At 45.3% G+C, this 72,089-nt stretch overlaps 1 non-coding gene across 1 annotated transcript; it reads left to right on the top strand.

The window, feature by feature from the left end:
* The first annotated feature begins 62,993 nt into the window (after positions 1-62,993).
* On the top strand, positions 62,994-63,077 carry Trnas-gga (transfer RNA serine (anticodon GGA)). Its single transcript is given in 2 exon segments — positions 62,994-63,033; positions 63,043-63,077. It is a non-coding gene; the product is annotated as a tRNA-Ser (tRNA).
* Positions 63,078-72,089: the final 9,012 nt, after the last annotated feature.

Here is a 72,089-nt window from a genome sequence, read left to right as displayed (position 1 = left end):
CAGTTCTTCATTATAGATAACAGCATCATCTGCAAAACGTCTGAGGTTACTATTAATATTATCCGCAAGGTCATCAATATACAACGTGAACAGTAAGGGTCCCAACACACTTCCCTCGGGCACACCCTAAGTTACTTTTACATCTGACGATGACTCTCCATCCGAGATGCTGGTCCTCCCTACCAAGAAGTCCTCAATCCAGCCACAAATTTCCTCTGAAACACCATACGATCGCACTTTTGATAAAAAGGGTAGGTGTGGTACTAAGTCAAATACTTGTTGGAAATTGGGAAATACTGTATTTAAGTGACGACCTTGATCCTTAGCTTTCAGGATTTCATGTGAAGAAAGTGCGAATTGGGTTTCATATCAGCGATGATTTCGAAATCCACGCTGGACGACGCGGAGGAGCTTATTCCGCTCGAGATAACTCATTACGTTTGAGCTCAGAATATGTTCTGAGATTCTACAAGAAACGGGTGTCAAGGATATTGGACGTCGTTCCGTGGCTCATTTCTGCCACCCTTTTTGTAGACAGGTGTGAACTGTGCTTTCTCCCAGGTACTGGGAACAAGTCCTTTGTTCGAGATACCTACGATGGATTATAGTTTAAAACAGAGGGGCTACCTTAGCCGAAAATTGTATGTAGAGTATTTGTGTGTCATTAAATCAAAACACACATTTATCTCCCATTCGTAGACTTGTGTACAGTTCGAGAAAATCTCATAGAGAGATAGCATATCAAAGTCTTGACGGTGGTCCGTCTGTTGGATGGCGACATCAACCTCCGAGGCCCACGGTGGTATTCCAGAGGAGCCGGCGACGTACCACCATCGGCCTTCAAGCTCGCCCTTCTCTCTTATCATCGTCGTCAGAAACTTTACTCGTAACTCTACCCAGTTACCTACAAAGATCACAAACATTAAGAGGACTCCGAAAATTCGAGAGAGAAATGTGCTGTTGTGTGCGAGGAAGGAAAGTATTTCCTATGTTTCACTTACGTATTTAATCTGGCAACAATAGGGCGTTCAGGCTGTATCTTATATCTAATAAGATTCCCTAAGCGAATAAACCTTACAGTGTGTTTGCTACATGAGCAATATATAACACTAATAATAATAATACTGAGAGCCGGCCGGAGTGGCCGTGCGGTTCTGGGCGCTACAGTCTGGAGCCGAGCGACCGCTACGGTCGCAGGTTCGAATCCTGCCTCGGGCATGGATGAATGTGATGTCCTTAGGTTAGTTAGGTTTAATTAGGTCTAAGTTCTAGGCGACTGATGACCTCAGAAGTTAAGTCGCATAGTGCTCAGAGCCATTTGAACCATTTAATACTGATAGTAATAATGACGATACGTATATCAATGAATATGTGGAATTTGGGAAATGTCAGTTTTACTAACATAAACAAGTTTACGTTCTAGCCGAAAGTGAGTAGTAACGTCTAAAAGAAATCTGTGGCAACAGTAAGAAGACAGTAGGGAGAAGCTGACTGGTCACAGGAAGAGCAAGAAATAATAGAATAAGATTAGAAACTGAGATGGACGGAAGAAAACAGAACTGCCGCGAATGAAGCTACACAGATGACAAAATATAAAACTTTAATCTCCTCTCGAGAGCAGAGTAGTTCTGGATAAGACGCATGTCAGAGGGTAATTTGTTCCAGTCGTGTGACTGGAATGGAATGGATACGGACAAGAATTCGGCATTATCCAAAGGTGCTGCAATTATGCAATGATGACGAGAATTTGATGCGGGAGGAGACGTACTGAGTTCAGTATCTAAGAAAACTAGGAAGCGTGTAAAGCGTGCGTAGATGAGCGCTCCTACCCGGTCGCACCCAACCACTCGTGATTCTCCAGCCGACAGTGCCAAACGACTTTAGATTTTCATATCAGCAGCAGAATACGCATACTCTCTGGCAAAGTGCAGGCACAGTGCTTCTCTCTTTGAACATTCTGAATTGGCTTCATCGCGAGCTACCAGAGTGTTTACCAAGCCATTGACTCTGAAACTGAGGTTGAAGAGCTTTTATAAATATCATATTATGTTCTCTAACATTCTGTAATCCATGAGTAGCCCCTCTGCCTTAACTAGCAGTTCAGGGAAGGCTGTTTGGTGGCGAGAGAGCCAGTAAAGAGGTTCCTCCGACTCTACTGCCGACCGGTTTTTGAAAAAAAGGGAGCGAGGTTATAACTGAACCTCCCGCCGACGATGAAGTGATTGGTGACGGAGCACGTGCCCGAATTAAGGTCGGGACACACATGTCCGTGCCGAGACACGTCCGAGTATCGGCCGTCACCCGGACAACGAAATACAGGGTTATTACAAATGATTGAAGCGATTTCACAGCTCTAAAATAACTTTATTATTTGAGATATTTTCACAATGCTTTGCACACACATACAAAAACTCAAAAAGTTTTTCTAGGCATTCACAAATGTTCGATATGTGCCCCTTTAGTGATTCGGCAGACATCAAGCCGATAATCAAGTTCCTCCCACACTCGGCGCAGCACGTCCCCATCAATGAGTTCGAAAGCATCGTTGATGCGAGCTCGCAGTTCTGGCACGTTTCTTGGTACAGGAGGTTTAAACACTGAATCTTTCACATAACCCCACAGAAAGAAATCGCATGCGGTTAAGACGGGAGAGCGTGGAGGCCATGACATGAATTGCTGATCATGATCTCCACCACGAGCGATCCATCGGTTTTCCAATCTCCTGTTTAAGAAATGCCGAACATCATGATGGAAGTGCGGTGGAGCAACATCCTGTTGAAAGATGATGTCGGCGCTGTCGGTCTCCACTTGTGGCATGAGCCAATTTTCCGCGGGCTACGCGTGAAACTTGCCCGCACGCGTTCAACCGTTTCTTCGCTCACTGCAGGCCGACCCGTTGATTTCCCCTTAGAGAGGCATCCAGAAGCTTTAAACTGCGCATACCATCGCCGAATGGAGTTAGCAGTTGGTGGATCTTTGTTGAACTTCGTCCTGAAGTGTCGTTGCACTGTTATGACTGACTGATGTGAGTGCATTTCAAGCACGACATACGCTTTCTCGGCTCCTGTCGCCATTTTGTCTCACTGCGCTCTCGAGCGCTCTGGTGGCAGAAACCTGAAGGGCGGCTTCAGCCGAACAAAACTTTATGAGTTTTTCTACGTATCTGTAGTGTGTCGTGACCATATGTCAATGAATGGAGCTACAGTGAATTTATGAAATCGCTTCAATCATTTGTAATAGCCCTGTACATCATTAAAACAAATGTAGCGGGCCCCACTCGACCGGGCTGTGCACGGGGAACGTCAACGGGCCGGGCGGGATTCGCCGTGTTTAATTTTTCACGTGACGGACACGGCCTGACGGCAGAATTGTCTTGTGAGCTGTGCAACTGCGCAAGACTGTTCTGTGCACAAAACATGGATGTGGAACGACTAATAGAAGAAGTTCGTAAATTTCCTGTTCTTTAAGATCAGGGAAGTGAAAACTACAGGAATATCGAGTACAAAGACAAGAGTCTGGAAGACAATTACAACAGATCTACAAGCCAAAGGTAAGATAAAAAATACACAAGTTTTGATACCCGAAAGATATTTATTTACTTTTTATTTTACAAACAGATGTTTGGTTTATGCCATCGTTATATCGGCAAGGCGACATGTTCTTGCCATTCCACAGTCCCTTGTGGAGAATTTTTGAGTTGTTCTCGTTCAGCAAATGCAGCATCTGTTGATCTCCCACGAATTCGAGGTAGGTTTCGAAGATTTGATGATCTTCCGGATCCCTCAGCAGTTTCCTTTTGATCCATCCACTGTTCGGGCACCCTATAAGTTGTACAGTACACACGCAGCCGTCACAATCATTGTAAGGTTATTAGGATCTCCCTGAAGGATTCTTCAAAATATTCGAAATTTCTGTTGCAGTATACCGAATGCAATGTCTTTTCTCAGTCTTGGTTCTAGTTCCTTTAAAAGTTCACAGAAGGTGTACTGCGTCATCCTAAAAATATTCATAAAACTTAGTCCAATCATCTATGGGATGAGAAAATAATGTTCGAAACTCTCCCTGTACTGGTCTTGTTTTCCAGGCACTGTGGATCCATAGTTTTCTTCTTCTTGTTTGCCTTCGTTCTTTTCCCTCTTCGTCTAAGGCAAGTGCTATAAGTCCTAATTCACTATTACGAAAATTAGTGAACATGTTTTACAGCTTTCACAAACAGAAGCACAGATCACCGCGTCCGAGTCACTACGAGGAAGAACAGAGACACGGACGTGCCCGGGCCACACACGGCCCGGACGTGTGTGTCCCGACCTTTAGGTACACTTCGTAAATGTGACGGCATGACAGGTGGTTCACAGTCGCTGTGAACGCCTCGTTCGCATACAGTAGAACAGGGCTTCCCAACCTTTTCAGGCGGCGGACACCTTCTTCAATCGAAAATCCATGGCGGAGCCCTAGTCAGTCAAGAGCACAGTAACATTAAATTTCAGACCGAAACCCATGGGAACTGAAAGCTTCATAATGCAAGTGTCATGTTCCCAATGACCCCCCCCCCCCCCGAAGTATCAATAGTCTTTGGTTTAGAGATGAATGAAAACAACTTGAAATTAACAATCCAATTTGAATTCCCACTCTATCCGGACACTTACTAGTTGATTTACTCCCTTTGTTCAACACGCTTTCATATCTTCACACAGTATTGTGAAAAGTCTGGACTTCAACGGCCTTGATTTTATGTAGTTAATGATTTGAATGGATTCGTCTAAAACTTTCTTGATCGAAACAGGGATGACAATGACTACTGCTGCAATTCTTGGCGTTTTCTTTTATTTTCGTTATTGCTCCGACTGTAGGACCCGTCGTAGCTTTTGCACCTTCTGTGCACTCATCTATGCAATTAGACCATGAAACTTCGTTAGTCCTTAAAAAATCATCCAATAGGCGGAATATTTCAGCACATGTTGTGTTGGCAGGTAGTGGTCTGCACAATAAGAGCTCCTCCTCAAAACACCCAGAATATTCATAACGGATAAAAGCCAATAAAATCGCTAATCCTGCAACATCAGTGGATTCATCTATCTGCAGAGAGAATGAATTGTGTCGGATGCGAGAAACAAGAGTGTCTTTCACATCATTTGACATGTCAACAATGCGTCTCTTGACAGTATTGTTTGATAATGGCACCGAAGATACAAGCTTTACTGCCTTTTCGTCTAGCAGGCAAGAAACAATATCACACGGCTTTATGAGATTTTCTGCAGTGGTATGAGCTTTGCCTGTTTTTGCCAGTCGATAACTAACCAAGAAAGAAGCTTTTTAATGAATTTTTATTAATTTTTTTGCATGAGTTTTCATGCAATGCTGAGAAGCAGCTAGTTCAGCACTCTTCCTTTTGAAAAAATCGCTGTCTTTAGCCTGGAAATCCGGGTGAGTACCTTCAAAATGACGGCGCAGTTTAACTGGAACCACTGAACTGTTCGGAAGGACTCGCGCACAAATTACGCACTGACCTTTACCCTCCTTTGTCTCCATAAAGCCCATTTCTAAACAGCTTTCGTTGTACTTAGCTTCTTGGTTATTCCACTTCCACAGGATATTGCAACCAATGGAGTACCTGCAGCGTTTTCACATAATAAATCCGGCTGGGGAGTTTCTTGTGGTTGTTCTTCCTTTGGTCGTCCTCCCTCCTCATTCATTTCAACTGGAAACTTCCCTTGTTGTGAAGGCGATGTAGAAACTGCAACCTTCTTCAATGATCCTGACTTTAGCCACCGATCCATGTTAGAAGTAATAAACTGGTCAAAAATCGACTTACGAAATAGGTAGTGCACTGGCAAAGCAAGTTTATCATTTAATGATGCCTGGGGCCGCATACGTGCCAGCAAGCGCTGTGATTGGTCGACAAAGCTCGCTCCGCGCATGCGCATTTAGCGCCGTGAGCCGGCGCACGAACGACCCTATGATATTGTTGCGAAACAATGGACCAGAGAAGCCTCATTCTCCGGCACTAAATTGTGTATGCGTTCTCACTTAGGAACCGCGAAGGCTGCTTGGGAATACGACCTGAAGTAAAAGTACATATGTTTTTCACACGAAAAAAATAGTTATGAATTTGATTTTCACATACTTATTCAATAATATTACTCATTATTTTACACGATTTGGTGAAAGGTGGCCGCGGACCCCCGAGAAAGAGTCGGCGGACCCCTAAGGGGTCCACACGTTGGGAAGCCCTGCAGTAGAATATATACTGTGGACGAACGCTAAGAAAGGATGCGAAACTATGCTTCGGTGAATTTAGAGAACCAGGGTGCACCGTATACCTACCCTAGGCATGATTAGAATAACGTACGAGAGAATGGGGCGGCTGCAGAAGCAGGTACTCTTTTTCCATAGATTCATTCGCGAACAGAATAAGTTAAAGGATGGCTAATACTGACAGAGGCTCCTTTCGTCAAACACTGAACAGTGGTTTCCAAAGTACTGTGTAGATAGACATGTACAAATACTGGACAAACTCACACGTTCAGATAGCAGAGTTACTGGCAAAGCAGAGTTATTAACACAGCCTTCCGAAATGCCTTCACAAAAGAAAACGAAGTAAATATTTCAGAATCCGAATCAAGAACAGCTGCCATCGCCAGTAACGTACAAGTAGATATCCTCGGAGTAGTAAAGCAATTTAAATCACTTAATAATAGAAAGCTTTCTGGTCCAGACTGTATACCAATCAAGATCCTTTCAGCTTATGTTGATGCAATAGCTCCATACTTAACATCAAATACAACCGTTCGCTCGACAAACCATCCGTAACCAAAGACTGGAAAGTTGAAACAGGTCACACCAATATTCAAGAAGGATAGTAGGAGTAATCCACTAAATTACAGGCCCATATCATTAACGTCGATGTGCTGCAGTATTTTGTAACATATACTGCGTTCAAACATTATGAATTACCTCCCAGTCAACAGGAATTTAGAAAACGTCGTTCTTCTGAAACACAACTAACTCTTTACTTGCACGAAGTGTTGAGGGGTATGGATAGCGATTTAAAATTGATTCTGTATTTCTGGGTTTCTTTTTACACTGTACCACACAAGCTGCTTGTAGTAAAATTGCATGCTTTTGGAAGATCGTCTCACTTATGTGACTGCATTCGCGATTTCCTCTCAGAGACGTCACAGTTCGTAGTAATTGACGGAAACTTATCCAGTAAAACTGAAGTGATTTCTGGCGTTCCCCAATGTAGTATTATAGGCCATCATCTGTTTCTTATCTATAGAAACGATTTGGAAAACAATCTGAGTAGCCGTCTTAGCTTGTTTGCAGATGACGCTGTCGTTTATCGACTAGTAAAGTCATCAGAAGATCAAAACGAATTGCAAAGCGATTTAGAAGAGGTATATGTATCGTGCGAAAATTGGCAGTTGACCCTAAATAACGAAAAGTGTGAGGTCATCCACATGAGTGGTAAAAGGAGTGCGTTAAACTTCGGTTACACGATAAATCAGTCAAATGTAAAGGCCTTAAATTCAAGTAAATACCTAAGAATTATAATTACGAACAACTTAAATTGGAAGGAACACACAGAATATGTTGTGGGGAAGGCTAACCAAACGCTGCGTTTTATTGGCAGTACACTTAGAAAATGTAACAGACCTACTAAGGAGACTGCCTACACTAGCCTTGTCCGTCCTCCTTTTAGAATACTGCTGCGTGGTGCGGGATCCTTACCAGATAGATTGACGTAGTATATCGAAAAAGTTCAAAGAAGGGCAGCACGTTTTGTATTATCGCGAAGTAGGGGAGAGAGTGTCACTGAAATGGTACAGGATCTGGGATGGACATCAATAAAACAAATGCGTTTTTCGTTGCGGCGGAATCTTATCACGAAATTCCAGTCATCATCTTTCTCCTCCGAATTCGAAACTACTTTGTTGACGCCGACGTACACAGAGAGAAACGAATCACCATGATAAAATAAGGCAGATCAGATAAGATATAGGTGTTCGTTCTTTCCGCGCGCTATACGAGACTGGAATAATAGAGAATTTGAAGGTGGTTCGATGAACCCTCTGCCAGGCACTTAAATGTGATTTTCAGAGTATCCATTTAGATGTAGATGCTACTACTGTTACTCATCACCTTCGTCCTTGCATTCTTTGTCGTGAAATCAAATAATTGTTAAGTACGTTCAACTCTCTCTCTCTCTCTCTCTCACTCCTCACTCACTCACTCACTCTTACCGTTCCTGCAAGTCTTATTTGTACCCTACAAACCTTATTTGTTTCGTCCTGTCCCGCTGAATTTGTGTTCCCAAGCAGAAGAAAAAAATTAATCACACCAGGAGAAATGACGCTAATATCGTGTAACACCGACTCTCCTTCGTAATGCCATCAATCGAGCGAGCAAAAGAGACCAGGAGCTGCTGCAGCTGAAGTCATCCATTGATGATTAAATCCCGCAGAGCTACCGACTTACGGCAATCTTGAGTGTTACATTTCGCCCGCTGCTCCGAATAGCTCGTGCAAACGAGTTTCAAATGGTTCAAATGGCACTGAGCACTATGGGACATCAGTCCCCTAGAACTTAGAAATACTTAAATCTAACTAACCTAAGGACATCGCACACGTCCATGTCCGAGGCAGGTTTCGAACCTGCGACCGTAGCAGCAGCACGGTTCCACATTGAAGCGCCTAGAACCGCTCGTCCACACCAGCCGGCTGCAAACGAGGTCTTCGTCATTTGGAAAAAAGCAAAATGGGGAATTCTCTGATCGCATCCCAGTAACGTGACGTGCGCTTCTCATTGAAAACGGGCGGCCTTATGTGCTGCCGTGGACAACGAAATTTCAGGCACTAAATGTCGTCTCTTTCATGCAGTTCCCTCAGAAATACTCACTCGGAAAGTGGGTGAGATTCAACTGCTTTCAATGTCTGTAGTAATTCCCACTAGTTGCTGAAACGCATTGTGACTGGCAAGGAGTCGGGTTAATCTCCGTTTCCTGTCGGTTAGGGTCTTTTTACGACATGTTACATGCTTGCTGGTGGTACACGAGTCCTCGCAGACTGGTTGCACATTGCAACGTACCCCGACAAATCGGGCACTCGCTCAAGGTACGGTAGTTCCTCCCACCCATTCTGCCACGTCTCGGTCAGTCTCTTTTGTGCTGATTCCGTGCGGCCGGCTGGCACATGCACATCATTTCTTTGCCGTGACTCCCGTTGGCGGTGGAGGGTCACGTGACCGCCTGGTACCACTTCTAGGGGGTAACTGTACCCCTATGGGTAAAATGAAACCTCGTGAGGTGTAAAAACGAAAGCTGACGATTGTGTATCAGTTACGAATTAGAATTGTTTTTGCTATTAGTGGCAGTGTACAGACTCAAAGCATTGGCATCCTGAAGTCTTCCATTTTTGCCACTTCAGGAGTAAGGTGCGCAGCAGTTAAGTGATTTACAGAAAGTAAGCTTGGTGTACACATTTTAACTTGCTTGTTTTTAAACGGTAGGGGGAGGGAGCAGGGTTTGGGTGAAGCGAGTGACGCCAGGTACGCTGGTGGAGCAGGGGAAGCATCGTTTGCAAAAAAGATTCCCTTCCTGAGAAGGAGATGACGGTAACACTCGCGATTCACTGAAATTCGTTTCGTCTTTCTACACTCCTGGAAATGGAAAAAAGAACACATTGACACCGGTGTGTCAGACCCACCATACTTGCTCCGGACACTGCGAGAGGGCTGTACAAGCAATGATCACACGCACGGCACAGCGGACACACCAGGAACCGCGGTGTTGGCCGTCGAAACGCGCTAGCTGCGCAGCATTTGTGCACCGCCGCCGTCAGTGTCAGCCAGTTTGCCGTGGCATACGGAGCTCCATAGCAGTCTTTAACACTGGTAGCATGCCGCGACAGCGTGGACGTGAACCGTATGTGCAGTTGACGGACTTTGAGCGAGGGCGTATAGTGGGCATCCGGGAGGCCGGGTGGACGTACCGCCGAATTGCTCAACACGTGGGGCGTGAGGTCTCCACAGTACATCGATGTTGTCGCCAGTGGTCGGCGGAAGGTGCACGTGCCCGTCGACCTGGGACCGGACCGCAGCGACGCACGGATGCACGCCAAGACCGTAGGATCCTACGCAGTGCCGTAGGGGACCGCACCGCCACTTCCCAGCAAATTAGGGACACTGTTGCTCCTGGGGTATCGGCGAGGACCATTCGCAACCGTCTCCATGAAGTTGGGCTACGGTCCCGCACACCGTTAGGCCTTCCGTTCACGCCCCAACATCGTGCAGCCCGCCTCCAGTGGTGTCGCGACAGGCGTGAATGGAGGGACGAATGGAGACGTGTCGTCTTCAGCGATGAGAGTCGCTTCTGGCTTGGTGCCAATGATGGTCGTATGCGTGTTTGGTGCCGTGCAGGTGAGGGCCACAATCAGGACTGCATACGACCGAGGCACACAGGGCCAACACCCGGCATCATGGTGTGGGGAGCGATCTCCTACACTGGCCGTACACCACTGGTGATCGTCGAGGGGACACTGAATAGTGCACGGTACATCCAAACCGTCATCGAACCCATCGTTCTACCATTCCTATACCGGCAAGGGAACTTGCTGTTCCAACAGGACAATGCACGTCCGCCTGTATCCCGTGCCACCCAACGTGCTCTAGAAGGTGTAAGTCAACTACCCTGGCCAGCAAGATCTCCGGATCTGTCCCCCATTGAGCATGTTTGGGACTGGATGAAGCGTCGTCTCACGCGGTCTGCACGTCCAGCACGAACGCTGGTTCAACTGAGGCGCCAGGTGGAAATGGCATGGCAAGCCGTTCCACAGGACTACATCCAGCATCTCTACGATCGTCTCCATGGGAGAATAGCAGCCTGCATTGCTGCGAAAGGTGGATATACACTGTACTAGTGCCGACATTGTGCATGCTCTGTTGCCTGTGTCTATGTGCCTGTGGTTCTGTCAGTGTGATCATGTGATGTATCTGACCCCAGGAATGTGTCAATAAAGTTTCCCCTTCCTGGGACAATGAATTCACGGTGTTCTTATTTCAATTTCCAGGAGTGTATATAAAAAAAGGTTGTTAGAAAGAAGCAGTACCAATTCTCACACTGACACGTTAGTGCGTGGTTTAATGAAACACCGCCGGTCGGGGTGGCCATGCGGTTCTAGGCGCGACAGTCTGGAACCGCAGGACTGCTACGGTCGCAGGTTCGAATCCTGCATCGGACATGGATGTGTCTGATGTCCTTAGGTTAGTTAGGTTTAAGTAGTTCTAAGTTCTAGGGGAGTGATGGCTTCAGAAGTTAAGTCCCATAGTGCTCAGAGCCATTTGAACCATTTTAATGAAACACCTACAAACACTAATCATTTACCTTTCATTTTAAAAATATAAGTACTAAAATAAAATTATTTTTCATCCTAAAGTTTAGTTAGGTGGTAATGTTGGTGAGGGTGGGGGATGGACGTTAGCTAGTATCTAATTGTATTCTAGGGTAAATGGTTTGAGTAATGTCGCGAATCACTAATGTAGGTCATCCAAAGCGACCAGGGCTTTTCTTAAAAAAAAAAAAATTAAAGGGGGGGGGATATTGCAAAACCAAAGGGCATGGTTGGCATCTAATTGGAACGTTCTTATTAGTTAATCATTTTATGTCCTGATCATAATAAAAATTGTAAAGTTATATCTTTGTTGCATTTCATAATTTTTACTCTGCTCAAGAGTATTAACCGTTTTAAGGAAATGAGTTCCAACTTTTTGTAGTTCTATAATTCTTATTGTGATCGACAAAATTAACACTGTTAAGGAAAAGAATTTGCAACTTATTTATAATTTTTGTTGCGATCAATATGCTGTGGAGACAAAAGCCTTGGGCTTTTCGCGGATGATGCTGTACGATACAGAGAAGTTGCAGCATTAGAAAATTGCAGCGAAATGCAGGAAGATCTGCAGCGGATAGGCACTTGGTGCAGGGAGCTGCAACTGACCCTTAACATAGACATAGAAAGAAGGATCCTATATTGTATGATTATACGATAGCGGAACAAATACTGGTAGCAGTTACTTCTGTAAAATATCTAGGAGTATGCGTACGGAACGATTTGAAGTGGAATGATCATATAAAATTAATTGTTGGTAAGGTAAGTGCCAGGTTGAGATTCATTGGGAGAGTCCTTAGAAAATGTAGTCCATCAACAAAGGAGGTGGCTTGCAAAACACTCGTTCGACCTATACTTGAGTATTGCTCATCAGTGTGGGATCGGTACCAGATCGGGTTGACGGAGGAGATAGATAAGATGCAAAGAAGAGCGGCTCGTTTCGTCACAGGGTTATTTGGTAACGGTGATAGCGTTACGGAGATGTTTAACAAACTCAAGTGGCAGACTCTGCAAGAGAGGCGCTCTGCATCGCGATGTAGCTTGCTGTCCAGGTTTCGAGAGGGTGCGTTTCTGGATGACGTATCTAATATATTGCTTCCACCTACTTATACCTCCCGAGGAGATCACGAATGTAAAATCAGAGAGATTCGAGCGCGCACGGAGGCTTTCCGGCGGTCGTTCGTCCCGCGAACCATACGCGAGTGGAACAGGAAAGGGAGGTAATGACGGTGGCACGTAAACTGCCCTCCGCCACACACCGCTGGTTGGCTTGCGGAGTATAAATGTAGATGTAGATGTAGATGTAGAATGTAGATACCTCGTAATATCGTCTCGGACCTCCTTTTGCCGCGTGTAGTGCAGCAAATCGACGTGGCCTGGACTCAAGAAGTCACTCGTAAGTCTCCTGAAGAAATATTGAGCCGTTCTCCCTCTAAGGCCTTCCATAACTTACAAAGTGTTACCGGTGTAGGATGTTGTGCGCCAAGTGACCTCTGGCTTATGTCCCATAAATGCTCGACGGGATTCATGTCAGGCGATCTGGGTGGCGAATCATTCACGCGAATTATCGAGAATGTTCTCCAAATCAATAACAAATAATTAGGACCTGTTGACACGGCGCAGTGTCATCCACCAAAAATTGCATCGTTGCTTGGAAGCATGAACTCCATGAATGGCTGGAAATGGTCTCCACGTGCCCGAACCTCCAGAGGACCCAGTCTGTTCCATGTAAGCACAACCTACACCGTTATGGAACCACCACCAGCTTGCACAGTCTCTCGTTGCCAACTTGGGAATATGGCTTCGTGGGGTCTGCTCTTACCAACTGAAAACTACATCTACATCTACGCGATTACTCTGCTATTCACAATAAAGTGCGTGGCAGAGGGTCCAATGAACCACCTTCGTGCTGTCTCTCTACCGTTCCACTCTCGAACGGCACGCGGGAAAAACGAGCACTTAAATTTTTCTGTGCGAGCCCTGGTTTCTCTTATTTTATCGCTATGATGATTTCTCCCTATTGGGTGCCAACAGAATGTTTTCGCAATCGGAGGAGAAAACTGGTGATTGAAATTTCGTGAGAAGATCCCGTCGCAATGAAAAACGTTTTAATGATTGCCACTCCAATTCACGTATCATGTCTGTGACACAATCTCCCCTATTTCGCGATAATACAAAACGAGCTGCCCTCCTTTGTACTTTTCGATGTCATCCGTCAGTCCCACCTTATGCGGATCCCACACCGCACAGCAATAGCCCAGAATAGGGCGGACAAGCGTGGTGTAACCAGTCTCTTCAGTAGACCCGTTGCACATTCCAAGTGTTCTGCCAATGAATCGCAGTCTTTGGTTTGCTCTACCCACAATATTACCTATGTGATCGTTCCAATTTAGGTTATTTGTAATTGTAATCCCTTATCGGGACTGATCTGACCAGGCCAAGTTTTCCAGTCGTCCAGGGTCCAACCTACATCTACATCTACATCCATACTCCGCAAGCAGCCTGACGGTGTGTGGCGGAGGATACCTTGAGTACCTCTATCGGTTCTCCCTTCTATTCCAGTCTCGTATTGTTCGTGGAAAGAAGGATTGTCGGTATGCCTCTGTGTGGGCTCTAATCTCTCTGATTTTATCCTCATGGTCTCTTCGCGAGATATACGTAGGAGAGAGCAATATACTGCTTGACTCTTCGGTGAAGGTATGTTCTCGAAACTTTGACAAAAGCCCGTAACGAGCTACTGAGCGTCTCTCCTGCAGAGTCTTCCACTGGAGTTTATCTATCATCTCCGTAACGCTTTCGCGATTACTAAATGATCCTGTAACGAAGCGCGCTGCTCTCCGTTGGATCTTCTCTATGTCTTCTATCAACCCTATCTGGTACGGATCCCACACTGCTGAGCAGTATTCAAGCAGTGGCCGAACAAGCGTACTGTAACCTACATCCTTTGTTTTCGGATTGCCTTTCCTTAGGATTCTTCCAATGAATCTCAGTCTGGCATCTGCTTTACCGACGATCAACATCATATGATCATTCCATTTTAAATCACTCCTAATGCGTACTCCCAGATAATTTATGGTATTAACCACTTCCAGTTGCTGACCTGCTATTTTGTAGCTAAATGATAAAGGATCTATCTTTCTGTGTATTCGCAGCACATTACACTTGTCTATATTGAGATTCAATTGCCATTCCCTCCACCATGCGTCAATTCGCTGCAGATCCTCCTGCATTTCAGTACAATTTTCCATTGTTACAACCTCTCGATACACCACAGCATCATCTGCAAAAAGCCTCAGTGAACTTCCGATGTCATCCACCAGGTCATTTATGTATATTGTGAATAGCAACGGCCCTATGACACTCCCCTGCGGCACACCTGAAATCACTCTTACTTCGGAAGACTTCTCTCCATTGAGAATGACATGCTGCGTCCTGTTATCTAGGAACTCCTCAGTCCAGTCACACAATTGCTCTGATAGTCCATATGCTCTTTGTTCATTAAACGACTGTGGGGAACTGTATCGAACGCCTTGCGGAAGTCAAGAAACACGGCATCTACCTGTGAACCCGTGTCTATGGCCCTCTGAGTCTCGTGGACGAATAGCGCGAGCTGGGTTTCACATGACCGTCTTTTTCGAAACCCATGGTGATTCCTACAGAGTAGATTTCTAGTCTCCAGAAAAGTCATTATACTCGAACACAATACGCGTTCCAAAATTCTGCAACTGATCGACGTTAGAGACATAGGTCTATAGTTCTGCACATCTGTTCGACGTCCCTTCTTGAAAACGGGGATGACCTGTGCCCTTTCCCAATCCTTTGGAACGCTACGCTCTTCTAGAGACCTACGGTAGACCGCTGCAAGAAGGGGGGCAAGTTCCTTCGCATACTCTGTGTAAAATCGAACTGGTATCCCATCAGGTCCAGAGGCCTTTCCTCTTTTGAGCGATTTTAATTGTTTCTCTATCCCTCTGTCGTCTATTTCGATATCTACCATTTTGTCATCTGTGCGACAATCTAGAGAAGGAACTACAGTGCAGTCTTCCTCTGTGAAACAACTTTGGAGAAAGACATTTAGTATTTCGGCCTTTAATCTGTCATCCTCTGTTTCAGTACCATTTTGGTCACAGAGTGTCTGAACATTTTGTTTTGATCCACCTACCGCTTTGACATCAGACCAAAATTTCTTAGGATTTTCTGCCAAGTCAGTACATAGAACTTTACTTTCGAATTCATTGAACGCCTCTCGCATAGCCCTCCTCACAGTACATTTCGCTTCGCGTAATTTTTGTTTGTCTGCAAGGCTTTGGCTATGTTTATGTTTGCTGTGAAGTTCCCTTTGCTTCCGCAGCAGTTTTCTAACTCGGTTGTTGTACCACGGTGGCTCTTTTACATCTCTTACGATCTTGCTTGGCACATACTCATCTAACGCATATTGTACGATGGTTTTGAACTTTGTCCACTGATCCTCAACACTATCTGTACTTGAGACAAAACTTTTGTGTTGAGCCAACAGGTACTCAGAAATCTGCTTTTTGTCACTTTTTCTAAACAGAAAAATTTTCCTACCCTTTTTAATATTTCTATTTACGTCTGAAATCATCGATGCCGTAACCGCTTTATGATCGCTGATTCCCTGTTTGCGTTAACTTTTTCAAATAGTTCGGGTCCGTTTGTCACCAGAAGGTCTAATATGTTATCGCCACGAGTCGGTTCTCTGTTTAACTGCTCAAGGTAGTTTTCAGATAAAGCACTTAAAAAAATTTCACTGGATTCTTTGTCCCTGCCACCCGTTATGAACGTTTGAGTCTCCCAGTCTATATCCGGCAAATTAAAATCTCCACCCAGAACTATAACATGGTGGGGAAATCTACTCAAAATATTTTCCAAATTATCCTTCAGGTGCTCAGCCACAACAGCTGCTGAGCCAGGGGGCCTATAGAGACATCCAATTACCATGTCTGAGCCTGCTTCAACCGTTACCTTCACCCAAATCATTTCACATTTCGGATCTCCGTCAATTTCCTTCGATACTATTGCACTTCTTATCGCTATAAACACGCCTCCCCCTTCACTGTCCAGCCTGTCGCTGCGGTATACATTCCAATCTGAGTTTAGGATTTCATTACTGTTTACGTCTGGTTTCAGCCAACTTTCTGTCCCTAGTACTATATGGGCGTTGTGACCGTTTATTAATGAGAGCAGTTCTGGGACCTTTCTGTAGACGCTCCTGCAATTTACTATCAGTACATTAATACTGTTATTCCCTGTTGCATTTTGCCTACTCCTACCTTGCCGCGTCTCAGGAGGCGTCTTGTCGGGCCTAGGGAGGGATTTCTCTAACCTAAAAAACCCCCATGTGCACTCCACACGTACTCCGCTACCCTTGTAGCCGCTTCCGGCGTGTAGTGCACGCCTGACCTATTCAGGGGGGCCCTACATTTCTCCACCCGATAGCGGAGGTCGAGAAATTTGCACCCCAGATCTCCGCAGAATCGTCTGAGCCTCTGGTTTAAGCCTTCCACTCTGCTCCAAACCAGAGGACCGCGATCGGTTCTGGGAACGATACTACAAATGGTTAGCTCTGATTCCACCCCGCGAGCGAGGCTTTCCGCCTTCACCAATTCCGCCAACCGCCTGTACGAACTGAGGATGACCTCTGAACCCAGCCGGCCACATCTCGGATGAGACCCCCCGGCAAGCAGACAGAGTGAACACTGGCCTTCTTCCCCGACCTTCCCGCTATTTCTCTAAGGGGCTCCATCACCCGCCTAACGTTGGAGCTCCCAATAACTAATAAACCCCTCCCCCCGTGTGCCTGCTCGGACCTTGCTGAAGGAGCAGCCACTCACAGGCAGAGCGGGCGATACCACACAGCCAGCCTCCACATTGACCCTCCATCTCGTGCGCCGCGAGCGCCGCTGAACCCGCCACTCCCCTTGGGGAGAGGGTGGCCCAACCGCGCCCGGTACCCGCGAAGATGTCTCGACAGCAAGGAGAGTACGTGAAGCATGTAACACCTGGGGTGTACCTTGCGACGCACCAGACTCCCCACTGCCGATACACTCCGAGACAGCAGCCTGAAGACGGCTGACCGCGGCCATCAACACGCTCAGCTGTTCGCGAACAGTGGCCAGCTCCTCCTGCGTCCGTACACAGCAGTCACACATCCTATCCATCCTAAGGAATCAATTTACTGAAGAGAGTTAATCAACCTTTAACTAGACTGCTAATTCACTAAAGGCGGCTGTTTAGTCAATAAACTGTGGTTGCTAGCCACTTCTTGTAGAAAACAATGAAAATAGCACTACCTGTCTCTGGACTGTATTGAAAATAAACACTAGCACTACTGGCACTATGGTTGACTAAAGGGACTCTGACTGTATTCAAAACAAACGCAATTAAAGCTTCCTAAAAGCTAAAACACACGGAAGAAGAAGTGACAAGTAAGAAAAATACAGTTAATACTTAAATTAAGGTAGCTCGCTACTCAGCAGACGGCAGTTACGACGTGACCTACATGATCACGAGGCCGGGAGATTGGCTGTAAGTGGTGTCGTGCTGTTAGCAAAGGCTCTCGCGTCGCTCGTCTACTGCCGTAGCCGATGGACGCCACATTCCGCCACACTTTCCTAATGGATACGTTCGTCGTACGTCCCGCATTGGGATTTCTGCGGTAGTTTCACGCAATGTCGCTTATCTCTTAGCACTGACAATTCTACACAAACGCCGCTGCTCTCGATGAAGGCTGTCGGCCATTGGTTTGCCCATGGTGAGAGAATGCTTGAAATTCGGTATTCTCGGCAGACTATCGACACTGTGGATTTCGGAATACTGAATTCTTTAATGATTTCTGAAACGGAACGTCCCCTGCGCCTTCCTTCAACTATCATTCCGCGCTCAAAGTCCGCTAATCACTTCGGAAATCTTTTCGCACGAATCTGCTGAGTACGAATGACAAATCCGCTAATGCAGCGCCCTCTCATACCTTGTATTCGTGATATTACCGCCATCTGCTTAGGGCATATCGCTATCCCACGACTTTCGTCACCTCGGTGTTAAATGGTTCAAATGGCTCTGAGCACTATGGGACTTAACATCTATGGTCATCAGTCCCCTATAACTTAGAACTACTTAAACCTAACTAACCTAAGGACATCACACAACACCCAGTCATCACGAGGCAGAGAAAATCCCTGACCCCGCCGGGAATCGAACCCGGGAACCCGGGCGCGGGAAGCGAGAACGCTACCGCACGACCACCAGCTGCGGACACCTCGGTGTTATATTAATATTTTTAACAAATAATATATCCTTCATCCGACGATATGAGGTGTGACAAACAATTTTGTTATCCTTCGTGCACACCAGCACCTTTCCTTCGACAAATGTGGGAGTTGTGTGTTAAAGATACCTATTCACTGTAGCTGACTGTAGTTTAGATTAGATTAGATTAGATTTACTTTCATTCCAATTGATCCGTAGTGAGGAGGTCCTCCAGGATGTGGAACATGTCAGAAAAACAACAGTACAGGACAAATATTTACAACTAAAACAAATAAGCTAATGTACCATTCCACAGGTCCCAAGTGGAGTGATCGTCATTTTTTAATGAACACTAAGAGTCATTTTACAAATACTAATGCACTGAATTTAAAATAAAAAAGTTTTTTATTTATTTATAAAGTAATAAACATGTAATACAACTACTGAAATACTTATTTAGAATGAACACATTACTGCACTGAAATGGTGCAGAAGTTAGATTATACTTACACACAACCACACACACACTCAGACACAGACACACAAATTTTCAGTGAACACATTACTGCACTGAAATTGTGCAGAAGTTATGTTGTACTTATATACAAATCAGTTGGTTTTACTAAGAAATTCTTCAATGGAGTAGAAGGAGTTGGCCACCAATAAATCCTTTAGGCTTCTCTTAAACTGAAAATGGTTCAAATGGCTCTGAGCACTATGGGACTCAACTGCTGAGGTCATTAGTCCCCTAGAACTTAGAACTAGTTAAACCTAACTAACCTAAGGACATCACACACATCCATGCCCGAGGCAGGATTCGAACCCGCGACCGTAGCGGTCCCGCGGTTCCAGACTGCAGCGCCAGAACCGCGCGGCCACTTCGGCCGGCTCTTAAACTGAATTTCATTGGTTGTTAAGCTTTTTACGGCTGCTGGCAAGTTATTGAAAATGTGTGTTCCTGAATAATGCACACCTTTTTGTACAAGACTAAGTGACTTTAAATCCTTGTCAAGATTATTCTTATTTCTAGTATTGATTCCATGAATTGAGCTGTTGGTTTGAAAAAGTGATATATTTTTAATGACAAATTTCATTAAGGAATAAATATATTTGGAAGCAGTAGTTAGTATCCCTAGTTCCCTAAACAGGCTTGTGCGCCGGCCGGTGTGGCCTTGCGGTTCTAGCGCTTCAGTTTGGAACCGCGTGTCCGCTACGGTCGCAGGTTCCAATCCTGCCTCGGGCATGGATGTGTGTGATGTCATTAGGTTAGTTAGGTTTAATTAGTTCTACGTTCTAGGCGACTGATGACCTCAGCAGTTAAGTCGCATAGTGCTCAGAGCCAGCCAGGCTTCTGCAGGATGTTCTTGACTTCACACAACATATAACTCTTACTGCACGTTTTTGTGCCCGGAAAACTTTAGCTTGGCTTGATGAATTACCCCAAAAAATAATCCCATATGACATTATGGAATGAAAGTAAGCATAGTATGCCAGCTTTTTCATTTTTATATCCCCTATGTCTGACAAAATTCGCATTGCAAACAGAGATTTGTTAAGACGCTTCAGCAGTTCTGTGGTGTGCTCCTCCCAGTTGAATTTATTATCAAGCTGTAATCCCAAGAATTTAACACTGTCCACTTCTTCTATCTGCTTGTCATCGTATGTTAGGCATATACTCTTGGGACACCCCTTACAAGTTCTGAACTGCATGCAGTGTGTTTTTTCAAAGTTTAGTGACAAAGAATTGGCTAGGAACCAGTGATTAATGTCCACAAATATTTTATTGGCTGATCTTTCTAAGACTACACTTGATTTGCTATTTATTGCAATGTTTGTATCATCGGCAAACAAAACAAACTTGGCATCTGGTAATGTAGTGTGTGTGTGTGTGTGTGTGTGAGAGAGAGAGAGAGTGTGTGTGTAGTGAGGTGTCATGTTTGTGTTGAATGGTAATGAGGGAAAGGAGAGGGTGAATTCAGATGGTTGAACATCCCTGTCGAATACCAGCAAGGTGGCCGCCAAGCTTAACGTACCCTTCGCACAGGAAGGTCGTCATCAACTATGCCACATGACGCCACGAAATTAATCACTCTCGACAGGTTTGGAATTTAGCGCAGGAGACCTTCGAAAAAACTGGTGACCAACCGCCACCACCTGTGCTCCCCTAGCCGGCCAGATACCGTCGGGGCTGATTTTCTCCACCACCGGGATTCGAGCGGCTGACCTCCTTGTCGAGCGCCACGGTGCAGGCTCGCGCTGCCGACCTCTGCTTCCGGTACGGTCTTTTAGGGAGGTGACTAAAGCCACCGTTACACGATGCGCGTAAACCTTACACCTGTGTGTCAGCGCCCTAAGCGTGCATATCTGTGATTACAGGCTGGTTCACGTACACCTATTACACCATCCACGCGTGTTATACTTGGCGCACATGCGCAACAGACTGTAATAACGCGCGAAACGCTACCAGTAATGTCTGATCTCTTATAAAGTCTTCCGTTCTACCGCGCGAAAGACAAGGACCATGTGCCATATTGAAACGTCATACGTTCAAGTTATTTATGTGAGCTCAACCTTCCCGTTTAGTAAGAAATTGTTATCATTAGCCGCGCGGGATTAGCCGAGCGGTCTGAGGCGCTGCAGTCATGGGCTGTGCGGCTGGTCCCGGCGGAGGTTCGAGTCCCCCCTCGGGCATGGGTGTGTGTGTTTGTCCTTAGGATAATTAAGGTTAAGTAGTGTGTAAGCTTAGGGACTGATGCCCTTAGCAGTTAAGTGCCATAAGGATTCGTACACATTTTAACATTTTTGTTATCATTATTTATTAAGTAATTGTTATTCTCTTATGCAGGTTACTACTGTTCTGAATTACGAACTCAATAGTTTGTTTTATATTACGACTGGTTACATAGGGCCGGCCGGTGTGGCCGACCGGTTCTAGGGGCTTCAGTCTGGAAACACGAGACCGCTACGGTCGCAGGTTCGAATCCTGCCTCGGGAATGGATGTGTGTAATGTCCTTAGGTTAATTAGGTTTAAGTAGTTCTAGCGGACTGATGACCTCAGATGTTTAGTCCCATAGTGCTCAGAGCCATTTGAACCATTTGGTTACATAGGCACATGTATATCTAAATTGATATTTATATAGCATTTTGCACATGGAGGACCCACTTGTTTATGGAGCTATTGCCGTGGGAGTGACAGTAAATCTTCGGATTAGGGTAGAACAAAGATCGAAAAGCCAGACGTTGTTGAGTTCGAACAGGGGTGGAAAGAAGAGACGAATGCAGGGGATTATATTCGCTGCTTATTGAAGAGCTGAGGTTCGAAGATCCGCAAGAATTTCGGAACTTCGTGAAGATGGACTTGGCCTGTTTCGAGAAGCTGCTGTCTATGATAGAACATGGAATTAGCAAGTGTGACAGTCTGTCGCATATTCTCGAAAGTAAGAATTGAACCATATATTTACACGTTTTGTGATCATACCAACCTAGATCACGAATAAAACGCCGGTAAATGCCCTGTGACGTTGCAGGTTGGTTGTAACATTACGTTTCCTGGCGACTGGGGAGTCTTTTACGATCTGGCTTGTTTCAAATGGCTCTGCGTACTTTGGGAGTTAACATCTGAGGTCATCAGTCCCCTAGAACTTAGAACTACTTGAACCTAACCAAGCTAAGGACATCACACACATCCATGCCCGAGGCAGGATTCTAACTTGCGACCGTAGCAGTCCCGCGGTTACGGACTGAAGCGCCTAGAACCGCTCGGTCACCGCGGCCGGCTACGCTCTGGCTTTTAGCCACAGTATAGCATAGCCCCCGATTTCAGCAGTTGTGGTTTGAAGCACTGCAATTTGCAACAGTTTAAAGGACCAGTACTTAAAAGTGCACATGCAGTATTTTTCCGAGCTCTATATGTGCTAGTCAAGTGTTTTGCAGTCCACGTATGTCGCACTGGGCCTGACTGCATGGACGCTCTCGTCTAACACTGCCAGTTACTCTTTTCTGGCAAGCTGAAATAAAGCAAGAGATGTAGTCAAATCAAACATGCACTTTCGTAAGCTTAGGCACTACGATACAAATCGTAAATACATGCTTATTAGTCAAAAAGAAACAATTGCCGTCTGGAAAAAAGTTCCTGCATTTATGAAAACATACTTACTGAAAAAAATGCGGAAAAATCCCCAACATGAAAATCTGAAATTAGTCACTAGATACCTAACAATAAGCAAATAACAAGCAGAAAGCATGCGGAACCCCCTTCTGCGCATGCGCGGATTATCGCTGCCTAGTGCATGCGTGGATTGACGGCAGTTTAGAACTGCTCTCTATTCCGGCGCGCTGATAATGTGTCTGCTAATTTTTCGTAGTTTCACCCGTTCAGCCGCTAGACGGCTGTCGCACTAGACCAGTACCTTTCGCGGTGGGTCGTCGTGTAATACAGGGTGATTCAAAAAGAATACCACAACTTTAGGAATTTAAAACACTGCAACGACAGAAGGCAGAGCTAAGCACTATCTGTCGGCGAATTAAGGGAGCTATAAAGTTTCATTTAGTTGTACATTTGTTCGCTTGAGGCGCTGTTGACTAGGCGTCAGCGTCAGTTGATGCTAAGATGGCGACCGCTCAACAGAAAGCTTTTTGTGTTATTGAGTACGGCAGAAGTGAATCGACGACAGTTGTTCAGCGTGCATTTCGAACGAAGTATGGTGGTAAACCTGATAGGTGGTGTATTAAACGTTGGTATAAACAGTTTACAGAGAATGGGTGTTTGTGCAAAGGGAAGAGTTCTGGACGGCCGAGAACGAGTGATGAAAATGTAGCACGCACCCAGCAAGCATTTGTTCGCAGCCCAGGAAAATCGACTCGCAGAGCTAGCAGAGAGCTGCAAATTCCACAATCAACTGTATGGAGAGTCCTACGAAAAAGGTTACTTATGAAACCTGAACGTCAACTACCCGAGGCGATGGATCGGCCGCCAGGCAGCCCGTGCCAGAGCACTTCATCACTGGCCTCCAAGAAGCCCTGATCTTACCCCGTGCGATGTTTTCTTCTACATCTACATCTACATTTATACTCCGCAAGCCACCCAACGGTGTGTGGCGGAGGACACTTTACATGCCACTGTCATTACCTCCCTTTCCTGTTCCAGTCGCGTATGGTTCGCGGGAAGAACGACTGTCTGAAAGCCTCTGTGCGCGCTCTAATCTCTCTAATTTTACATTCGTGATCTCCTCGGGAGGTATAAGTAGGGGGAAGCAATATATTCGATACCTCATCCAGAAACGCACCCTTTCGAAACCTGGCGAGCAAGCTACACCGCGAAGCAGAGCGCCTCTCTTGCAGAGTCCGCCACTTGAGTTTGTTAAACATCTCCGAAACGCCATCACGGTTACCAAATAACCCTGTGACGAAACGCGCCGCTCTTCTTTGAATCTTCTCTATCTCCTCCGTCAACCCGATCTGGTACGGATCCCACACTGATGAGCAATACTCAAGTATAGGTCGAACGAGTGTTTTGTAAGCCACCTCCTTTGTTGATGGACTACATTTTCTAAGGACTCTCCCAATGAATCTCAACCTGGTACCCGCCTTACCAACAATTAATTTTATATGATCATTCCACTTCAAATCGTTCCGCACGCATACTCCCAGATATTTTACAGAAGTAACTGCTACCAGTGTTTGTTCCGCTATCATATAATCATACAATAAAGGATCCTTCTTTCTATGTATTCGCAATACATTACATTTGTCTATGTTAAGGGTCAGTTGCCACTCCCTGCACCAAGTGCCTATCCGCTGCAGATCTTCCTGCAAAAAAAATGGTTCAAATGGCTCTGAGCACTATGGGACTCAACTGCTGTGGTCATAAGTCCCCTAGAACTCAGAACTACTTAAACCTAACTAACCTAAGGACAGCACACAACACCCAGCCATCACGAGGCAGAGAAAATCCCTGACCCCGCCGGGAATCGAACCCGGGAACCCGGGCGTGGGAAGCGAGAACGCTACCGCACGACCACGAGATGCGGGCATCTTCCTGCATTTCGCTACAATTTTCTAATGCTGCAACTTCTCTGTATACTACAGCATCATCCGCGAAAAGCCGCATGGAACTTCCGACACCGACACCGACACCGACACTATGGGGGTATGTTAAGGATATGGTGTTTCGGCCACCTCTCCCAGCCGCCATTGATGATTTGAAACGAGAAATAACAGCAGCTATCCAAACTGTTACGCCTGATATGCTACAGAGAGTGTGGAACGAGTTGGAGTATCGGGTTGATATTGCTCAAGTGTCTGGAGGGGGCCATATTGAACATCTCTGAACTTGTTTTTGAGTGGAAAAAAAACCCTTTTTAAATACTCTTTGTAATGATGTATAACAGAAGGTTATATTATGTTTCTTTCATTAAACACACATTTTTAAAGTTGTGGTATTCTTTTTGAATCACCCTGTATTTTGGCCGGTAGGCTCACGAATGTTTTTTTCTCAATCTCTCAATTTTGTTATCTGTACTGGTTTTCTTCCCCTTCTTTGAAAGCCGAAAAGAGAGCCCGCGCGAAGCAGTTGGCTTCGGATAGGGTCCACACGGGCCTGTGCTAGGACCACTGGTACTCCGGGACGCTCTCGGCCTCTCCAGCCCACCCTATGGAGGAGAGCAGAGCGCGCCTTCCCGTAGGATAACGCGGCGGCGGAGCGAGTTTTCGGCGGCGACTGCCGCCCCATTGAGCGCGCGGGACCGGCCGGCCGAAATTTGTGGTCGGCGGCGAGCGCGAGGACGTTAAGGAATTACGCATGCAGATGGCGGCGGCAGCGGCCCGGCCCGTTATACGGCCGGAGTCGGCACGGGAAGGGACGGGGCGGCAGAGTCGGCCGCAAAAACCGCCGCCCGCCGCTCCGCGCCACCTGCCGCATGCGCCGGGAATCCTAATTGTTTCTGCCGAGATTGCGAGCGCACTGCCTTTGTTCCCTCTCTTTCGCTCCGTCTCTTTTTATCACCCATCTGCCGTGTTCTTCGATCAGCTACTCCGATGTTCGTCCCACGCAAAACACTACCAACTCTGTTACGACGTCATTCGCATTGGTCTGTCACCGAATTGTACGCCATCGTTACGGAATTAATGTACACTTCGGAAAGAAACGCACTTCTGCGATTTCAAAAATGGATTAAAAACGGTCTCGACCGCAATAAAATATTTATTTACAATCGGTGATTAGTTTCGGTCAGAATGTGACCATCTTCAGACCATTTATACGATGATGGTAGGCGGTAACGCTGAACGGAGCGGGTGTTTTAATTATGAAACCACCCACTGCTCTGTCGTCTCTACCTAGATACAAGACAGTTTCACGAACAGACAGTCCCGGCGGAGGTTCGAGTCCTCCCTCGGGCATGGGTGTGTGTGTCTTTTTCCTTAGGATATGGTTCAAATGGCTCTGAGCACTATGGGACTCAACTGCTGAGGTCATTAGTCCCCTAGAACTTAGAACTAGTTAAACCTAACTAACCTAAGGACATCACAAACATCCATGCCCGAGGCAGGATTCGAACCTGCGACCGTAGCGGTCTTGCGGTTCCAGACTGCAGCGCCTTTAACCGCACGGCCACTTCGGCCGGCCCTTAGGATAATTTATTTATTTTATTTATTTATTTATGCATTTATTGTACCTGGCAAGATTAGGGCCTTCAGGTCCTTTCTTACACCTAAACAGGCATACTCAGATTGAACGAATTTCGATTTCTACAGAACATTAAGGACATATAACGTGTTATACAGTATTATGTTAAAGAAAAAAAATAGTGATTATAACAGTAGTACAATGATAATTATAACAATCAAAAAATTAATTATAATAATCAAGAATAATAATAATAATGACTATGTATATGAAAGTGAACATATTTTTCTTTTATGAATGTCAGTCCTATTGCTAGTTGGGAATTTTCTCGTTATGTTCTTGCAGCTTGTGACTTATTCTCATCGAGCAGAGACATATGACGATAGAGTGGGGTAAAAGAGATATAGAAGAGGTAGATAGATTAGAGGAAGAGAAATAGAATGGTAAAATTCGAAGCTATGATGGAGAGGAGAAAGAAAGGGATGAGAGGGGCACAACAATGGTGGCTATACCGTCCCTAATATGTAAGTCCTGAGTTCCCTCTTGAATGTTGAGTGGTTCTGGATAGGACGCGGATCACAGGGGAGCGCGTTCCATAGTCATATGGCTGAGATGGAGAACGACAAGGAGAAAGATTTTGTGTTATGTAAAGATACAGCCAAGATGCTAGACGTATCCGATCTGGTATTGCGGTTGTGGAATGATGATAGCTGTTTAATGTGAGAAGATAAGTATTTGGGGCACCAGTGGCTAAGAAATCGACGAAGTAAGCATATCGTGTGGAGATCACGTGCCTTATGTGGGCGTATCCAACCTAGCTGGGAGTATGAAGGACTGATATGATCATACAACCGCATATTGCACACGTATCTAACGCAAGCATTAATCAATAGCTCGAGGCATCTCGAATTTTCACTATTTGTGCCGTGTTGAACTACATCACAGTAGTAAAGATTAGGCAAGACTAGTGTTTGGACTAATTTTTGTTTAACATGGGTTGGAAATATTTTTTTTTTAAATTTTTGAATTGAATGTAGGGAGGAGAGCGATTTCCGGCAAGCTGTGACTGTTCGTCCCAGTTTAGGTGTTCATCCAAGATTATTCCAAGGTCTTTTGCTGTTTTTTGGTATGGTAGTTGGGTACCATTGAGGAGTATTTGAGGGACTGTTTCGCGAAAGTACCGGGTGATTAACTTCGGATGAGATATAAGTATGACCTGGGATTTCTTGGGGTCTAGTTTCAGACCTAGGTTCTGTGCCCATCGAGAAACAGAGCAAAGATCTGCGTTCATACTCGCTACTGCGTCAGCAATGTTCTTGGGGCTCGCACTTATGTACAGTTGGATGTCGTCGGCATATAGATGGTAGTTGCAGGAGTGAATCACTGAAGAAATATCATTAATGTACAATGAGAAGAGTAATGGACCAAGGACGGAGCCTTGGGGAACTCCAGAGCGCACGTTTTTCCATGATCACTTTTCCGACCCACAAATGACTTGTTGACTTCTGTTTTTGTGGTAGCTGTCGAACCAGTGTATTGCGCTGTTTGAGAAATTCAGCTGCTTCATTTTAATTAGTAATATATCAAAGTCAACTGTATCAAAAGCCTTGCTAAAGTCAAGCAGTGTTAGGATGGTAGCTTCACGTCTGTCAATAGCATGTTTAATGTCATCAGTTACTTTGATTAATGCAGTTGCTGTACTACGGTGCTTTCGAAAGCCTGACTGATATTTGTCGTGGATGATATGAGTTCTGAGGTAATCCGTCAGCTGTTCACGGACGATGTATTCTAGGGCTTTAGATATTGCAGTCAGTATGCTGATCGGCCTGTAGTCACCTGGCGACTTAGGGTTGTCAGTCTTGGGTATAGGTTGAATTAAACTTTGCTTCCACTCAGTAGGATATGTACTACTGACAAGAGACAGGTTGAAGATGTCTGTGATAACTGGAGTAAAAGTGTCTACGACGTTCTTAATCATGCCAATGCTCACTCCATCATTTCCTACTGCCACGGAAAAGATTCTCATAACTGCCTTGTGTACTGTGCCGGTAGTGACACGTTTTAGGAAAAACTTGTTTCTCGAGAGATTGATATCTTGGGGCTGGTAATTTGTCGCTGCGTGGCAGTTTACAGCTGTTGAGAAGAAATCGTTGAATTCTTCTGCAGACGCTTGGTAAACAGCGACAGATCTTCGCTTCCCTATACCGAAACTGCGCAGCTTTTTCCACAGTGCAGCAGGTTTTGATATGCCGCATACGACAGAGCGGGATGTCTGATTTTGGCATTCCTCACGCTTTGCTTGGTTCTGTTTCGGAGTTTCCTATAAGCTTCGTACGCCTCGGGAGTTGGGTTTCGCTTGAAGGCCCTATGTGCAGCATCACGTTTATTCATTAACTGGCGTAATGCAGTGGTGAGCCACGGAGCGGAAGCTCTCTTTACCTTGACAGTGCGTTGAGGAGCATGTTTGTCATACAGTGCAATAATTTTGCGACATAATTCCCGAATATTTCCGCCTAAAGTTGGTTCATTGCCTATATCATGCCAAGGGATATCTGAGCAATCCTTTTGAAGAGCGTCATGGTTAACATTATTTTGGTTTCTGTAGATACCAGGTGAGATTTTTCTTTGGTAGTATGCACTGAGTAATTTTAGAATATCACGTCGTGAGCAGAGAGTCCCGGAGCGGATGTCTGATTGGCGCGAATTATTTTATCTGGTCGCTTTGTTGGTATTGTATCTATGAGTGTATGGCTGTGTGGCGTGTGATGAGTTGGGTCCAGCGGTGTTAAACTCATATCATTGGAGTGGAACAGTCTCCTTAGTTTTTCTGCAGAGGGAGATTTTAACTGTAAGTCGATGTTTGTGTCGCCCGTAATGATTATGTGTTCATACTGTGTCACGAGCGAGGACAGGGCAGACTGAAAGGAGGACCTGACACCGACGTTTGGAGGTTTATAGATTACTCCAATTAGCAGTTACTGATTTGATATATTTATTTAATTTAGGTTATTTTAATTTAGGTTAAGTAGTGTCTAAGCTTAGAGACTGATGACCTTAGAAGTCCCATAAGATTTCACACACATTTCAACATTTTTGAACACGAACAGGCATAAAAACTGTGGTCTCCCACTATACAAAATGAAAAGCCGTGCCGGCCGCAGTGGCCGAGCGGTTCTGGGCGCTATAGTCTGGAACCGAGCGACCGCTACGGTCGCAGGTTCGAATCCTGCCTCGGGCGTGGATGTGTGTGATGTCCTTAGGTTAGTTAGGTTTAATTAGTTCTAAGTTCTAGGCGACTGATGACCTCAGAAGTTAAGTCGCATAGTGCTCAGAGCCATTTGAACCATTTTTTGAAAAGCCGTTTCGAGTATTATAAAACAAAATTTTGAGGAAAATTTTCGGAGCAGAACGGGATGACATTAGCGGAGAGTGGCGAAAATTGCATAACGAAGAGGTTCACGAACTCTATTCAAGCCCTGACTTAATCAGTATTATTAAATCACGTAGGCTGCGATGGGTCGGTCACGTAGCTCGGATGGATGAGGGCAGGGCAGAGCGCAGAGTACTGGTAGGGCACCTAGAGGGAAAACGTCCTGTGGGGAGACCGAGGCGCAGACGGGAGGACAATGTGAAGGCTGATTTGAGGAGCCTAGGTATTGAAGGTGAGTGGAAGCAAATAGCCCAAGACAGGGACAGATGGCGAAAATACGTTGCTCCGGTAATGGACTCTCGAGTGCGGTATGACCAGTGAGTAAGTAAGTTAGTAAGAAAGGCAGTGCGAATGAGGAACAGTAACAAAGTGAAGTGTAAACAATGAAGCGCGGGAAATACTGCAGAATGCCAAGTGCAGATGTGACATGAAACCTTTCGATACAGACCGCTGCTAGTAAGAAAAGAAGAAGCAGAATATGTAAAAAAAAAAAAAAAAAAAAAAAAACACCGTAAGTCACTTGCAGACCAATTTTATAAAGAAAACGCTGTTTTTTTATCTAAAACAATCAAAAATGTACGACAGTATGTATCCAATTTACAGTACAACCACGTAATTCTTTTTAATTGTAGTCAGTTCAAGGCAGATAACCTATAGAACACGTTTTTGGTTTTAGCTAGACGGCTGTTTTTTCTCCACTAGAAATGTTGTAAAAATTACTTTTGAGGCTACTTTTCAAGCAGCCGTTAAAACTGGCTTTTGATACCTAGTGCAGGAAGGGCGTACCCGCATACCTCAACGCTCAGCCCTCTTGTTTGATAAGGGAGGTCAACAAGACGAGGATGGAATCCGCCCATAGAAGAAGCAGTCAGCTTGAGTGTGGCTTTCAGGCAGACTTCCGCTGGTCTCACATCTCAGTGCCAGAAAAGTGCATACAGACAGCTGAAATGCTGCAACACACACAAACTCACCAAGGAGTTGTTGACAGGTGGCGGCGCAGACGATTCCTCCCCGTCGGCAGTGCTAACTGCCGACTGCGGAAGACTAACAAGAGGTGTTTCCGGTCTCAAATTCAGAATAAAAGTCGATAATTTGTTAGCCTGTCAAACGCTTTGCTAAAGTTAACCAGTGTTAGTTTTGTGTTCTCACGGCATTCCATGACGTACTTGAGGTCCTGAATTAATGCAGTGTTGGTGCTTCACTGTTCACGAAAGACGAACTCATATCTGTCATGTGACTTGTATTCCGTAAACATTCAGTAATTTCCATTTAGGAACAACGGGTAAGATGCTGATTGCATGGTACGCACAGCACAATTGTGAATTTTCTTTCTTACATATACATGACACATCATGACACACAACAATACTGACATAAGAAACAATACAGTGTGTAACGGATATAAGTGCAGGTACTTTTATGTGTGTTACCTTGATATGTACACACGTCAGTTTTCCACATGGTTGTACTACACCGCTAAGCGGACTACACTTGCCGGTACAGACTAACCCTTTTGCGTCCACACATCTATTCTTCAATACCTAGCCTGCTGCCAAGGGGGAATAAGCATTGAAGGTTTGCTGTTGCCACAAGTACTTCGAGGTACTACTCAACGTAAAGAGCCTTTAACAGTCTACGAATAAATTAAATACTGATTTAATGTTGATCAGTACTCAGTCCGTACTTGCCATATACATCACACCCAGAATATCTGTCGATAACTTATTAAAATCTACGAAGTGTTTTTCAGGCATTGCCGGCAGCGGTGGTCTAGCGGTTCTGGCGCTGCAGTCCGGAACCGCGGGACTGCTACGGTCGCAGGTTCGAATCCTGCCTCGGGCATGGGTGTGTGTGATGTCCTTAGGTCAGTTAGGTTTAAGTAGTTCTAAGTTCTAGGGGACTTATGACCTAAGATGTTGAGTCCCATAGTGCTAAGAGCCATTTGAACCATTTTTTTATTGTTTTTCGCAGCATAAAAGTTACATGGCATAGTTATGATCACCTCCATCTAGCCACGACTTAGATGTAATAGCGATTAAGGGCATAAGATGCCTAATGCAGGCACTCCGGGTCTATGATTTGCTCATTCGCTACTATGAATCGTTAGCAACTTATCGAAAGTAATTTATGAAGCCAAGAGGTTCAGTACTGAGAAACAAAATTTAAAGGTATACAAATTATGTTCGCGCAGAAGCATATCATTTCGTTGCAGCCGTAGATCTGTGTGCATACAGACGAGGCCCCCTCTTACGAATGTACGTAGCTGCTACTGATGTGCACGAGTTGTCGGAGTAAACCAAGTGAAATAAACGCGTAGGTACACACACGCCGCAGTGTTGCCGATTTTGCTCAGATTTCGCATGAAAATGCCCCGCCCCATCTCCGTAACGATTTTCATGAATTATTCAGAAGATTCTTGGCGTGGGGAGGACGCGTTCACCTCATCCGCCCTGCGTGGCCGCAGACGAGGCGCGGCTCTCCACTCGTTTCCTGGGTCGAAGAGCGAGCCGAGCTGTGCCAGCCGTGCGCTGCACGACGTGGCCGCTCCCATCGGCAAATCCTATCGAACGTCTGAACACTTTGTGGAGCTGACGTCATCATACACGTGTGGAGACATTCTTAAGCAGATAGATAAAAGGATCATGCAGGGAAAGGACCACGACGAAGGATAATATGTGTCGAAAAGTTTGTAAGACTTTCGTTTTGATACCTGTGGTGTTCTATCCATATAATTTCATATTATACACTCCTGGAAATTGAAATAAGAACACCGTGAATTCATTGTCCCAGGAAGGGGAAACTTTATTGACACATTCCTGGGGTCAGATACATCACATGATCACACTGACAGAACCACAGGCACATAGACACAGGCAACAGAGCATGCACAATGTCGGCACTACTACAGTGTATATCCACCTTTCGCAGCAATGCAGGCTGCTATTCTCCCATGGAGACGATCGTAGAGATGCTGGATGTAGTCCTGTGGAACGGCTTGCCATGCCATTTCCACCTGGCGCCTCAGTTGGACCAGCGTTCATGCTGGACGTGCAGACCGCGTGAGACGACGCTTCATCCAGTCCCAAACATGCTCAATGGGGGACAGATCCGGAGATCTTGCTGGCCAGGGTAGTTGACTTACACCTTCTAGAGCACGTTGGGTGGCACGGGATACATGCGGACGTGCATTGTCCTGTTGGAACAGCAAGTTCCCTTGCCGGTCTAGGAACCACACCATGATGCCGGGTGTTTGCCCTGTGTGCCTCGGTCGTATGCAGTCCTGATTGTGGCGCTCACCTGCACGGCGCCAAACACGCATACGACCATCATTGGCACCAAGGCAGAAGCGACTCTCATCGCTGAAGACGACACGTCTCCATTCGTCCCTCCATTCACGCCTGTCGCGACACCACTGGAGGCGGGCTGCACGATGTTGGGGCGTGAGCGGAAGACAGCCTAACGGTGTGCGGGACCGTAGCCCAGCTTCATGGAGACGGTTGCGAATGGTCCTCGCCGATACCCCAGGATCAACAGTGTCCCTAATTAGCTGGGAAGTGGCGGTGCGGTCCCCTACGGCACTGCGTAGGATCCTACGGTCTTGGCGTGCATCCGTGCGTCGCTGCGGTCCGGTCCCAGGTCGACGGGCACGTGCACCTTCCGCCGACCACTGGCGACAACATCGATGTACTGTGGAGACCTCACGCCCCACGTGTTGAGCAATTCGGCGGTACGTCCACCCGGCCTCTGCATGCCCACTATACGCCTTCGCTCAAAGTCCGTCAACTGCACATACGGTTCACGTCCACGCTGTCGCGGCATGCTACCAGTGTTAAAGACTGCGATGGAGCTCTGTACACCACGGCAAACTGGCTGACACTGACGGCGGCGGTGCACAAATGCTGCGCAGCTAGCGCCATTCGACGGCCAACACCGCGGTTTCTGGTGTGTCCGCTGTGCCGTGCGTGTGATCATTGCTTGTAAAGCCCTCTCGCAGTGTCCGGAGCAAGTATGGTGGGTCTGACACACCGATGTCAATGTGTTCTTTTTTTCCATTTCCAGGAGTGTAGTTCTCCAGAAGAGGATGATATTATAAGAACAACAAAATGCTGACACCCTTTTTCAGGCTAGCCAGGGATTTTCGGGTACAGCATCGTTGTCGTAATTGTTTTCTGAATTAAGCGATCATATTAGGGACGGTATATCTCCCGAGAATCTGCTGTAAGACCCGCTGTAATTGTCTCCAAAGAGCCACGGAGCTATCTGCATCCGGTAGTCAGACTGAGTGGACGTAGAAACGAACCTCTGAACATGTCATTATTTGTTAACAAGGTGTATGACAGCTATGAAATATAACAAGATTTAATAATGAACGAATGTCCGTGTTTTAGCCAGGTCAAATTAGGTTAACACTGACGCTCGAACAACCTCATCGTTCGCAGATCATACGCTCCTCTTAGAATAATTCTAATGATTCTTCATTTGGAAGATATTCACACAGACCTTCCGTAACCTCCACGGTTATTGCTCTCAGGTAACACTTTTCGTAGCGCCCTACTCATACTAAGGCTGCTGCACAAGTCAGCTGTTGCCAAACATACGCCGGCTGGGGTAGCCGAGCGGTTCTAGGCGCTACCCAGTCTGGAACCGCGCGACCGCTACGGTCGCAGGTTCGAATCCTACCTCGGGCATGGATGTGTGTGATGTCCTTCGGTTAGTTAGGTTTAAATAGTTCTAAGTTCTAGGGGACTGATGACCTCAGAAGTTAAGTCTCATAGTGCTCAGAGCCATTTGAACCATTTGCTAAACATACGTTCACATACGGACACACGCTATAAGCTCACCTGACAAAATAACAATCTCTAAGAAAAAGTACGCAAGTCTATACGTCATTACGGCCGTCACGTCTCAAAATATCAATCTGTCTCAAAAGCGGGAAGAATTCGTACAGCCTGCTCTGTACAAGTCAACATGGGTCCCGGAAACAGCGACTGTGTCAAACCCAGCTCGCTATGTTTGTCCACGAGTCCCAGAAAGCAGTAGATGCAGGAGCCGTACTAAATGCCGTGTCCCTTGTCTTCCGGAAGGCATTAGATACAGTTCCACGTTGCTGCCTAATGAACAAAATTCGAGCGTACGAAAGGTCAGACCAGCTGTATGGACTGACGACTGTCTAGCAGGCATAACACTCAACTTAGGGAAGTCTTCCGATGTGAAAGTAATATCGCTTACCTCCAAATTTGACCTCGTCGAATAATAAGATCCTTTATCTCTGTTATGCTCCCCATGAACCATGGCCCTTGCCGTTGGTGGGGAGGCTTGCGTGCCTCAGAGATACAGATAGCCGTACCGTAGGGGCAACCACAACGGAGGGTTAACTTTGAAGAGGCCAGACAAACGTGTGGTTCCTGAAGAGGGGCAGCAGCCTTTTCAGAAGTTTCGGGGGCAACAGTCAGGATGAATGTCTAATCTGGCTTTGTAACATCAACCAAAACGGCCTTGCTGTGCTGGTACTTCGAACAGCTGAAAGCAAGGGGAAACTACAGCCGTCATATTTCTCGAGGACATGCAGCTTTGCTGTATGGTTAAATGATGATGGCGTCCTCTTGGGTTAAACATTCCGGAGGTAAAATAGTCCCCATTCGGATCTCCGGGCGGGCCTACTCAGGAGGAAGTCGTTATCAGGAGAAAGAAAACTGGCGTTCTACGGATCGGAGCGTGTAATGTCACATCCCTTAATCGGGCAGGTAGGCTAGAAAATTTAAAAAGGGAAATGGATAGGTTAGATATAGTGGAAATTAGTGAAGTTCGGTGGCAGGAGGAACAAGACTTCTGGTCAGGTGAATACAGGGTTATAAATACAAAATCAAATAACGGTAATGGAGGAGTAGGTTTAATAATGAATAAAAAAGTAGGAATGCGGAACAGCATAGTGAACGCATTATTGTAACAAAGATAGATACGAAGCCCACACTTACCACAGTGCCATAAGTTTATATGCCAACTAGCTCCGTAGGTGATGAAGAGATTGAAGAAATGTATGATGCTATAAAATAAATTATTCAGATAAGGGAGACGTAAATTTAATAGTCATGAGATACTGGAATTCGATTGTAGGAAAAGGAAGAGAAGGAAAAATAATAGGTGAATATGGACTGGGGGTAATAAATGAAAGAGGAGGCCGCGTGGTAGAATTTATTGGTACACTGAAAGTGAAGAAACTGCAAAAAGGTAGGAATTTAAGGAAATGGGATTTGGATAAACTGAAAAAACCAGAGGCTGTGGAGAGTTTCAGAGACAGCATTAGGGAACTATTGACAAGAACAGGGGAAGGTGATACAGTAGAAGAAGAATGGGTAACTTTGAGAGATGAAATAGTGAAGGACGCAGAGGATGAAGTAGGTAAAAGACGAGGGCTAGTAGAAATCCGTGGGTAACAGAAGAGATATTGAATTTAATTGATGAAAGAGGAAATATAAAAATGCAGTAAATGAAGCAGGCAAAAAGGAATACAAACGTCTCAAAAATGAGATTGACAGGAAGTACAAAATGGCTAAGCAAGGATGGCTAGAGGACAAATATAGGGATGTAGATGCATGTATTACTAGTGGTAAGACAGATACCGCCTACAGAAAAATTAAAGAGACCTTTGGAGAGGAGAGAACCACCTGATTGAATATCAAGCGCTGAGATGGAAAACCAATCCTAAGCAAAGAACGGAAAACAAAAAGGTGGAAGGAGTATGTAGAGGGTCTATACACTAGGGGCCGAACCGCACAATAGCCCTGGGTTCGGTGTGGGGCGGCGGTGGGTACGTGTACCACTGGGGGCTACGGCGTGGTCGAAGCCTCTCCGTCGTTTCTAGGTCGCCAGTTCAGTACATACATACACAGGAATGCATTTTTTGACAATTTCGCAACTGGATCTTCTCATGTTGAGAGTACTCTAGGACGATCTGTTTTAATTCTTCAAAACCATTCAATAGCCAAGGTGGGATAAAATAGTTCTTTGTTCAAGACAACTGGTTTCAACAGACTTTGCTGTCATCTTCAGGTCTTAAAATTCTTTTTTGTTGTAAATTGTGTTCATTTGTCGCTGATGCGCACGCACAAGATTTCAAATGGCTGTAATGGTCAAAACCCCTAATAGAATTGTCTTGGATTCGTTTCATTTTTTTTATATTTTACTTTAAATATTCAGTGTACTAACTTTATTCGTATGACAGCCAACAATAGTTTCGTGTAAGTCACTTAACTCTATTCGCAGTATTTGTGTTTTTTGAACCAATTGATCCCGATGATTTTATTTTTAGTCGGTTCTGTTTCCACGTAGCCATATCGCAACATGGGTTATAGTATGGCGTTTCTTTCCGCAATTAAGACATTGGTAGACGGCTTTGTAGATAGTTTAGCATGGAGTTTACACAAGTACGATCCATAAATGTCGGCCGCAGTGGCCGAGCGGTTCTAGGCGCTTCAGTCTGGAACCGCGCGACCGCTACGGTCGCAGGTTCGACTCCTGTCTCGGGCATGGATGTGTGTGATGTCCTAACGTTAGTTAGGTTTAAATAGTTCTAAGTTCTAGGGGACTGATGAAGTTTAGTGCCATAGTCCTCAGAGCCATTTGAACAATTTTTTATTGCAGTTAGAAACAGCGTATTTCTTCAGGCAGCGTAAATGATACACAAGTAGCCAGATTTTATTCAGCCGCTATTTGAAAATGAGTGCCGTTAACGACTTCCTAAAAGATTATACATAATTTCAAACCTTTAAAAAACTTTTTCTCTCAGATCCCTCCTACCTCCTCCAGCATACACACAAAATGACGAAACGAAGAAAGTTTGTCGCTTGACATGTTTTCGCTGCTCATGCATACAACTTTGAGCATGAGGTTTAAATGGTTCAAATGGCTCTGAGCACTATGGGACTCAACATCTTAGGTCATAAGTCCCCTAGAACTTAGAACTGCTTAAACCTAACTAACCTAAGGACATCACACACACCCATGCCCGAGGCAGGATTCGAACCTGCGACCGTAGCAGTCCCGCGGTTCCGGACTGCAGCGCCAGAACCGCTAGACCACCGCGGCCGTCTGAGCATGAGGCATAACGTTTTAATTTATTACTTCTTATCTATCTACTCTGTTCGCAACACACTTCGCATAGAGTACGCACGAAAACCACTGAGTGTTGTTGCAGAGTCAAATCACTGTGGGCCACGTAGTTCAGAAAAATGACGTCATAAACACTGACGTATTTGAATATCTAGCTTGTGGTCAAAGTGGGGCCCTAATTACCAAGACTGCATTCATCCAGCGTTTGATAATGAGAGCTCTTACGGGTAGCGACCTTCTGTTAACGTTAAACATAATTTAAAACTCATTCAGAATGTTTTCTCGCTTACATGTTTAAGTTAAACATTTAGTTCATTAACTCATTTGTAAAGTAATTAGATGCTTGAAGCTATTTTATACGTGGTAGTAATGATTCAGGTGCTTACATCTGTAATAGGTTTCGTTAAAACTGGGGAGTTTCGTTAAAAGTGGAGAACGGAACATTTCTGGCAGTGCTATGGAAACACACTAGTTTCATGAACTGTGGTTTTTACTCCTGTTAACTTTCTGCCACTTTCTTCCAAAGTTAATGATTACATTTCTTGAGCGTTCGTAAGATCAAAACGCAACCTCTGTTGAGATATTTGGACTACGTAATGCATACAGCAGTAGCTTCTGTGACAAGATGTATTGGGGAAATAACAAGAAACTAATGTTATATAGTACATAAATGAGTAAACATTGCGTTTTTGAGCTAGATGTGTTGCTCATTGAAAGCATGTGCAGCATAATGTAACTGTGTGTATTTCTGTAACAGATGAGAACGGAGATGAAAATGGAAATCAAGAGAGATAGTCAGGAAAGCTATAAAGTTGCTAAAATGAGGTTCTACAGAGCTCAACATTCGAGGAAATAAACTTGAATAAAATACGCATTTGTTATGACGTATGTGTGCCAAAATGCGTTTCATCAATAAGAAGCGTAATAGGCTGACCAGATTACGTATAATTTAGAGTACACTAGACTGAGAGACAGGTCGCATACTTGATATTTCCCCACGTAAGTTACAGTAGCGTCGCGATAAGAAAAAGAGAATTGGTATGTGAAAGCTATGTACACTTTCAGCAAAGCCTCTTCAGGTTTGAGTTTCAAAATACGCGACAACGCCAGGACGAAAAGCTGAAGGAAAATAGGAGCCGATAATCGCCAAGCGATCTCTAGAGGCGCTACGGTCGCAGGTTCGAATCCTGCCTCGGGCATGGATGTGTGTGATGTCCTTATATTAGTTAGGTTTAATTAGTTCTAAGTTCTAGGCGACTGATGACCTCAGAAGTTAAGTCGCATAGTGCTCAGAACCATTTGAACCATTTTTGATCTCTAGAGGAAATCTGCGCTTCAAAGGTACTGACACTACTACTCCTACGTTTTTTTCTTTTTTTTTCATCAGTCTTCTGACTGGTTTCATGCGGCCCGCCACAAATTCCTCTCCTGTGCCAATCTCTTCATCTCATAGTAGCACTAGCAACCTACGTCCTCAAATATTCACTGCATTTATTCCAATATCTGTCCTTCTCTGCAGTTTTTACCCTCTACAGCTGCCCCTAGTACCATGGAAGTTACTCCTGATGTTTTACAAATGTCCTATCATCCAGTCCCTTTTCCTTGTCAGTTTCTTCAACATATTCCTTTCCTCTCTGACTCTGCGCAGAATCTCCCCATTCCTTACCTTATCCGTGCACCTAATTTACAACATTCGTCTGTAGCTCCACATCTCAGATGCTTCTACTCTTCCGTTCCAGTTTTCCCACAGTCCATGTTTCACTAACATACAATGCTGTGCTCGAGACGTACATTCTCAGCGAGTTCTTCCTCAAATTAAAGCGTATGTTTGATACTAGTAGACCTTTTGAAAAGGAATGCCCTTTCTGCGACTGCTAGTCTGCTTTTGATGTCCTCCTTACTCCGTCCGTCATTGGTTATTTTCCTGCCTAGGTAACGTCCCATAAATGTTCGATGGGACAGCTTTCTGGCGATACAGGTGGCCTAATGATTCTCTCGTACGGTTCAAAATGTTATAACATGGTGCATTGTCATCCATAAAAACTCCATCGTTCTTCGGGGACATAAACCCCATAGATGGCTGCAAATGGTCTCCAAGTAGCCCCATATAATCGTTTCCAGTCAATGATCGGTTCACTTGGACCAGAGTACCCAACCAGTTCCATGTCCGCCGCTCGTGGTCTCGCGGTAGCGTTCTCGCTTCCCGAGCACGGGGTCCCGGGTTCGATTCCCGGCGGGGTCAGGGATTTTCACCTGCCTCGAGATGACTGGGTGTTTGTGTTGTCCTCCTCATTTCATCATCATCCAGGAAAGTGGCGAAATTGGACTGAGCAAAGATTGGGTAATTGTACGGGCGCTGATAACCACGCAGTTGAGCGCCCCACAAACCAAACATCATCATCATCATCAACCAGTTCCATGTAAACGCAGCCCACACCATTATGGAGTCACCACAAGTTTGCAGAGTGCTATGCTGAAATCATGGGTCCGTTGCTTCGCGGGGTCTTCGCCACACTTCAACCTCATCATCAGTTCTCACGAAATGAAATAGGAACTCATCTGACCAGGCCACAGTTTCCAGTCGTCTAGGGTCCAATTGGTAGAGTCACGAGCCCACGAGAAGCGACGTCGTAGGCACTTCTGACGGTATAGCTTATTAACAACAAATTACGCAGCACTGTCTTAGCACTTCACCTCGCCTGTCATTGCTTCTTACGTACAGTTGTGAAAAGACTGTTAAATTAGAGCCACGCATCGATCAATCGACGTTCTTGTTGTTTCGTTGTAAATTTGTACTGGTGCTAGGTGGCTGCAGGCCTTACGCTGGGCGGAATCGCCCCCACGAGCCTCGGCGCTGAGGAAGAAGTGTGAGGACAGGACAGGTGTGCCGCTGCTGAAGAAAGCGCCGCCGAGTACGTCCCCTTTCTGAGCGCGACGCCCATCGCTGGGGAACGCAGAGACGCGGTCTCCTCCGAGCCGCGACCCCGTGGAAGCCCTGATAGATTGCCCTGCGCCCCCCCCCCCCCCCCCCCATGTCGACGGATTGCCGCTCAAAAACGGAATCCCGGCCGCTCCCTGGTGGTCCCGGGTCGAACCATTGTTCGCGGCGGACGACGTTTTACCGCTCCCCGGTCACGTTGCGCTGCCCGCGCCGCAGACGTCGACTACCCGAGGGGGCACCGGGAGGCGAAGACAATGAGAGCGGCCGGCCTCTCGCCGCTGCCCAGGTCGCACCGCAGCGCCGCAAAGTCTCCTGCAAGCGTTCGTACTGCGACTTCTGCCTCACACACAGCCAGGCGTGTGCCATCATCGTCAAAGTGTACTATAAATTATGTGTCGCTTGGATGTCAGATCCGGAAGGTGGGAGAGAGTCCCTAACCGTTCTCTCCACCAACCTGTCGTCTTCTGTAGTTGTGTCCCCAGCGCTGAAAACAGCTCGTCGGTCGTGAGACCTTCTTCAGCGGAGGCTGCTATGCTGTCATCTCGAACCTGCGACTGTACTTTTTATATGATGCTACATGCCTACGTTGATTTGATTTGATTTCATTTCATTTCATTCGAATTGATCCGTAGTGAGGAGGTCCTCCAGGATGTAGAACGTGTCAGAAAAACAACAATGCATGACTCAGTTAAAATGGTTCAAATGGCTCTGGGCACTATGGGACTTAACATCTGTGGTCATCAGTCCCCTAGAACTTACAACTTCCTAACTAACCTAAGGGCATCACACACATCCATGCCCGAGGCAGCATTCGAACCTGCGACCGTAGCGGTCGCGCGGTTCCAGTCTGCAGCGCCTAGAACCGCTCGGCCACTCCGGCTGGCGCTAACTAACCTAAGGGCATCACACACATCCACGCCCGAGGCAGCATTCGAACCTGCGACCGTAGCGGTCGCGCGGTTCCAGTCTGCAGCGCCTAGAACCGCTCGGCCACTCCGGCTGGCGCTACTATCAATCCACGCATGCGCAGAAGGGGACTAGCACTCCTGAAAGAAAGGATGTTGCGGAGACATGGCTTAGCCACAGACTGGGGGATGTTTCCAGAATGAGATTTTCACTCTGCAGCGGAGTGTGCGCTGATATGAAACTTCCTGGCAGATTCTGCAAGGTTCGCAGGAGACCTTCTGTAAAGTTTGGAAGGTAGAAGACGAGGTACTGGCAGAAGTAAAGCTGTGAGTACCGGGCGTGAGTCGTGCTTCGGTAGCTCAGGTGATGGTAGAGCACTTGCCCGAGAAAGGCAAAGGTCCCGAGTTCGAGTCTCGGTCGGGCACACAGTTTTAATCTGCCAGGAAGTTTTATTATTTACATTTTTGCCTAAAACAAGCCATGTCCTAAGTCACCTTTATAAAACAACTAAAACAAATAAGCTAATGTACCATTCGACAGCTCCCATGTGGAATGATCGTCATTTTTTAATGAACTCTATATGAAAGAGTAATTTTACAAATACTAACGCACTGAATTTAAAATAAAAAAGGTTGTTATTCATTTATAAGGTAATAAACCTATAATACAACTACTATAATACTTATTTACAATGAACACATTACTGTACTGAAATGGTGCAGAAATTAGATTGGACTTACACACACACACACACACACACACACACACATATATATATATATATATATATATATATATATATATATATATATATATATATATATTTACAATGAACACATTACTGCACTGAAATTGTGCAGAAGTTATATTGTACTTATAAAAAAAGTGGTTCAAATGGCTCTGAGCACTATGGGACTCAACATCTGAGGTCATCAGTCCCCTAGAACTTAGAACTACCTAAACCTAACTAACCTAAGGACATCACACACATCCATGCCTGAGACAGGATTCGAACCTGCGACTGTAGCGGTCGCGAGGTTCCAGACTGGAGCGCCTAGAACCGCTCGGCCACACTGGCCGGCTGTACTTTTCAACAACTTGCCAGCAGCCATAAAAAGCTTAACAACCAATGAAATTCAGTTTAAGAGAAGGCTTCTCTTAAACTGAATTTCATTGGTTGTTAACACCTTTTTGTGCAAGTCTAAGTGACTTTAAATCCTTGTCAAGATTATTCTTATTTCTAGTACTGATTAAATGTATTGAGCTGTTGGTTTGAAAAAGTGACATATGACAAATTTCATTAAGGAATAAATATATTGGGAAACAGTAGTTAGTATCCATAGTTCCCTAAACAGGCTTCTGTAGGATGTTCTTGACTTCACACAACATACAACTCTTACTACACGTTTTTGTGCCCGGAAAACTTTAGCTTGGATTGATGAGTTACCCCAAAATATAATCCCATATGACATTATGGAATGAAAGTAAGCATAGTATGCCAGCTTTTTCATTTTTATATCCCCTATGTCTGACACAATTCGCATTGCAAATAGAGATTTGTTCAAATGGCTCTGAGCACTATGGGACTGAACATCTTAGGTCATAAGTCCCCTAGAACTTAGAACTACTTAAACCTAACTAGCCTAAGGACATCAAAAACACCCAGGCCCGAGGCAGGATTCGAACCTGCGACCGTAGCAGTCCCGCGGTTCCGGACTGCAGCGCCAGAACCGCACGGCCACCGCGGCCGGCTAGAGATTTGTTACGACGCTTCAGTAGTTCTGTGGTGTGCTCCTCCCAGTTGAATTTATTATCAAGCTGTAATCCCAAGAATTTAACACTGTCCACTACTTCTATCTGCTTGTCATCGTATGTTAGGCATATACTCGTGGGACACCGCTTGCAAGTTCTAAACTGCATGTAGTGTGTTTTTTCAAAGTTTATTGACAAAGAATTGGTTAGGAACCAGTGACTAATGTCCACAAATATTTTATTAGCTGATCTTTCTAAGACTACACTTGATTTGCTATTTGCAAAGACGTTAGTCCCTGTATCTACAGAGGTTGAGATCTGTAGTACTGACAATGATGGTAGACAACACCTCTCATTAATGTATCCTTTTCGGTTATGTTTTAAATAATCACACATTTTACACTGTCTTCTACAACACTCGTCATAGCTGCCTTAATGGCACGGTAACTTTTCCATTCAATTTCCGATATAGAATACGACTTGTCCGCCTGTGAAGAACGCCCCAAACAGAGTTACGCGTCCGTCCCTCTAGAAAGCCCGAAACAGAGTGACCAGAGCAGCCGAAGGACTTCGTGTCCCAGGCGCACCGAAGCGACCCGAAGGTGTCCGAAGCACTTCAGCCGAAATATCGTTACTCTCATGTTTCTCAAAACTAGTGACACTTAATAAACAAAAACAATAGACTCGTAGGGTAACCATGAGAGATTGTCATACTGGCCATTAAAATTGCTACACCACGAAGACGTGCTACAGACGCGAAATTTATCCGACAGGAAGAAGATGCTGTGATATGCAGATGATTAGCTTTTCAGAGCATTCACACAAGGTTGGCGCCGGTGGCAACACCTACAACGTGCTGACATGAGGAAAGTTTCCAACCGGTTTCTCATACACAAAAAGCAGTTGACGGTCTTTGCTTGGTGAAACGTTGTTGTGATGCCTCGTGTAAGGAGAAGAAATGCGTAACATCACGTTTCCGACGTCGATAAAGGACGGATTGTAGCCTATCGCGATTGCGGTTTATCGTATATCAGCATTGCTGCTCGCGTTGGTCGAGATCCAATGTCTGTTAGCAGAATATGGAATCGGTGGGTCCAAGAGTGTAATACGGAACGCCGTGCTGGATCCCAACGGCCTCGTATCACTAGCAGTCGAGATGACAGGCATCTTATCCGGATGGCTGTAAAGGATCGTGCAGCCACGTCTCGATCCATGAGTCAACAGATGGGGGCGTTTGCAAGACGACGACCATCTGCACGAACAGTTCGACGACGTTTGCAGCAACATGGACTATCAGCTGGGAGACCATGGCTTCGGTTAACCTTGACGCTGCATCACAGACAGGAGCGCCTGCGATGGTGTACTTAACGACGAACCTGGGTGCACGAATGGCAAAACGTCAGTTTTTCCAATGAATCCAGATTCTGTTTACAGCATCATGATGCTCACATCCGTGTTTGGCGACATCGCGATGAACGCACATTGGATGCGTGTATTCGTCATCGCCATACTGGCGTATCACCCGGCGCGAAAGTATGAGGTGCCATTGGTTACACGTCTCGGTCACCTCTTGTTCGCACTGACGCCACTTTGAACAGTGGACGTTACATTTCAGATGTGTTACGACCCGTGGCTCTACCCTTCATTCGATCCCTGCGAAACCCTACATTTTAGCAGGATAATGCACGCCCGCATGTTGCAGGTCCTGTACGGGCCTTTCTAGATACAAACAATGTTCGACTGCTGCACTGGCCAGCACATTCTCCAGATATCTCACCAATTGAAAACGTCTGGTCAATGGTGGCCGAGAAACTGGCTCGTCACAATACGCCAGTCACCTCTCTTGATGAACTGTGGTATCGTGTTGAAGCTGCATGGGCAGCTTACCTGTACACGCCATCCAAGCTCTGTTTGAGTCAATGCCCATGCGTATCAAGGCCGTTATTACGGCCACAGGTGATTGTTCGGGATACTGATTTCTCAGGATCTATGCACCCAAATTGCGTGAAAATTTAATCACATGTCAGATCTAGTACAATATATTTGTCCAATCAGTGCCCGTTTATCATCTGCATTTCTTCTTGGTGTAGCGTTTTTAATGGTCAGTAGTGTAATAATTGAGTTAAATACAATGAAAAGTATATAAATAGTTAATAGGATAAGTTAGGTGTTTTGGCGCCTAACAGCCGAATTTGCTGACCAATAAGCAATTGGCGGAGTCATTCACGGGAGTGGTACGTACTGCACCATCTGCCGCTTGTGCCTCGCTCCACTTTTGTTCCATATGCTACTTCACGTCTATCAAGCTGCATCAAGGTGAGCGTATAGCGAAATAAAATACTGGCGCCCACAGCCGGGAATATGACAGCACCATTACCCAAAGCGTTTTCATTCCACTTGACGCTTAGCGTAAATTCCAACACGGCTGGCTGAGTGCCCAACTGAGGAGCCGACTCTCTCGAAATATTCACACCATGCAGAATGAAGAGTTACGACAAAACTTGCAGAAGTGAACTCGAGACTGATATTCAAGAAAGCGGACGATGAACGTTTTCTTCTTTCACTACGAGGCTCATATGGAGTATACATTTTGATATCCAGCGTATCAACATTTAAGACCAGTCCCTCCTCCCCTCCCCCCAACCCCCCCCCCCCAAAAAAAAGAAAAACATGCAGCACGAGGGAACCACCTGAATTGGTTACAAATTCGTATTCATACAGATATCAACGGAATAAGCAAAATCGTAAACTTTCGCAACCTATGGACGAGTGTGTGACGCTTCAGCGCACTTTTTCCGCGCTGCTGAAAATAATAGCAAAAATGGGACTTGTGAATAACAGGGCATAAAGTCTTTGTGAATTTCGTTCCGCGCACACAGTTGGACAGTAACTATGTCTCGCAGACACCGCATGAACAACATCGCAGCTGTCAGCATTTCAAAGAGGACGTGTAGTGGGGCTCAATGAAGCCGGTTCGAGTAATGGGCGAACCGCGCGACAATTGAGTAGGAGCCTGCCGCTGCAACCACTCTGTCCTGCTGGGTGCACGTACGTGGCTGGGACGGCTGCCACGAAGCCGTTGTCTCCCCTCCTGAGGCAAGCTGGTCCACAGCTGTTGCAACGGGACATCCTCCTCGACCACTACTTTTCCTCAACGGTAGTTGTCGATGCGATTATTATTTTTCTAATTTTGTACAAGCCAATATTATCTTAGATTCTTTTCTGAAAACTTTCATATAATTTTATACACAGTATGCTATATTTCAAGTAAAAATTTAGGAAAAGGCGTTACTTTATAAAATATTTTAGTTTCGATGTTACACTACTGGCCATTGAAATTGCAACACCTAGAAGAAATGCGGATGATAAATGGGTATTCATTGGACATATATATTATACTAGAACTGACATGTGATTACATTTTCACGCAATTCGGGTGCATGGATCCTGAGAAATAAGTACCCAGAACAACCACCTCTGGCCGTAATAACGGCCTTGATACGCCTGGGAACTGAGTCAGACAGAGCTTGGATGGCGTGTACAGGTACAGCTGCCCATGCGGATAAGATGCCTGTCATCTCGACTGCTAGTGATACGAGGCCGTTGGGATCCAGCACGGCGTTCCGTATTACACTCCTGAACCCACCGATTCCATATTCTGCTAACAGTCATTGGATCTTGACCAACGCAATGTGGCGATACGATAAACCGCAATCGCGATAGGCTACAATCCGACCTTTTTGAAAGCCGGAAACTTGATGGTAGGCATTTCTCCTCCTTACGCAAGGCATCACAACTACGTTTCACCAGGCAACGCCGGTCAACTGCTGTTTGTGTATGAGAAATCGGTTGGAAACTTTCCCCGTGTCAGCACGTTGTAGGTGTCGCCACCAGCGCCAACCTTGTGTGAATGCTCTGAAAAGCTAATCATTTGCATATCACAGCATCTTCTTCCTGTCGGTTAAATTTCGCGTCTGTAGCACGTCATCTTCGTGGTGTAGCAGTTGCCAGTAGTGTATAATCGATCTGAATGTGCAGTTAAAATTATTTTTTTTAGAAGCATTTGAAATCGCGAATTATTTCCACACTTAAATTTTCTATTATTAATTACTTACCCAATCCTGTACTGTTTACTATGTTTATTTCTGGATTTATTTGTGAAATAATAATCGAAATTAATGATGTAACGAAAACTAGTATAGGGATTAATTTGCTGAGAAAAATTGTGAACCCTTTGGAATATAGTTATTTCCGCAGAGTGTGAGAATCATAAGCTTGCGTCTGATGTGATCGGACGTATTTTTGTATAGTAGGTCTGAAAAATGTAATTTCGGCTTTGTTACTGTGAAAAACACAGTATGATACACTAAAATGTGAGGAAATCTGTAAAAAATATATTTACGTAAAACAAATCTGCAACTGCAATCTTGCAGCTTATTTAGTTCAAACCAACCGTGAAGACCCGATGTTAGATTTACAGCTCCAAAAATCAGACGCCTAGACAAGAAGAACTGGAACCATCTCAACATGACGAGCTGAGTAAACTTGAAAGTTTATTGTAGCCTTCGCTCCTCTCAAATCTTCGCAAAAGACCTTGCTTATTAATTACTTGGAGTGGTCATTGTTTAATGTGGACAATAGATGGAAGAAGGATGGAAGGGGGAGGGGGAATTACAAAGTGGCACTCGATATCCTCGATGATGGCACTGGAATGCAGCTGACATGTGAGCTGGTCCCACCTACATTCCATCGAGGACATACATGGGGAACTTGCTGGCCACTGTATTACCTCAACGACACGGAGATAGTTCGTAGAGACGCGAGCCACGTGTGGACTACCGTTCTCCTGTTGAAAAATGGCGCCTCTACGCTGTCGCATTACGGGTAACACATGACAGTGCAGGATGTCCGTGATGTATGGTTGTGTCGACAGAGTTCCCTCAGTCACTGCCAGACGTGACCTGGGGTCACGGAGCAACACCGCTGTGCGTCTGGATAAGACTGGAAGGATGATACCTGTCACCAGGTCACCGCCGTACTGGTCAACGATGGTCACCCGGCGTACTTGACGTCTGCGATTCGTCACTGAGGTCAGTTTGTCGCCATTCATCAGGAATCCATGCGTCCCGGTCGCGGCGCCGCTCCAAAAGCTGCCGCTAGTGTTGTGTTCTTGACGGCAGCCTGGCATGGGACGGCAGTTGCTTACTCCGGTTGCTGCTAGCCTCAGACCGATGGCGCGGGAAGACACGGAACGTCACACAGAGTCCATTACTTGTTCTCGGATGACAGGTCTTGTGAAATCTCGGCGCACAGTACGAAGATCCTCCCGTATGGTGGTCCGACGTGGCGGATCGGAGTCTTGGCGACAAGTATGTCTCGCCTCGGCTTGACATGTAGTCCAACACCGGGCGACTGCCACGTCCGAATGCCGCAAAAATCTGAGCACTGCACTATTCGACCATCCATCCAATGTGAGACCCACAATGAGTCCCGTTGCACACCGTGTGAAGTGTCGCTGCAGCTGCCTCACTTGAGTGTGCGGCATCTCCACGTTCCTCACATACACACCACTCAGCACCGGACGCTTTCCGGCCTCTCATAATGTGGTGTCGCCGCCAGACACCACACTTGCTAGGTGGTAGCCTTTAAATCGGCCGCGGTCCGCTAGTATACGTCGGACCCGCGTGTCCCCACAGTCAGTGATTGCAGACCGAGCGCCGCCACACGGCAGGTCTAGAGAGACTTCCTAGCACTCGCCCCAGTTGTACAGCCGACTTTGCTAGCGATGGTTCACTGACTAAATACGCTCTCATTTGCCGAGACGATAGTTAGCATAGCCTTCAGCTACGTCATTTGCTACGACCTAGCAAGGCGCCATTACCTGTTACTATTGATGCTGTAAAACATGTACTGTCAACAGCGATGTTCACCTATTATGGATTAAAGTTAAGTATTCCAGCAGCTGTAAGTAGGCTGTTTATGTTTTCTTATTGGCAACGTTACGTAACGCGCTGTATGAAAATCACTGGCTGTGCTGTGTGCAGTCTGTGGCTAGTTTGCATTGTTGTCTGCCATTGTAGTGTTGGGCAGCTGGATGTGAACAGCGCGTAGCGTTGGGCAGTTGGAGGTGGGCCGCCAGCAGTGGTGGATGTGGGAAGAGAGATGGCGGAGTTTTAAAATTTGTAAGACTGGATGTCATGAACTGCTATATACATTATGAGTTTTGAACACTATTGAGGTAAATACATTGTTTGTTCTCTATTAAAATCTTTCATTTGCTAACTATGCCTATCAGTAGTTAGTGCCTTCCGTAGTTTGAATCTTTTATTTAGCTGGCAGTAGTGGCGCTCGCTGTATTGCAGTAGTTCGAGTAACGAAGATTTTTGGTGAGGTAAGTGATTTGTGAAACGTATAGGTTAATGTTAGTCAGGGCCATTCTTTTGTAGGGATTTTTGAAAGTCAGATTGCGTTGCGCTAAAAATATTGTGTGTCAGTTTAAGCAGTCATGAATAATTTTTCTAAGGGGACGTTTCACAGCTACGTATTATTTTTGCTAGTCTCATTTCCCTGTCCTGTTCCAGACCTCACGCCAGCCTGCGTGAGCTTAAACGCGTGCCTTTCGGCTTCCTCCTAGTGGGTTGGCTGTCTTGCCAATCCACAACACAGAACACGTCTGGTTGTAACACGCCCTGGAGTACGAATGGGCGGGGTACTTTAAACTGACTTCTCGTTCCTTGACCGTGCGCCCTGTCCACACCACGTACCTTGTAATCCCGCGGCGGTCGTACTGTTCTGCTCCACACTGCTGATGTTGGCTTGCCTGGAATTATCCATCGAAACATGCAAGCGGGTTTACGGGAGCCACTCAACGTTAAAACACAACACTGTCCTATGTCTGGTATGAACATCTTTATTCTGAGACGATATGGAAACCACAGGTTGCACTGTTTACACTAAAATCGTAAATGTTTATCCCAATTAACAGTCTTCTGAACGCAGATCTTTGCTCTGTTTCTGGATGGGCACAGAACCTAGGTCTGAAACTAAACCCAGGTCATACTTATATCTCATCCAAAGTTAATTAGTCGGTACTTTCGCGAAACAGTCCCTCAAATACTCCTCAGTGGTACCCAACTACCATACCAAAAAACAGTAAAAGACCTTGGAATAATCTTGGATGAACACCTAAACTGGGACGAACAGTCACAGCTTGCCGGAAATCGCTCTCCTCCCTAAATTCAATTCAAAAATTTAGAAAATATTTCCAACCAATGTTAAACAAAAATTAGTCCAAACACTAGTCTTGCCTAATCTTTATTACTGTGATGTAGTTCAACACGGCACAAATAGTGAAAATTCGAGATGCCTCGAGCTAGTGATGAATGCTTGCGATAGATACGTATGCAATATACGGTTGTATGATCATATCAGTCCTTCATACTCCCAGCTAGGTTGGATACGCCCACATAAGGCACGTGATCTCCACACGATATGCTTACTTCGTCGATTTCTTAGCCACTGGTGCCCCCAATACTTATCTTCTCACATTAAACACCTATCATCATTCCACAACCGCAATACCAGATCGGATACGTCTAGCGTGTTGGCTGTACCTTTACATAACACAAAATCTTTCTCCTTGTCATTCTCCATCTCAGCCATACGACTATGGAACGCGCTCCCCTGTGATCTGCGTCCTATCCAGAACCACTCAACATTCAAGAGGGAATTCAAGACTTACATATTAGGGACGGTATAGCCACCATTGTCGTGCCCCTCTCATCTTTTTCTTTCTCTTCCCCATCATAGCTTCGAATTTTACCATTCTATTTCTCTTCCTCTGACCTATCTACCTCTTCTATATGTCTTTCACCCCATTCTATCGTCTTATGTCTCTGCTTGATGAGAATAACTCACAAGCTGCAAGAATATAACGAGAAAATTCCCAACTAGCAATAGGACTGACATTCATAAAAGAAAAAAATATGTTTACTTTCCTATACATAGTCATTACTTTTATTATTATTCTTGATTATTATAATTATTTTTTGATTGTTATAATTATCATTGTACTACTTTTATAATCTCTAATTTTTTTCTGTATCATTCATACTGTATAACATGTTATATGTCCTTAATGTTCTGTAGAAACTGAAATTTGTTGAAACTGAGTATGCCTGGTTAGGTGTAAGAGAGGGCCTGAAGGCCCTAATCTTGCCAGGTAAAATAAATGCATAAATAAATATATAAATAAATAATCATTCAGACGAGCGTACGCGTAACCGACACGACGTGGGGGATTGTTGATGATGCGGAAGCCGAATAATCGAACGCAAGTTCTTACGCTCGTCACACATATAGATGTATGGTAATAGTCCTCCTTGATATAACACTGTTCGTAGAGATAATTTTTTTCAGTTTCTTAGTTCTCACTTGTACCAGCGTGCGCGTAACCGTCGCGGCGCGGCTGATTGTTTGATGATGCGGAAACGCGATGACCGAACGCACGCCCTCACGCTCGCTACAAGACACTGCACTCTTTTATGGTAACTGATTTCTACTGATTCACATCGGTTCATTCTGGGAGAGCGAATACGGCGCGGATGATCGATACTGTGCGACACGCAACGGGAAGATACATAAATACGTTATCGGCGGCACTGCTCATTTTTTTCATTAGTTCTTGACACACTTTCCTCTGAACCAATTCCATATTTCATCACTTTACTGTAACAGCACTTGTAGCAGCACTTCAAGCCGAATACTAACATTCCTTCGACATGCAGAGCTACACACTACACAACATAACAGTTCCGTGTCCCGCGCTCGACTCTCTACACACGCGGCTGTCCGCAAAGATACTCCACAACTAAGCCAGCGATATCACAATACGCTTACATGGTAACAACGGTAAAAGCGAACAGCGGCAATGAACTCTGGTGGCCGGTCTTCATATCAGTAAGAACTGCAATTCTAAATCATTTTCATGCCCGCTGATGGTGTATTCGTGTATGAAGTAACAGTGACGTCTCGCCATATCTTGAGGCGCTTCACGTTCTTCGTCTGGCAGTGCGCATTTCTTTCTGAGCAGTGTAAGACTCTGAGGCTAACAGCCTTGCCGCAATAGTAACACCGGTTCCCGTCAGATCACCGAAGTTAAGCTCTGTTGGGGTGGGCTAGCACTTGGATAGGTGACCATCGGTCTGCCGAGCGCTGTCGGCACTCGGGGTGTACTCAGGCCTTGTGAGGCAAACTGAGGAGCTGCTTGACTGAGAAGTAGCGTCTCCGGCCTCGTAAACTGACGTACGGCCAGGAGAGCGGTGTCCTGACCACGTGACTCTCAAAATCCTCATCCAGGGACGCCTGATGTCTGAGGATGACACGGCGGTCGGTCGGTACCGTTCGGCCTTCCGAGACCTGTTCGGACGGAGTTTAGTTTCAAGACTGAAAAAATTCTGCAGGCATCCTGAGGTTTTGGCATACGCAATCTCCTTGCTCAAGGCCGGGGGAAGGAGATACAGTAGAAGAAGAATGGGTAGCTTTGAGAGATGAAATAGTGACGGCCGCAGAGGATCTAGTAGGTAAAAAGACGAGGGCTAGTAGAAATCCATGGGTAACAGAAGAGATATTGAATTTAATTGATGAAAGGAGAAAATATAAAAATGCAGTAAATGAAGCATGCAAAAACGAATACAAAAGTCTCAAAAATGAGATTGACAATAAGTCCAAAATGGCCAAGCAGGGATCGCTAGAGGAAAAATATAGGGATCTAGAAGCATGTATTACTAGGGGTAAGACAGATACTGCCTACAGAAAAATTAAAAAGACCTTTGGAGAGAAGAGAACCACCTGAATGAATGCGCTGAGATGGAAAACCAATGCTAAGCAAAAAACGGAAAACAAAAAGGTGGAACGAGTATGTAGAGGGTCTATAGACTAAGGGCCGAACCGCACAATAACCCTGGGTTCGCCGAGCGGGATTAGCCGAGCGGTCTACGGCGCTGCAGTCATGCACTGTCCGGCTGATGCCGGCGGAGGTTCGAGTCCTCCCTCGGGCATGGGTGTGTGTGTTTGGCCTTAGGATAATTTAGATTAAGTAGTGTGTAAGCTTAGGGACTGATGACCTTAGCAGTTAAGTCCCATAAGATTTCACGCACATTCCTTGCTCAACTCCGTCACTATCCTGATGAAATCTAACAGAAGTCGTAAAACTGCGAGGGATTGCAAGATAAAAGCCTTTTCAGTGTTTAGTCCTGTACAGCGAGGTATTGCAGAGGAGCAGTTCTATATATTAGCATACAGAAAAGGCTGTTAGTTGCCAGCATCAGTGAAATTCATGTTTTGTGCCATAAGGGAGTTCTTTGACGTTTTGCAGCTGCTAGTAATCCGCCCCCGGTAGCTGAGTGGTGAGCGCAACGGACTGTCAATCCTAAGGGCCCGGGTTCGATTCCCGGCTGGGTCGGAGATTTTTTTCGCTCAGGGACTGGGTGTTAGTTGTCCTAATCATCATGATTTCGTCTCCATAGAGGGGCAAGTCGCCGAAGTGGCGTCAAATCGAAACACTTGCACCAGGCGAGCGGCCTACCCGACTGGATGCCCTCGTAACACGCCATATATATATAGCTGCTAGTTCACGAGGTCCAGCCCCGTAGTGGAGTCGTAATTTATTAGTTTTGCGGAATTTTGCTTTATGATGTTCTCGTGTAGACTCTATCATACAAGTAAACTCTTATTTAAATGAAACACTACTGCACCCGTTTGAGCTCTAACAGTATATTTTCTGTTATAAAAACCGCACACAGCATACAGTTTTAGTAATGAATCAAAATACGAAGATCAAAAATTCTTGAAGTATCTGGCAAACTTATGAAATCCTTCTCAGAGTATCAGATTTTCATAATACTTTACAACGAATTAAAATATGCAAGTATGCATAAACGAACGTAAATACGAAAAGAAGAAATTTAAATACTGAATCATATCGCATGCGCCGGTGAGCGATGCAGCAGAGACGTCATTTCGGCCGTTGGGTTACAGGACGACGTGATGGAGACCACTATGTAAAGCGTCATTGGACGGACGTATTGTGGAGGTAATGAGTTAGCACATTCCCTATGGTCATTACTGTCGACGTCGCAAACTCTTACCTCTAGCAGCTTCCAAATTAACGTGATACTCTCTCCATAGATTAATTTGGGGCAGCCACTGGAGGCCAAACAGACACCTTCCTCCTCAGTAACCAGGGCAGCAACAATAACTTCTGGGCCCCAGACGATGTACACTGAGCTGACAAAAGTCATGAGATACCTCCCAACAGCGTGTCGGACCTCCTTTTGCTCGGCGTAGGGCAACAACGCGACGTGGCGTAGGCTCCACAAGTGTTTGGAAGTCCGCTGGAGAAATGTAGGACCGTGCTGCCTCTGCAGCCGTCCGTAACAGCGAAAGTGTTGCCGGTGAAGGAATTTGTGCACAAACTGACCTCTCGATTATGTCCCACAAATGCTCGATGGGATTCATGTTGGGCGATCTGGTTCGTCAAATGATTCATTCGAATTGTCCAGAACGTTCTTCAAACCAATCGCGAACAATTGTGGTCTGGGACATGGTGCATTGCCATCCATAAAAAATTCCACCAATGTCTGGAAACGTAAAATCCGTGAATGACTGTAAATGGTCTCCAAGTAATCCATTCCACGATTGGTTCAGTTGGACAAAACCACTCAGTCCATAGCATGTAAACACACTCCACACCAGTGCAGCCGCCACCACCTTGCACATTACGTTGTTGACAACTTGTGTCCGTGGTTTCGAGGGGTCGGCACCACACCCGAAACCTAGCATCAGCTCTTACCAACTGAAATCGCCACTCATCTGACCAGGCCACTGTTTTCCAGTAGTCCGGGGTCCAGCCCAGGAGAGGCGCTGGAGGCGATGTCGTGCTGTCAGCACTCGCGTCGCTCGTCTGCTCCCGTAGCGGATCAACGCTAAATTTCGTCGCACGACCCACATTGATTTCTGCGGTGATTTCAAAAATGGTTCAAATGGCTCTGAGCGCTATGGGACTTAACTTCTGAGGTCATCAGCCCCTTAGAACTTAGAACTACTTAAACCTAACTAACCTAAGGACATCACACACATCCATGCCCGAGGCAGGATTCGAATCTGCGACTGTAGCGGTCGTGCGGTTCCAGGGTGTAGAGCGTAGTACCGCTCGGCCACCCCGGCCGGCGCGGTGATTTCCCGCAGTGTTGCTTGTCTAGTAGCACTGACAGCTCTACGCATACGCCGCTGAATATTGAAACAAAATTCCAGTCACGTTCTATATTTCTGTAATTAGTGTTATTTTTTAAGCATATACTAAAAATACTATGAAAGGTTCTGTTAAAAACAGTATCAGAACTCTCTTGCATTTAATTTCCAAATTTTCTCTTCTTGTGTTCACTGATAGAGAGAGATTCCTTTACTGTCCTTCTTTATCATCCAGCAATATGGAGCCATCATTCTCTATTTCTATTTCCCTCGTACCTCTTCTCTATCTTCTTAATGCCGTGGTGGAATTGTAATTCTTGCTATTCACTACAGTGTCTCCTGTTTTGAAGAAAGTAATCAATATGTGAGTGTAGGAAATGGGCTTTTCCACTCATGTTACAATGCAAATTCTTGAAATTTTCCAACGTGGTTTTCACAATGTTCTTGCAGTTTGAATGTTTTGTAATTCTTACAGTAACAGACATGAAATCAGTCCATATCTTCTTCTCTAGCATAGTATTCTTAAATTCGCGGTGCTTAATCAATTTGAGGACCAACAAAAATTCCCGTTTCCAGTTTTTCTTGACTGATGAAGGGAAATTTCATAGAAAGGTCCTTGAAGGAGGATACATCTTCTGGAGGAGCCGCTTGAAACTGCTTCATAAAGCGCAATTTGGTACGTTGTGGTGGAAGCAATATCTTGTCAACCTTACAAACCATTAATGTATGATCTTTTTAGACCCAGATACAATATGTCTCCGGCTAGGCGAAACCTTTACACTTGACGCTTTTTCTTTGCCCAGCTACTCCACTCGTATTACAAGTTTGGTATTTTCGTGTACTTATCTTGGCGTCATGCGAAAACTCCTATTAATGAAAATAAAATTCACTGTATTCCATTACGAAAAAAATATACGAATAGAAGAAATCTGAAGTCAGTTTTAAGTTCGGTATAAGAAAGTTCGATCAGATATTTATTTTCAGTAGTATGATATCATGCAGGCCAGTGTAATGTTACAGCAGGTTTTGATCCCTAGCAGTCTCGCATACAGCTACAGCAATTCGGAAAAAAATCGATTTTGTGGCTGGTTCATTGCCTGATCCGCCCCCACAGCGCACTGAACCGTAAATTTACTTTCAAAACCTTTTCTTAAAGAATTTACTTTATTTACTAGCTATTCATCAAGAACATTAACACATTTAATCACACTAGGTGACCGTGGAAGTAGTTGCCAGGAAGTAACTGATGGAAAATGATATTACTTTTAACAAATGTGAATTTTACTCGTAAAAGCCTTTTCAAAAACAAATTTTAAATTATAAGCAGAAAAGCACCCACGAAATATCAAGTTACAATTTTATTCAGAAGCAGAAAGAACAATATTAACAGTATGAGAAACTTGCCTGCTCCCTTTAAACATGGCCGTAGTCATGACCGCTCACAACAACCTCTGAAAGAGTACACTGGTGCAAATCTACAACACACCAGATTACTGTAAACTAAACATTTTTTAAGAACTCACACAAACACGTAAACTATGCACCCCGTAAGAGGGATGGAAATGGTACAACACTCAAATTATTTGCCACCGAAAGTGCAATTTGTTTTAAGGGACTGTTACGGTGGAAGGGTGGCAACCTTATAACCTAAAATGACTATTTAAATAAAACCCATAAAATGCAGACTTACATAAAATGTACAAGATGCTCTACATTACACATATACCACCTCGCAAGATGACAGGCAAGATAAAAACATATTTCAAGAATTCGGCCTTTAAGCAATAAAGTCGTTAACACCGAATCCGACAACCATGACAGAAGCGTCTATTAACGTATGGCAGATTGACAGAGGGGGGGGGGGGGTTACTAAACAACCCGAACCGCAGATTACTCTAAACCTCCCCAACTCCACAAGGGAAAAACGGACCACCCACTTCAGAAATAACGACCTTCCCGCGGGTGGGCAAACGGAGAAGAATGGTGGGACATCCCCAAAACAAAGCAAGTAGAATTTAACAGGTAAATGAAACAACATATCTCTAATCAGACAGACACTAACTGCCTAACAAATGCGGACGAGCGACAGACGAGAAAGCTGGGGACGAGAGACTGACCAAGAAAACAAGTAGAATTTAACAAGTAAATGAAACAACCTATCACGAATCACTTAACTTCCAATAAACTGCGATGTCTGGCGAAGACCTTGCGCAGCACCCCCAACGCTCTCCGAACCGTCCGCCGCCAGCCGCTTCAACGGACGCAGGAGGGCGCGCCGATCTCCCGTCTCACGGCGTCGCAGCTCGCACCGGCCAGACCGATGTCGTGGATTGACGCCTGTTGCTCTCGTGTCGGCCGCGAAGCCACTACCCCTCGCTATACGGCGCGGCCCACTGGACTCACGTGGAGACCTCACATGCGCCGACGCTCAGGACGGACAAGTCATCTCGTGTCTCGGTGCGCGACCGACCGACCGACCGATCCAACCGCCAATGACCATTGCCCGAGAAACTCGAGCAGACTGGCGGCCTAACGCGCAGACTCAGATGCAGGAACTCAGCCCCGACCGGGCGACCACTAGCTGAGTTCTGTTACTGGCGGAGTGGCAAGACTCTCATTTTCTGGCTTTAAAGTTTAATCCAAACGACAGCCATACTAGCACTCCGACGACAGACAGACACTAACTGCCGCGCAAATGCAAACGAGAATCAGACCAGCAACTGGTGACCCGAGACTGACCTAGCCTCACTCCGACTGACCCCCTGCCGAGCTAATAGCGCCCCTAAATTCACGTGAAGAGGCAACCTTTCCGCTTTCCCCAAAGCTGCGATTACCATAGCGGCGCCACCGCCAGAAACGTTTGGCGACTGCTTCACACTACGCGCTGCGGCGCGCTCTTCAAAACAGCAGTTTTTTACCACGGCTCACGCACGATGTCTAAACCGACGTGCAGTACCGCCGTGATTACCAAAGCAAGAGCCTACGGAATATCAGACCAGCTGCGTGGCTGGATTGAAGAGTTTTTAGCAAACAGAACACAGCATGTTGTTATCAATGGAGAGACGTCTAGAGACGTTAAAGTAACCTCTGGCATGCCACACGGGAGTGTTATGGGACCGCCGGCCGCGGTGGTCTAGCGGTTCTAGGCGCGCAGTCCGGAACCGCGCGACTGCTACGGTCGCAGGTTCGAATCCTGCCTCGGGCATGGATGTGTGTGATGTCCTTAGGTTAGTTAGGTTTAAGTAGTTCTAAGTTCTAGGGGACTGATGACCACGGATGTTAAGTCCCGTAGTGCTCAGAGCCATTTCAACCATTTTGTTATGGGACCATTGGTTTTCACAATATATACAGGGTGTAACAAAAAGGTACGGCCAAAATTTCAGGAAACATTCCTCACACACAAATAAAGAAAAGATGTTACGTGGACATGTGTCCGGAAACGCTTAATTTCCATGTTAGATCTCATTTTAGTTTCGTCAGTATGTACTGTACTTCCTCGATTCACCGCCATGATTTCATACGGGATACTCTACCTGTGCTGCTACAACATGTGCCTTTACAAGTACGACACAACATGTGGTTCATGCACGATGGAGCTCCTGCACATTTCAGTCGAAGTGTTCATACGCTTCTCAACAACAGGTTCGGTGACCGATGGATTGGTAGAGGCGGACCAATTGTGTGTGTGTCAAATCTAATGGGACTTAACTGCTAAGCTTACAAACTACTTAACCTAAATTATCCTAAGGACAAACGCACACACCCATGCCGGAGGACTCGAACCTCCGCCGGAACCAGCCGCAGCGGACCAATTCCATGGCGTCCACGCTCTCCTGACCTCAACCCTCTCGAATTTAATTTATGGCGGCATTTGAAAGCTCTTGCCTACGCAACCGCGGTACCAAATGTAGAGACTCTTCGTGCTCGTATTGTGGACGGCTGTGATACAATACGCCATTCTCCAGGGCTGCATCAGCGCATCAGGGATTCCATGCGACGGAGGGTGGATGCATGTATCCTCGCTAACGGATAACATTTTAAACATTTCCTGTAACAAAGTGTTTGAAGTCACGCTGGTACGTTCTGTTGCTGTGTGTTTCCATTCCATGATTAACGTGAAGAGAAGTAATAAAATGAGCTCTAACATGGAAAGTAAGCGTTTCCGGACACATGTCCACATAACATATTTTCTTTCTTTGTGTGTGAGGAACGTTTCCTGAAAGTTTGGCCGTACCTTTTTGTAACACCCCGTATAAATGACCTAGTAGATAGTGTCGGAAGTTCCATGCGGCTTTTCGCCGATGATGCTGTAGTATACAGAGAAGTTGCAGCATTAGAAAATTGTAGCGAAATGCAGGAAGATCTGCAGCGGATAGGCACTTGGTGCAGGGAGTGGCAACTGACCCTTAACATAGACAAATGTAATGTATTGCGAATACATAGAAAGAAGGATCCTTTATTGTATGATTATATGATAGCGGAACAAACACTAGTAGCAGTTACTTCAGTAAAATATCTGGGAGTATGCGTACGGAACGATTTGAAGTGGAATGAACATATAAAATTAACTGTTGGTAAGGCGGGTACCAGGTTGATGAGATTCATTGGGAGAGTCCTTAGAAAATGTAGTCCATCAACAAAAGAGGTGGCTTACAAAACACGCGTTCTACCCGTACTTGAGTATTGCTCATCAGTGTGGGATCCGTACCAGATCGGGTTGACGGAGGAGATAGAGAAGATCCAAAGAAGAGCGGCGCGTTTCGTCACAGGGTTATCTGGTAAGCGTGATAGCGTTACGGAGATGTTTAGCAAACTCAAGTGGCAGACTCTGCAAGAGAGGCGCTCTGCATCGCGGTGTAGCTTGCTCGCCAGGTTTCGAGAGGGTGCGTTTCTGAATGAGGTATCGAATATATTGCTTCCCCCTACTTATACCTCCCGAGGAGATCACGAATGTGAAATCAGAGAGATTCGAGCGCGCACGGAGGCTTTCAGACAGTCGTTCTTCCCGCGAACCATACGCGACTGGAACAGGAAAGGGAGGTAATGACAGTGGCACGTAAGTGCACTCCGCCGCACACCGTTGGGTGGCTTGCGGAGTATAAATGTAGATGTAGATGTAGATGTACGTTCGTCCCCCGGCCGTGTGGCGGTCAGCTGCAGCGCGTTACAAGAGCGGGAATCGGCTTTAGGGCCCGGTGCGCCTTGACTGCCGGTGAGCGCTGTTAAAAGTCGCGGCCGGGCGCGAATGACGAGGCCGTGGACGGGCGGCGGCGCTTTACGACGTGTCCGGCGTGCGCAGTCGTTGGGCGCCGACCGCCGCCCATAAAGCGGCGGCTATACGCGCCCTCGCAGCACTGCCTCCCCACACGGCGCGCTATCGACACGTCGTGCCGCCTATCGACACGCCTTACTGCGCTGCCCAGCTGTCCGCCCGGAATACTAAGTGCTGCTTACACTCTCTACCCGCTGTCCCGACAACGCTCTCCTCCCCACTTACACACATCCACGTACTTTTGGACAGCTCTCTTGCACCTGTTCATTACTCGTACGCTGCTGACGCTTTAACGCGCCAACGTACAGGAGGTACTACACGCAGTGTACGAGTCGAAATGGCCATCTGCAACTGATTCCAGCCGCGCGGGATTAGCCGAGCGGTCTGAGGCGCTGCAGTCATGGACTGTGCGGCTGGTCCCGGCGGAGGATCGAGTCCTCCCTCGAGCATGGGTGTGTGTGTTTGTCCTTAGGATAGTATAGGTTGAGTAGTGTGTAAGCTTAGGGAATGATAACCTTAGCAGTTAAGTCCCATAAGATTTCACACACATTTGAACATTTTTGAACTGTTTCCTCACGTGGCACAAGACACCAGTTGCGGCAACCGTTGTACAGACTGGCCAGGTAATGTGCTCTTGTACACAATTACAGCTTCTGTAATTTTCACTGAAGCACCAAAGAAACTGGTATATGCATGCGTTTTCAAATAAAGAGATACGAGATGTAAACAGGCAGAATACGGCGCTGCGTTTGGCAATGCCTATATAAGACAAGAAGTGTCTGGCACAGTTCTGAGGTCGGTTGCTGCTGCTACAACGGCAGGTCATCAAGATTTATGTGAGCCTGAACGTCGGTGTACGAGCGATGGGACACAGCGTCTCCGAGGTAGCGATGAAGTGACGATTTTGCCGTACGACCATTTCACGAGTGTACCGTGAATATCAGCTATCCGGTAAAACATCAAATCTCCGACATCGCTGCGGTCAGAAAAAGATCCTGCAAGAACGGGACCAACGACCACTGAAGAAAACCGTTCAGCGTGACAGAAGTGCAACGCTTCCACAAGTTGCTGCAGATTTAAAAAAAAAAAAAAAGGACTTAACTTCTGCGGTCAATCGTAGCTTTCGCTCGGTTCCAAACTGAAGCGCCTAGAACCGCTCGGCCACTCCAGCCGGCTGCAGACTTCAGTGCTGGGCCATCAACAAGCGTCAGCGTGCGGTCCATTCAACGAAACATCATCGATATGGGCTTTCGGAGCCGAAGACCCACTCGTGTACACTTGATGACTCCACGGTACGAAGTTTTTCGCCTCGCCTGGACCAGTCAACACCGACATTGGACTGTTGATGACTTGAAACGAGTCTCGTTTGAAATAGTATCGAGTGGATGCACGTGTATGGGTACGGAGACAAGCTCATGAATCCATGGACCCTGCACGTCAGCACGGGACTTTTCGTGGAGGCTCTGTAACTGTGCGGGACGTGTGCAGTTGGAGTAATATGGGACCCCTGATACGTCTAGGTACTACACTGACAGGTGACACGTACTTCAGCATCCTTTCTTATCACCTGCATCCATCCGTGTCCATTCTCCACTTCGACGGACTTGGGCAATTCCAGCAGGACAATGCGATACTTTACACTTCCTGAACTGCTATAGAGTGGCTCCAGGAACCTCTTCTGAGTTTAAACATTTGCGCTGGCCACCAATCTCCCCAAACATGAAAATTATTGAGCATATCTGGGAAGCCTTGCAACGTGCTGTTCAGAAAACTCAGCCTCTCCCACTCTTAAGGATTTATAGACAGCCCTGCGGGGTGTCAGTTCCCTCCAGCACTACTTCAGACATTAGTCGAGTCCATGCCACGTCGTGTTGCGGCACTTCTGCGTGCTCACCGGCGCCCTACACGATATTAGGCAGGTGTACAAATTTCTTTGGCTCTTCAGTGTGTAATACTGAAACAAGGAGCTACTGCATGCAGCTTAATTATAAACTATACGTTAGAAAGCAACCAGAAACACGTGATACGTAATGAAATTATCATTTTGCATAGTCTGCCGGCCCGAGTGGCCGAGCGGTTAAAGGCGCTACAGTCTGGAACCGCACGACCGCTACGGTCGCAGGTTCGAATCCTGCCTCGGGCATGGATGTGTGTGATGTCCTTAGGTTAGTTAAGTTTAAGTAGTTCTAAGTTCTAGGGGACTTATGACTACAGCAGTTGAGTCCCATAGTGCTCAGAGCCATTTGAACCATTTTTTGGATAGTCCACACACAAAATGTAAATAAATGTACTCGTCCTCACTTTGCATAAATATTTTTGTTGTTGTTATTGATATTGTTCTTCTCGTGGTGGTAGTGACCTTAAATTCTGTAATGTTCTTTTGTGATTACTGAAATTACTTAAATGAATACCTCTACTGGGAATGCATACAAGTCTGGAGTTATCGTGTAGCGTGTTGTAACTGATGATGATGATGATGATGTTTGGTTTGTGGGGCGCTCAACTGCGTGGTTATCAGCGCCCGTACAATTATCCAATCTTTGCGCAGTCCAATTTCGCCACTTTCCTGGATGATGATGATGAAATGATGAGGACAACACAAACACCCAGTCATCTCGAGGCAGGTGAAAATCCCTGACCCCGCCGGGAATCGAACCCGGAACCCCGTGCTCGGGAAGCGAGAACGCTACCGCGAGACCACGAGCGGCGGACCGTGTTGTAACTGCAAGTGTTGTTGTTGTTGTTGTTGTTGTTTGCAAAACTTTAAACGAACTGACTGGGCAATGCAACTCCCACTACCAATAAAGAAATACGGTCACTGCAAAGTACATTCACCCCTTTATGTACTGATTCCTCTAGCCCGGTTCAAAACTGATAACTTTGGTCGCTGTGCACATGACAAATACGTAAAATTGTCTTATCTCTAGAGCAGCAACGGTCGATCGCGTTATATTCTGCTCTATCGTGAGGAAGAACAAAACAGACTCCCTACAGGCTCAGCGGTGTGCAGTGCTGGCCGCAATACTTTGAAATACACGTGACATTCTTTTGGCTGATCAAAAACATTTAGGAAAAATGTAATGGACAGGGTGGCGGCAGTGATTTGGGTGAGTTACAGACTTTTTCAACAGTGAAGCTGCATTCGAAGTTAAGTTTGGCTTCTCAAAGCATCTGACAACTGAAATAACATTACTCAGGAAAATTACATCCTTTCTTTGCTGACGTAGTCACAAACGTTGAGATTTGTACAGCAAGTACTATCTAACATCACTAAAAAGCATAAAGACAAACCATCAGATTACGTATACCTGTGTTAACGAATCTTAGAAACATTACAAGAGGGAAATATCTAACTAGCCTCTATACCAAATCTGTTTACGTACATTCTCAGCACAGGAGTCAATATTACCAATTATCAGCCAACTCATTCACACTAACGCGCTGGCAAAAGTAAAGTAATGAAAAATTAACTTCTTTACCTTAAATGCGAGAAGACCTGTTTCCACATTTATATTTCCAATAACACATGTGTGTTGTCACCGCCAGACACCACACTTGCTAGGTGGTAGCTTTAAATCGGCCGCGGTCCATTAGTACATGTCGGACCCGCGTGTCGCCACTGTCAGTATTTGCAGACCGAGCGCCACCACACGGCAGGTCTAGATGAGACGTACTAGCACTCGCCCCAGTTGTACGACGACTTTGCTAGCGACTACACTGACGAATCCTTTCTCTCATTTGCCGAGAGATAGTTAGAATAGCCTTCAGCTAAGTCCATGGCTACGACCTAGCAAGGCGCCATTAACCATTTCTATAGAGAGTCTCACTTGTATCATCAAGAATGCTGTATACAAATGATGGATTAAAGTTAAGTATAAGCGCAGCTACGTACTTTTCTTTATAGCATTCATAACGTATCCTGTTTCAGACCTCACGCCCGTCTGCGTTAGATTATAGCGTGCATTTCGGCCTCCTCTATCTACAAGGTGTTGGCACATTTGCCAACACATCAACATGTATTCGTAAAGCTTCGTTGAAATATTAATCCAGCAATCCTTTCTTGTCACAATTAAATTTACATTTCATCATTTCACTTTACATTCCATGATAAAATCACTCATCATTTTTTAACTACCTATTTTACGTGCGGTGTAACACAAAATATTGGTATGACAAAATTGCTACATTATAATCCAACACTTGGTGGCTTTACAGAGCACACCACAGAAACTGCCTACTCTTCTTCCGCTCACAGACTGATACATACTCACTGCTGTGCGCCAAACACTTTCATACTCCAATACTACAATCTCAGACCAGAAGCAGTATCTTTGGCTCTGCGGTCGTGCAAAGTCAGCGATCCGCTTTATAGAGCCCATCAGACACATACATTGTTTACAATATAATAGCTTCATTTTAGTTTACATTACTATCATTACAATATTCGGGCCGCGCGGGATAAGCCGAGCGGTCCAGGGCGCTGCAGTCATGGACCATACGGCTGGTCCCGGCGGAGGTTCGAGTCCTCCCTCGGGCATGGGTGTGTGTGTTTGTCCTTAGGATAATTTAGGTTAAGTAGTGTGTAAGCTTAGGGACTGATGACCTCAGTAGTTAAGTCCCATAAGATTTCACACACGTTTGAACATTTTTTACAATATTCGGTTACCCCAGTAGACTCCTTTCACTTCAAAGACTGCTTCGTTGCACCTCTCTATGCTAGCCTTTGCTATGCGAACCTCTTCATCTCTGCAACCTACAAGTTCCGTTCCAGACCCTCACACACTTCCCTGCGTTATCAAATTTGTCATCCCTTGACGGCACAGAAACTTTCATATTGAGCCATTCGATCTTTTACTCAAGTTATTCCATAAATTTCTTTAGTCCACAACACGACTGAATAGCTATTCAGTGGCTGTCCGATCTACCCACCCAATCTTCAGCATTCTTTTGTACCGCCTCATTCTCCTTCGCGTTTTCAGTTCTTATTGACCATGTTTCACGTATACGGCTACAGTCCAGATACAGTGATGAGCGAAAATGCTGTGACCCCTGCGCACCGCGGCGCCGGATGCCCGCTGCTGGCGTTGCGGCCACGTGACGCGGTAACAAAAGTACGTAAACGAAGTAGACACGGATGGGGGATCACCCTAGCGAAGATGCGGGCGGGAAACGAGGAAATCCAATGAGATACGCGACTTTGACTAAGGGCAGATTATTGAAAGCTCAAGAGCAGCCATAGAAATTTTCAAAGCAATCAGCATCTTGTAATTGCACAGAAACCCGTTGGAGAACACAGGTTTCTGTTCGGAAGATTTTTTTTTTTCGAATGGAAAAACTGGTAGAAGCCGACCTCGGGGAAGATCAGTTTGGATTCCGTAGAAATGTTGGAACAGGTGAGGCAATACTGACCTTACGACTTATCTTAGAAGAAAGATTAAGGAAAGGCAAACCTACGTTTCTAGCATTTGTAGACTTAGAGAAAGCGTTTGACAATGTTGACTGGAATACTCTCTTTCAAATTCTGAAGGTGGCAAGGGTAAAATACAGGGAGCGAAAGACTATTTATAATTTGTACAGAAACCAGATGGCAGTTATAAGAGTCGAGGGACATGAAACGGAAGCAGTGGTTGGCAAGGGAGATCAATGGTTCAAATGGCTCTGAGCACTATGGGACTCAACTTCTGAGGTCATTAGTCCCCCAGAACTTAGAACTAGTTAAACCCAACTAACCTAAGGACAACACACACATCCATGCCCGAGGCAGGATTCGAACCTGCGACCGTAGCGGTCTCGCGGTTCCAGACTGCAGCGCCTAGAACCGCACGGCCACTTCGGCCGGCCTGGGAAGGGAGTGAGATAGGGTTGTAGCCTTGAAACGTTCCCTTAGAAAAATTTATACACCACTGTGCTTAAACTGACACACAATATTTTTAGTGCAACGCAATCTGACTTTCAAAAATCCCTACAAAAGAATGGCCCTGACTAACATTAACCTATACCTTTCACAAATCACTTACCTCACAAAAATCTTCATTACTCGAACTACTGCAGTACAGCGCCACTACTGCCAGCTAAATAAAAGATTCAAACTACGGAAGGCACTAACTACTGATAGGGATAGTTACCAAATGAAAGATTTTGATAGAGAACAAACAATGTATTTACCTTAATAGTGTTGAAACATCATAATATACATAGCAGTTCATAATATTCATTCTGTACTCAAAAATCCGCCATCTCACTTCCCCACATCCACCACTGCTGGCGGCTCCCCTCCAACTGCGCAACGCTACGCGCTGTTCACATCCAGCTGCCCAACATTACAATGGCTGACGACAATGCAAACTGGCCACAGACTACACACAGCACAGCCAGTGATTTTCATACAGAGCGCTACGTAACGTTGCCAATAAGAAAACATAAACAGCCTACTTAGATAGCCCCCATGCTCCCCACAAAAAAATTTTACAAATTGTTTTGGGCAGTGGCCAATAATGATTTGAAAAAATTTTTCATAATTACAGTAAGAAAATATCAAATGCACACACTTATTAATACAATGTTGGTCAAAAGCTAAAATTTTCTCACAGTCCATAAAGATAGTCCTGATCATTCATCATAATAGTAATTACAGTTTTTGTTTTTCACAAAGTCTCATTAGTAAAAGAAATTGCACACAGAAGTAGTGGATTTCCATGCAGTCTTGAAGAAGTAGTGTTGTCCTTCCAATGGAAAGACAGTGCTGACTCTTGACATGCAGACAGGTAATGGGCCACAACAGAGCAAACCCACAGCAGAGTCAGTCGACGTTTTGAAGAATATTGGTAGGTAGGTCATCACAGAGCAGACCCACTGTAGTCCTGGTAGAGAGTATGGTATTGGTGGGCCACCAGAGGTGCAGACCCACTGCAGTCCTTGTAGGAATAATGGTATTGGTGGGTCATCAAAGATGCAGACCCACTGTAGTCCTTGTAGAGACAGCCAGCAGCCATCTGTTGCGACTGTGCAGGTGCACAATCACCATCGAAGAGTCTTGCAGAGAAGATAGCAAGTCCATAAACCACCACTTGTGCACGCACAAAGTTTTTGGAATTGTCCTTAGATCCAGCAATGCTGTTATCCAGTCCCTTGCTGAATTATTAACACACGTGCAAACACTAACAGTCCCTACTTCTCACATATTGTCCATATACTATGACCAACAGAAACGTGTGCTGTAAATTGAACTTACAAGTTCCTTAATTTGATGAACTGGTGTCAATTACAATATTATAACATGAGAATACAATTACAAAGATACAGAATACATCATAAAAGAACATAACAATACAGATAACATTTGTGGTACAGGCTTTACAAAAGAATCGAACTAACATATACATCAGTGTTACAGGAATTATGACATAAGTAAATACATAAAAGATTAGAATAACTTTTGAAACATCAACTTTACACATGAGCATTAAAACAAAACAGAATAAATAATGTCTAAGCATATTTACAAGGTAAATAACATATTATTAATGCCAATTAATGGCAGGGTCGCCATATGAAACGTCCCCTTAGAAATATTTATACACGACTGTGCTTAAACTGACACACAATATTTTTAGTGCAACGCAATCTGACTTTCAAAAATCCCTACAAAAGAATGGCCCTGACTAACATTAACCTATACCTTTCACAAATCACTTACCTCACAAAAATCTTCATTACTCGAACTACTGCAGTACAGCGCCACTACTGCCAGCTAAATAAAAGATTCAAACTACGGAAGGCACTAACTACTGATAGGGATAGTTACCAAATGAAAGATTTTGATAGAGAACAAACAATGTATTTACCTTAATAGTGTTGAAACATCATAATATACATAGCAGTTCATAATATTCATTCTGTACTCAAAAATCCGCCATCTCACTTCCCCACATCCACCACTGCTGGCGGCTCCCCTCCAACTGCGCAACGCTACGCGCTGTTCACATCCAGCTGCCCAACATTACAATGGCTGACGACAATGCAAACTGGCCACAGACTACACACAGCACAGCCAGTGATTTTCATACAGAGCGCTACGTAACGTTGCCAATAAGAAAACATAAACAGCCTACTTAGATAGCCCCCATGCTCCCCACAAAAAAATTTTACAAATTGTTTTGGGCAGTGGCCAATAATGATTTGAAAAAATTTTTCATAATTACAGTAAGAAAATATCAAATGCACACACTTATTAATACAATGTTGGTCAAAAGCTAAAATTTTCTCACAGTCCATAAAGATAGTCCTGATCATTCATCATAATAGTAATTACAGTTTTTGTTTTTCACAAAGTCTCATTAGTAAAAGAAATTGCACACAGAAGTAGTGGATTTCCATGCAGTCTTGAAGAAGTAGTGTTGTCCTTCCAATGGAAAGACAGTGCTGACTCTTGACATGCAGACAGGTAATGGGCCACAACAGAGCAAACCCACAGCAGAGTCAGTCGACGTTTTGAAGAATATTGGTAGGTAGGTCATCACAGAGCAGACCCACTGTAGTCCTGGTAGAGAGTATGGTATTGGTGGGCCACCAGAGATGCAGACCCACTGTAGTCCTTGTAGAGACAGCCAGCAGCCATCTGTTGCGACTGTGCAGGTGCACAATCACCATCGAAGAGTCTTGCAGAGAAGATAGCAAGTCCATAAACCACCACTTGTGCACGCACAAAGTTTTTGGAATTGTCCTTAGATCCAGCAATGCTGTTATCCAGTCCCTTGCTGAATTATTAACACACGTGCAAACACTAACAGTCCCTACTTCTCACATATTGTCCATATACTATGACCAACAGAAACGTGTGCTGTAAATTGAACTTACAAGTTCCTTAATTTGATGAACTGGTGTCAATTACAATATTATAACATGAGAATACAATTACAAAGATACAGAATACATCATAAAAGAACATAACAATACAGATAACATTTGTGGTACAGGCTTTACAAAAGAATCGAACTAACATATACATCAGTGTTACAGGAATTATGACATAAGTAAATACATAAAAGATTAGAATAACTTTTGAAACATCAACTTTACACATGAGCATTAAAACAAAACAGAATAAATAATGTCTAAGCATATTTACAAGGTAAATAACATATTATTAATGCCAATTAATGGCAGGGTCGCCATATGAAACGTCCCCTTAGAAATATTTATACACGACTGTGCTTAAACTGACACACAATATTTTTAGTGCAACGCAATCTGACTTTCAAAAATCCATACAAAAGAATGGCCCTGACTAACATTAACCTATACCTTTCACAAATCACTTACCTCACAAAAATCTTCATTACTCGAACTACTGCAGTACAGCGCCACTACTGCCAGCTAAATAAAAGATTCAAACTACGGAAGGCACTAACTACTGATAGGCATAGTTAGCAAATGAAAGATTTTGATAGAGAACAAACAATGTATTTACCTTAATAGTGTTGAAACATCATAATATACATAGCAGTTCATAATATCCATTCAGTACTCAAAAATCCGCCATCTCATTTCCCCACGTCCACCACTGCTGGCGGCTCACCTCCAACTGCGCAACGCTACGCGCTGTTCACATCCAGCTGCCCAACATTACAATGGCTGAGAACAATGCAAACTGGCCACAGACTACACACAGCACACCCAGTGATTTTCATACAGAGCGCTACGTAACGTTGCCAATAAGAAAACATAAACAGCCTACTTACAGCCTATCCCCGATGCTATTCAATCTGTATATTGAGCAAGCAGTAAAGGAAACAAAAGAAATATTCGGAGTAGTAATTAAAATCCATGGAGAAGAAATAAAAAATTTGAGGTTCGCCGATGACATTGTAATTCTGTCAGAGACAGCAAAGGACCTGGAAGTGCAGCTGAACGGAATGGACTGTCTCTTGAAAGGAGGATATAATATGAACATCAACAGAAGCAAAACGAGGATAATGGAATGTATTCGAATTGAATCGGGTGACGCTGCGGGAATTAGATTAGGAAATGAGACGCTTAAAGTAGTAAATAAGTTTTGCTATTTGGGGAGTAAAATAACTGATGATGTTCGAAGTAAAGAGGATATAAAATGTAGACTCAATGGCAATGAAAGCGTTTCTGAAGAAGAGAAATTTGTATAGATTTAAGTGTCAGGAAGTCGTTTCCGAAAGTATTTGTATGGAGTGTAGCCATGTATGGAAGTGAAACGTGGACGATAAATAGTTTAGACAAGAAGCTTTCGAAATGTGGTGCTACAGAAGAATGCTGAAGATTAGATTTGGTAGATGACATAACTAATGAGGACGTATTGAATAGAACCGGAGAGAAGAGAAATTTGTGGCACAACTTGACTAGGAGAACGGATCGGTTGGTGGGGCATATTCTGAGGCATCAATGGATCACCAATTTAGTATTGGAGGGCAGCATGGAGGGTAAAAATCATAGGGGGAGACCAAGAGATGAATACACTAAGCAGATTCAGAAGGATGTAGGTTGCAGTAGGCACTGGGAGATGAAGAAGCTTGCACAGGAGCATGGAGAGCTGCATAAAACCAGTCTGAGGACTGAGGACCAGAACAACAACAACGTCACCTTTTTATAATACTCTTAATACATCGCGTATACGTGTCCACATTCAGCAGAAGGACAAATAACTGTATCGTTTGGTGTGGAGTAAAGTGAAGTATCAGGTACTGTTCGTGAAATAAAAGGAGGAAACTCTGGCTCAAGCTTTATGTGCAAAACATAATTAACGCGCTCGTTACAGGGGAGTTGCACGTATTCCAGGGAGAAGAGTGATGGTGGCCATAAGTTGAACGACAGAGATATCGCACTTTTATTTTCAACAGCAGGGCCGGAGAACGCCTCGATCGTAGTGCTCGGCACGGAAGATGTGTGACTGTCTGATTCCATTCTAGAACGCACTAGCACGTCGTCATTTGCGGGACGCTTTGGTTCGATTTATGACAGCAGAGACTTCAGTTATAAGCCAAATAACGGGTCTTAACTCGTCCGTACCGTGTGAACGTTCCCCCGGCTGCGCCGTACAGTACTGGGGGCTGTGACCGGCGAGGTGTTTGCTGCCTGCCGGTATCTCAGGCCCAGAGGCAGCCATTACGGTTCCTGCACGGCGACG

The sequence above is a fragment of the Schistocerca cancellata genome, chromosome 5, assembly GCF_023864275.1.
Source record: "Schistocerca cancellata isolate TAMUIC-IGC-003103 chromosome 5, iqSchCanc2.1, whole genome shotgun sequence".
NCBI lineage: Eukaryota > Metazoa > Arthropoda > Insecta > Orthoptera > Acrididae > Schistocerca > Schistocerca cancellata.
Note: the sequence above shows the minus strand (reverse complement) of the source record. Positions and strands in the feature narration are given on the sequence as shown.